The sequence below is a fragment of the Sapajus apella genome, unplaced genomic scaffold, assembly GCF_009761245.1.
Source record: "Sapajus apella isolate SASKATOON/1434 unplaced genomic scaffold, GSC_monkey_1.0 scaffold124, whole genome shotgun sequence".
NCBI classification, from domain to species: domain Eukaryota; kingdom Metazoa; phylum Chordata; class Mammalia; order Primates; family Cebidae; genus Sapajus; species Sapajus apella.
In genome coordinates, this window is record NW_022437064.1 from 3634518 (window position 1) to 3705206 (window position 70689).

The 70689-nt window shown below is 37.8% G+C and overlaps 1 protein-coding gene and 1 long non-coding RNA gene across 3 annotated transcripts; one reads left to right on the top strand and one right to left on the bottom strand.

The window, feature by feature from the left end:
- Positions 1-10785: 10785 nt before the first annotated feature.
- LOC116538950 lies at positions 10786-16078 on the bottom strand. The gene is made up of 3 exons (XR_004263858.1): positions 15656-16078; positions 14960-14963; positions 10786-10799 (listed from the first exon to the last, which is right to left on the bottom strand). It is a non-coding gene; the product is annotated as an uncharacterized LOC116538950 (long non-coding RNA).
- Positions 16079-30860: 14782 nt separating this feature from the next.
- LOC116538951 (all-trans-retinol dehydrogenase [NAD(+)] ADH7) lies at positions 30861-50409 on the top strand. 2 transcript variants are annotated; one of them, XM_032261546.1, is made up of 9 exons: positions 30861-31374; positions 37619-37720; positions 38633-38771; positions 39085-39172; positions 39271-39487; positions 41617-41877; positions 43594-43729; positions 47070-47208; positions 49521-50409. In XM_032261546.1, exons 1-9 carry the CDS (start codon positions 31357-31359, stop codon positions 49543-49545), a joined length of 1125 nt encoding a protein of 374 aa, XP_032117437.1. In that variant the 5' UTR covers positions 30861-31356; the 3' UTR covers positions 49546-50409. The 2 variants fall into 2 exon arrangements, with proteins under 2 accessions (XP_032117437.1, XP_032117439.1); XM_032261548.1 differs by having other exon boundaries at positions 49601-50409.
- The last annotated feature ends 20280 nt before the right edge of the window (positions 50410-70689 follow it).

Below are 70689 nucleotides of genomic sequence, written 5' to 3' on the forward strand. Positions count from 1 at the left end.
TCAAAGCAGCCAAAAATAACTGCACAGGGGGATTTATTCCTAGTAAGCAAGGCTTGTTTAACATATGGAAATCAATCAATATGATACATCACATTAACAGACTGAAAGAAAAAAATCATATGATCTTATCAATTGATGCAGATACAGTATTTGACAAAGTTCAAGATTTTTCTTCGTTAAAAACTCTTAAATTTAGATATAGAAAGAAAGTTTCTCAACTTAATAAAGGTCATCTATAAAAACTCCCAGCTAACATCCTAATCAATGGGGAAAACTATTTTCCTCTAACATCTGGTACAAGGCAAGGATGACCACTCTTATCATTTCTGTTCAACATAGTACTAAAAATACTATCAAGAACAATTAAACAACAAGAAGAAATAAAGGGTATCCAATTTGGAAATGAAGAAGTAAAATTATCTTTATTTTTAGATGACATGATCTTATATGTAGAAAACCCCAAAGGCCCCACCAGAAAACTGTTGAATACAATAAATGACTTTAGCGAAGGTGCAAGATATAAAATCAACATACAAAATTTGTGACATTTTAGACACAAATAATGACCTAACTGCAAAATTTTTTAAAATCCCATTTACAGTAGCATCAAACAATAAAATGAAATAAAATATTTAAAAATAAATTTAACCAAGGAGCTGAAAGACCTCTGCAAGGCAAACTACAAAACAGTTTAAGAAATTGAATAGAATACAAACAACTGTAAAATGTTCACAAATCAACAGAATTTACATTGTTCAAATGACCATACTACTCAAAGAAGTCTACAGATTCAATGCAATCCCTCCAAAATACCAATGACATTCTTCACAAAAATAGAAAAAAAATTCTAAAATTTGTATAGAACCACAAAAACCTCAATAGCCAAAGCAATCCTGAGCAAAAGGAAGAAAGCTACAGGTGTCACATGACCTGACCTCAAAATATACTGCAAAGCCATAGCAATCCAAACAGCATGATACAGGCACAAAAACAGACACACGGACCAATGGAACAGAATATATAGCCCAGAAATAAACAAATCCAAACAGGTACGGTCTATTAATTTTCAACAAGGGCACCAAGAAAACACAGTGAGGAAAGGATAGTTTCTTCAACAAATGGTGCTGAAAAACTAGATTTAGTTCCAAAAATAAGTAAATGAGACTGTATCAAACTGAAAGGCTTCCACATAGCAAAGAACCAACAAAATGAAAATACAACTTACAGATTGAAAAATAAAAATATTTGTAAACCATATATCAGGTATATTGTTAATATTCAAAGTTTATAAATAGCTCGTACAAACATATATAACCTGATTTAAAAATGGGCAAAGGTCATAACATAGCTATTTCTACAAAATGCACATAAAAAATAGCCAACAGGTACGTTAAAAGATACTCAACATCCCTAATCATTAGAAAAATACAAATCAAACCTCGGCATGGTGGCTCACCTTTATAATCTCAGTACTTTGGGAGGCCGAGGCAGGGGATCATTTGAGATCAGGGGTCTGAGACTAGCCTTGCCAACATGGTAAAACCCTGTCTCTACTAAAAACACACAAGAAATAGCTGGGCATGGTGACATCTACCTGTAATCCCAGCTACTTGGGAGGCTGAGTCAGAAGAATCACTTGAACCCAGGAGATGGAGGTTGCAGTGACCCAAGATCTCACCACTGCACTCCAGCCTGGGTGACAGAGTAAGACTCTGTCTCAAAAACAACAACAACAACAACAACAAATCAAAATTACTGTGAAATACATCTTTACACATCTTAGTGTGATATTGTGCTGGCCTAGAGCCAGAACCGGAGCAAGACTATTTTATAAAATGCAAAACTGTTTTTAGATAAGTTGAAATGGCTGCCCCATTCTCCTTACAATAACTACTGTCCTTAGCCTCTGTAAATAGAACTGCCAGTTTGTTCCTTAAAACTATGTAAAGCTGCTTACCTTTTCTTATCAGTAACTGCTAAAATCTGTGACTTCTATCACCACCCAGACGATGTGTAAACAAATGTATATCCTAACTTCTGTAAACCACTGAGGTAACAAACAGAATGACAAAAGTCCCCTAGACCTTGGAATGTCCGGAGACCCCCGCCCTTGTCTCCACCCAGGAGGTGAATCACAGAATCCCCTAGCCCTTGGAATGTCCGGAGACCCCCGCCCTTGTCTCCACCCAGGAGGTGAATCACAGAATCCCCTAGCCCTTGAAATGTCCGAAACCTTATCATCCCCATCCCCGCCCCTCACCCCCACTCCCAAGGTGGTTTTTCGGGTATAAAAAATCATGGCACCCTCCTTTTGGCACCACAGGTTGAAGAGACGTGAGTCCTCTGTGGTCGCCGGCATAATAAATGACCCTGCAATCTGGCATACTTTTGTCTTGTGGTAACTTTCTACGCTCCAGTCAAATACAACATTAGGATAGCTATTATCAAAAAGAGAAGCAACAAAATGTGTCGGTGATAGTGTGGAGAAAAGGGGACCCTTGTACACAGTTGATGGGAATGTAGATTGGCACAGCCATTATGGAAAACAATATGGAAGTTCCTAAAAAAATTAAAAATAAAGCTATCATATAACCCGACCATCTTCTCTTGGCTTGCTGGCTCACTGTATATTTCTCAAGTCCGCCTCTACTCTCACGTGGTCTTCTCTATCTCTATGTGTTACCTCCTTTCTGTGTCCGAAAAGGATACAGGGTGTTGGATTTAGGGCTTACCCAGATAATATAGAATGATCAAGAGATCCTTAACCTAATTAACATCTGTAAAAACCATTTTCCCAAATGAAGTCACATTCATAGGTCCCAGAGAATTAGGATACAAACATCTTTTGGGGGGCCACCGTTCAACCCAGTACAAGGTGACTGTAGGATCATGGGTCTTTTAAACAAAGTAATGCCGCAGGGGAATTGACACCCAAAAAGACTTGAGCAAGTTCCCCAGGGTTGCACAGAAGCCAGTGGTAGAACTGGTCCCATGCTTAGAAGAAATGGGAGAAATGCTGCATCATCAGCCTGAGAATGCTGACAGATTGTCAGAATTCACACTAATATGAATGAGCTCTTTGTTTCTCATTCTTCTGCTTCCTCACCTGAATAAAAAGGACAGACAGAGGAAATGTTTCCTGAGCTCCTTTAGGGAATCTTAGGATGAATGACATTACTTTGGATTAACAAAGTAATGCAAAGTATTATGCATTTACTTTTTCCAGTCAGTGGGTCTAATTACTATCAACTATTATCAAGCAATATCGTAGGTTTATTTCTGTTAGAACTCAAAATGGAGCACTTCTGGTTACATAGTTCTTCTGGTTCTGAGAAGAGGCATGTCATTCACTGAGACAAGTGCTGTAATTTGAGTGTTGATAAAAGAAGTTTAAAGAGCATTCTCTGCCATTCGCATATCCATAATAGATATTTCACAGATATTGAGTAGTTCAAATGATAGTTTGTTCATGATTTTTTTTAAAAAAAATCTTTTAAGGAAAAATTACTATAGGTTGTGACAAGAGAAAAAAGGCATGCCTACTTTTACAAATAGCTGATTATGTACTATCTAAACTTGTCAAAAGAGTATATCTATATCAGGGGGGCTTTCTGGAGTGGGAAGAGAAGTTCAAGACCCTTTTCAAACCGCTGTTGCTCATTAACAAGCGATAGTTTTAACCTAATTCTACCTATATATCATCTTCTAAAATCTTTATTCCAGTCACAGGTTTTAAGTGCTATATTTACCACTAGGTGGTGGTAACACACCAGGCACAGACATCACGGTGTCCAGTCAGGTAGGGAAGAGAGGAGCTGGAACACAAGATTGGAGGCAGGAAAGGCTGTGGCCATTTACCTCCCTAAACTAAAAACCCTTAGAAGGCAAAAATAAAGGCTTCTGCATAGCCCTTTCAATAAGGCATTATTGAAAAGTTAGAACATTCTGCAGTATGTTACGTCCATTGATGGAATTAATATTCTGCATCCTACCTCAATAATCTTCCGTTTTCTCTTTACTATAGTTGAGCTATAAATACTTATAATACTACATCCCAAGATAAGCAGAGTGAACAATTACAATAATTCCTACAAAAATGCCTTATAAACTCACAAGTACTAGAGAAATACGGATTATTCTTGACCCTCAATTTATTATTTTTTTAAGACAGTCTCGCTGTGTTGCCAGGCTGCAGTGTAGTGGCACAATCTCAGCTCACTGCAACCTCTGCCTCCAGCCTCCGCTTCCCGAGTAGCTGGGACTACAGGTGCGTACCACCACACCTGGCTAATTTTTGTATTTTTAGTAGAGACAGGATTTCACTAGGCTGGTCTCGAACTCCTGACCTTATGATTCACCCGCCTTGGCCTCCCAAAGTGCTGAAATGACAAGTTTGAATCACCGCGCCCGTCCAACCCTTAAATTTTTATTCCAGGGTAAGAATATTTAGAAGAGTGCTTCTCAATCTTGGGAATACCAAAGGATCACTGGGGACTTTTTGCAGAAGGTTTTCCAGATATTTAGGTGGAATTTATCCTCTTTGATACTTCAATAAATATTTACTGAGTGAATGAGTGAATAAATAAATAAATCCACAAGACAAATGTGGAGTTGGTGAAATGAAAGGCACTGACTTAGACTCTTCTGGCTGGACAGTAGGCTGTGGGAAAGGAGAGCAAGGAAAGAAGGGGAGGCACAGGAATCTCCAGTCAGTGATAGGCGCTGTCCTTCCAGAAAAGTTGCAGTTTAGGCAGTTGCAGTAACCCTGAAGAACCTGGACACTAACAGATCATGTGCAGAAGTCAGCAATTTGAGAGTTTCCCTCCGAGAATACTGAGTTTATTAATATCTGGTACCAGGCCTTCATCCCAAGTTGAAGAGGCTTCCCCTACCTCTAACCTGTGGCTAATAACCCTGCCTCAAGGATAAATATTATCCTCCTAACCCTAGGATTTTCTAAGTATTTGCTTTCTTTGAAGATATCGTGGTCCCTCTCTGGCCATGGACTAGAGGAAACCTGCAGCGAATAGCCAAGGACCACCTCTGCCCAGGACGGTATCAATGCCCCTTGTGATTAAGAGTTTTGGCTCAACCCATACATTAGAAGCACCCTAGGAGCTTTGGGAAATTGTGTAGGCTCTGAGGTCGAACCAACAGTTTGTATCTTAAAAGCGTTCCGTGGTGATTGATAAAGAGCCAGGATTGAGAAACATAACTAGAACCAGGTCTCAAAGACTTGCTCCAGGGCCAGAGGGCACTGACCACGCCACCATGCCTCATCCTGTTCCCTGTCCTGTTGGTTTTACACAATACTAGTTTTCAGTAGCTTGACCATTACCTGAAATGTTACAGTTATTAAAGGCAAATTTGACAACCCAGCTGCTCACTTACGGTCAGCTGAGGGGACATCCTTTGCTTTTTCCTAGCATAATAATATTAACAGCTAACATTGATTGAATTATCACAATGTTCTAGACTTCATTAAGCAATTTATATGCATTTATTCCATTTAACCCCCACAACCATCCTACGAGGCAGGAACTTTTATTACCCGTATTATACAGACAAGAAAATTAAGGCTTATAAAGAAGCTGTGGGTGGACCACTTAGTTTGGAAGTGGCAGGGTCATGACCAGAACCAACTTGTGTTTGAAACCAAAGCTTCTGTTCCTCCGGAGCACATATTTCTATTATGTATGAAGGCAAGCTTCATGAAAGAATCTGACTGATAATATCTATAGGTTATTGAAACAAAATCTAATGTAGTTTGGAAACAATAATAGTAGAAAGTATAACAATCATTGTGTCATTTCTGGATTTAGTAGGAGATAGATGGTATCTTCAAGCTGAGTTATTGCAAAGGGTTTAATAGATTATTTATAAACCTATGGACAGTACTTTTTAAAAGCAACCAGAAAGGGTCTAGTGCTGTGGAGCTGGTATGTGTGGGAGGAGGGGAGAAAGCACTTGCTGGAAGCTGGAGAGAGGCAGAGCTCTATGAAGAGGGCCTCAGGACAGGGATTCATTGGGTAGAGGGAGCCAGCCAAGAGGCATCTGAGGAATAAATACCCCAACCTGACTCTACGTCATTCTTTTCCTGCACTCTGTTCCCCAGAGTGCCTCTGAGTGACTCCTTACTTGGCCAAAATGCAGCCAAGGGGCAAGAGAGCCCCTGACTAGTCCACCTGAGTCAGTTAGCCCACCTGGTTACAGAGCAGGATGGATGGGGAAGCTGGGAAAGAAAGTTGGCATATCCAGAAGACTTATGTTGACTTAAAATGTATCTTTAGAGCCAGGCACGGTGGCTCACACCTATAATCCCAGCACTTTGCAAGGCCGAGGCAGATGGATCTCTATCCTGGCTAACCTAGTGAAACCCCGTCTCTACTAAAAAATACAAAAATTAGCCAGGCGTGGTGGCATGTGACTGTAATCCCAGCTACTTGGGAGACTGAGGCAGGAGAATCACTTGAACCCAGGAGATGGAGGTTGCAGTGAGTCAAGATCATGCCACCGCACTCCAGCCTAGTCAACAGAATGTGACTCTGTCTCAAAACAAAAGTATATATATACTATGTATATGCAGATATATCTATCAGAATATACATATCAATTATATGAGAATATATATTATATTGTATTATATTATATATATAATCTTGAAGCACTTTAGTTGAAAATGAAAGGTATTACCCTCTAAAATAATGATTAGCAATCACAAATAAAACTATCCTAGTAAGTACCTATTAACAGTGTGCACTTTAACTACATTATGTTATTCTACATTTATAATACCTCTTCAAGACATGCCTTATTTACTGGGTATCTGAAAAATGTAGTAGCTTTTTCAAGGTATATAGTTAGTACCTGACCAAGCTTAGATTCTAACTCCAAAGCCTGTTTTTTTTTAACTATAAAAACACTGAAAATGAGCCAAACTAAAAATGACTAAGCAAATGATTTTATCTAGGAAGACCTAAAAGAGTAAGAAGAAAAAATATAGTTAATATTTTTAGATAACTCATTTTTATAACATGATAATTCAAAGCATAAAAAATATTGATATTGCTCAGTCTTCTCTCATTTTTCTCTTTAAAAGGAACTGCTCCAATGTAATCGTGCACTCAAAAGAAGTTAATAATTTGCCTGTCTTGCTAAATCAGTTTAGACTTACCTAATTTGTTTTGTTGACTTTCACTTCTCCACTGGAGTGGGTAGAAAGAGCTACGTTTACACAGGGCTGTCTTTTAGCATAAACTGAGGTGGGGTTCCTGAAGCTGGGCTCCCCAAAGGAACAGACAGAATAGGCAGGATATAGTGCAACCATGGCATGACTGCCCCAGACTGACTTGATACCTTTCTCAAAGTTCCAATAATAGAAGCAACCTTTAGCTGGCACAATTCCTAGTATAGTATCATTTTAATCCATAAGCCCAACTTAGTTTGTTAGATGGGTTGGTGAACTCTCTCCTCACGTGGAGCAAAACAAGAACAGAAGGAAGGATATAAGTTGGGGGAGAGGATGTAGGAAAGACCTGGATTTCAAAACATTTCAAAGAGGGAACTCTACTCTTGGGACTCTGCATTGTATGAGGCAATCTAGAGGGGAAACAAGGCAAAAATGAAACAGGAGATTCATGACTAAATGTGCATAATTATATCTGACTGCTTATTGTCTTTCTAAACTTTTCATAGGACGATGCCTTATGTTTTCTACTATTCTGTAAATATGTCTTTTATGTTGCACATAGTACAATGTTGATCCACTGTTAGCATATTTGATAACTAACTTAATGAGTGGAATGAAGGATACTTAAGAATCTTTTCAGACTAGGGCAGAGATAGGGAGGTGTTAAGGGAGTCTGAGACAGGAATCAGATTTCATCTCACAGCATCCCTTAGGAATGATTCTCATTCAGACAACTCCAATTTCCTGGTTTTCTTCTTTTGGTTAAAATGTGTATACCTCTTCTCTCAGAGCCTGTTTGCTGGAAAGAGCTCATCTTCCTTGGCTGCTGTCCTTTACCCCAAGGCTGTCCTCTCCTCCTGTGCTCCTTGGCCATGCCAAGAGTCACCAGGCCTCTGCTCCTTTGTTTTTCCAGCTCTAGGGGGAAGCTACCTTTTGTGAGAAGTAATAATAGAAACAAATAAGAAAAGGTAAAATTGTTTAGTTTATTCATTATTTCTTCTTCTGATTACTTACTGGATTAGAAAAAGAAGTAGAATGCATATTTTATTTCTAAGAAAAGGTTTCTGCGCTTAAATATCCTAAGAATTTGAGTCTGTACAGGATTTGGAGTCCAGATTTGTGACTACTATAGAGGAGAAGGTTAAATACATAGTTTTCAACATTGCTTTAGCCATAAAACTCTTGCCATTCTTCCCTTATGCTGTCCCTAAGGAGAATCAATAAAAAACATTTGAAATTTGTTTCAATGTTTGGGAAAAGCAGAACTCCAGGCAGTGCCAGTTAGTGGAATGCTAAGTTAGTTGGCTATCAGGCTGAGGAGATATGGAATCATCAGCTGTTAGAATTAAATCAGTATTACGGTACACATTGGTAGAGGATAATCCATTAATGGTTAGAAACATCAGTCTGGATGAAGTCTATATTCAGATTCCACTGCTGCTCAGCTGTGTGAAATTGGATTAGTTACTTAACTTAGCAACACTTCAGTTTACTTATCTGTGATATGGGGATACTAAATCAACCACTTTAGCAGCTGACCATAACAAGTTACTAACACCATCGAGATCTCAGTTTAAACTTTTGTGAAAAGGGAATGTTTTAATACCATACAGGGATTATGTAGAAATGTGATGCGAATACCCAAAGTGCATAGGTAGTTTTGTGCACTTCGGGCCTTGCACAAAATGGCAGCTTTCCTGTGTCTTCATAAAAATAGTTCTTACTCTCTTTTATTGTTTTATACAAAATTCCTAAAGCAAACAAGGAAGAGAAATACTCTAAAATAAAAAAGTGTGTGTGTGTGTGTGTGTGTGTGTGTGTGTGTGTGTGTGTGTGTGTTTAAAAAAATCTAAAATAGCAAGAAGTCATGATTGCTGGCTTTGGCAAGCAAATTTGGGGTCTGGAGTCTAATAGACATTAGTTGGAATTCCCATCCGAAAGTCACCAACTTCAAAGACCGAAGGTACATAAATCCATGAAGATGGAAAGAAACCAGCACAAAAAGGCCAAAATCACCAAAAACCAGAATGCCTCTCCTCCTCCAAGGGATGACAACTCCTCTCCAGCAAAGGAACAAAACTGGATGAAGAGTGAGTGTGATGAATTGACAGAAGCAGACTTCAGAAGGTGGGTAATGACAAACTTCTCTGAGCTAAAGAAGCATGTTCTAACTCAGTGCAAGAAAGCTAATCACCTTGAAAAAAGGTTAGACAAAATACTAACTAGAATAAACAGCATAGAGAAGAACATAAATAACTTGATGGAACTGAAAAACACAGCACAAGAACTTCATGGAGCATACACAAGTTTCAATAGCCAAAATGGTCAACCAGAATGATCAATGATATCAGAGATTGAAGATCAACTCAATGAAATAAAATAAGAAAGCAAGATTAGAGAAAAGAGAGTGAAAACAAATGAACAAAGCCTCCAAAAAATGTGGAATTATGTAAAAATACCTAATCTACATTTGATCAGTGTACCTGAATGTGACTGGGAGAATGAAATCAAGTTGGAAAACACTCTTCAGGGTATCATCCAGGAGAAATTTCCCAACCTAGCAGAGCAGACCAACATTCAAATTGAGGAAATACAGAGAACACCACAAAGATATTCCTCAAGAAGAGCAACCCCAAAGCATATAATCATCAGATTCACCAGGGCTGAAATGAAGGAAAAAATGCTAAGGACAGCCAGAGAGAAAGGTCGGGTTACCCGCAAATGGAAGCCCACCAGTCTCACAGAAGCTCTCTTGGCAGAAACCCTGCAAGCCAGAAGAGAGTGGGGGCTGATACTCAACATCCTCAAAGAAAAGAACTTTCAACCTAGAATGTCATATCCAGCCAAACTAAGATTCATAAGCGAAGAAGAAATAAAATCCTTTATGGAAAAGCAATTGCTGAGAGATTTTGTTACCACCAGGCCTGACTTACAAGAGCTCCTAAAAGAAGCGCTAAACATGGAAAGGAACAACCAATACCAGCCACTCCAAAAATGTACCAAATGGTAAAGGGTATCGACACAATGAAGAAACTGCATCAACTAATGGGCAAAACAACCATCTAGTAACAAAATGGCAGGATCAAATTCACACATAAAAATATTAACCTTAAATTTAAATGGACTAAATGCCTCAATCAAAAGACACAGACTGACAAACTGGATAAAGAGTCAAGACCTATTGGTGTGCTGTATTTGGGAGACCCATCTCACATGCAAAGACACATATAAATCCAAAATAAAGGGATGGAGGAAGACTTACCAAGCAAATGGAGAGAAAAAAAAATAAAAAAGCAGGGGTTGCAATCCTAGTCTCTGATATAACAGACTTCAAACCAACAAACATCAAAAAAAACAAAGAAGGGCATTACATAATGGTAAAGGGATCAATGCAACAAGAAGAGCCAACTATCCTAAATATATATACGGGAGCACCTAGATACATAAAGCAAGTTCTTAATGACCTACAAAGAGACTTAGACTCTCACATAATAATAGTGGGAGACGTTAACAACCCACTGTCAATATTAGACAGATCAATGAGACAGAAAATTAACAAGGATATCCAAGACTTGAACTCAGAGCTGGACAAAGTGGACCTAATAGACATCTACAGAACTCTCCACCCTAAATCCACAGAATATACATTCTTCTCAGCATGACATTGCAGTTACTCTAAAATTGACCACATAATTGGAAGCAAATCATTCCTCAGCAAATGCAAAAAAAAAAAAAAAACAAATCATAACAATCAATCTCTCAGGCCACAGTGCAATAAAATTAGAACTCAGAATTAAGAAACTCACTCAAAACTGCACAACTACATGGAAACTGAACAACCTGCTCCTGAATGACTACTGGATAAATAATGAAATGAAGGCAGAAATAAAGATGTTCTTTGAAAGCAATGAGAACAAAGACACAATGTACCAGAATCTCTGAGACAAATTTAAAGCAGTGTCTAGAGGGAAATTTATAACACTAAATGCCCACATGATAAACAAGGAAAGATATAAAATTGACACCCTATTGTCACACTTAAAAGAACTAGAGGAGCTGGGTCAAACAAATTTGAAAGCTAGCCGAAGACAAGAAATAACTAAGATCAGAGCAGAACTGAAGGAGATAGAGACACAAAAAACCCTTCAAAAAATCAATGAGTCCAGGAGCTGGTTTTTTTAAAAGATCAACAAAATAGATAGACCACTAGCCAGACTAATAGAAAAGAGAGAAGAATCAAATAGATGCAATAAAAAATGATAAAGGCATCCCCTTTATCATTTGGTATCACCACCGAATCCACAGAAATACAAACTACCATCAAAGATTATACAAACACTTCTATGCACATCAACCAGTAAATCTAGAAGAAATGGATAAATTCTTGGACACTTACACCCTCCTAAGACTAAACCAGGAAGAAGTTGAATCCCTGAATAGACCAATAAAAAGATCTGAAGTTGAGGCAGCAATTAATAGCCTACTAACCAAAAAAAAAGTCCAGGACCAGACAGGTTCACAGCTACATTCTACTAGATGAACAAAAAGGAGCTGGTACCATTCCTTCTGAAACTATTCCAAACAATACACAAAGAGGGAATTCTCCCTAACTCATTTTATGAGACCAACATCATCCTGATACCAAAACCTGGCAGAGACACAACTAAAAAAAGAAAATTTTGAGCCAATATCCATGATGAATATTGTGAAAATTGTCAATACAATACTGGCAAAGTGAATCCAACAGCACATTAAAAAGCTTATGCATCACTATCAAGTCGGCTTCATCCCGGGGACGCAACGCTGGTTCAACATATGCAAGTCTATAAACGTAATCCACCACATAAACAGAACCAAAGACAAAAACCACATGATTATCTCAATGGATGCAAAGAAGGCCTTCACAAAATTCAACACCCCTTTATGCTAAAAACTCTCAAGACACTAGATTTCAAAATAATGAAAGCTATTTATGACAAACCCACAGCCAATATCATACTGAATGGGCAAAAACTGGTAGCATTCCCCTTGAAAACTGGCACTAGACAAGGGTGCCCTCTCTTACCACTCCTATTCAACAAAGTATTGGAAGTTCTAGCCAGATCAATCAGGCAAGAAAAAGAAATAAATGGTATTCAAATAGGAAAAGAGGAAGTCAAATTGTCTCTATTTGCAGATGACATCATTGTATATTTAGAAGATCCCATCATCTCAGCCCAAAATCTCCATAAGATGATAAGCAACTTCAGCAAAGTCTCAGGATACAAAATCAATGTGCAAAAATCGCAAGCATTCATATACACCAATAACAGACAAACAGAGAACCAAATCAGGAGGAACTCCCATTCACAATTGCTACAAAGAGAATAAAATACCTAGGAATACAACAAACAAGAAACATGAAGACATCTTCAAGGAAAACTACGAACCACTGATCAAGGAGTAAAGGGGACACAAACAGATGGAAAAACATTCCATGCTCATGGTTAGGAAGAATCAATATTGTGAAAATGGCCATACTGCCCAAAGTAATTTATTGATTCATTGCTATCCCCATCAAGCTACCAACTACCTTCTTCACACAAATAGAAAAACCACCTTGAACTTCATATGGAACCAAAAAAGAGCCCACATAGCCAAGACAATCCTAAGCAAAAAGAACAACACTGAAGGCATCACAGTACCTGACTTCCAACTATACTACAAGGCTACAGTAATCAAAACAGCATGGCACTGGTACCAAAACAGATATAGACCAATGGAACAGAACAGAGGCCTCGGAAGTAATGCCACACATCTACAACCATCTGATCTTTGACAAACCTCACAAAAACAAGCCATGGGGAAAGGATTCCCTGTTTAATAAAAGGTGTTGAGAAAACTGGCTAGACATGTGCAAAAGCAGAAACTGGACCCCTCCCTTATACCTTAGGCAAAAATTAACTCCAGATGGATTAAAGATTTAAACATAAGACCTAGCACCATAAAAACTCTAGAAGATAACCTAGGAAATACCATTCAGGATATAGGCATAGGTAAAGACTTCATGACTAAAACACTAAAGGCAATGGCAACAAAAGCCAAAATAGACAAATTAAACTTAAGAGCTTCTGCACAGCCAAAGAAACATTCATTAGAGTGAACCAGCCACCAACTGAATGGGAAAAAGATTTTGCGATCTACCCATCTGACAAAGGGCTAATATCCAGAAGCTACAAAGAAGTTAAACAAATTTACAAGAAAAACAAACCCCATGAAAAAGTGGGCAAAGGATATGAACAGACACTTCTTAAAAGAAGACATTTATGCAGCCAACAAACATATGAAAAAATGCTCATCATCACTGGTCCTTAGAGAAATGCAAATCAAAACCATATTGAGATACCATCTCATGCCAGTTAGAATGGCAGTCATTTAAAAATCTGGAGACAACAGATGCTGAAGAGGATGTGGAGAAATAGGAACACTTTTACACTGTTGGTGAGAGTGTAAATTAGTTCAACCATTGTGGAAGACAGTGTGGTGATTCCTCAAGGACCTAGAAATAGAAATTCCATTTGACCCAGCAATCTCATCACTGGGTATATACCCAAAGGATTATAAATCATTCTGTTTTAAAGACACATGCACATGTATGTTCATTGCAGCACTGTTTACAATAGCAAAGACTTGGAACCAACCCAGATGCCCATCAATGATAGAGTGGATAAAGAAAATGTGGCACATATACACCATGGAATACTATGCAGCCATAACAAAGGAAGAGCTCTTGCCCTTTGCAGGGACATGGGTGAAGCTGGAAACCATCGTTCTCAGCAAACTGACACAAAACAGAAAACCAAACACCTGATGTTCTTACTCATAAGTGGGATTTTAAGAATGAGAACACATGGACACAGGGAGGGGAACATCACACACTGGGGCCTCTTGGGGGGTGGTGGGGCTAGAGGAGGGATAGCATGGCTAGAGGGGTGGGGAGATTGGGAAGGGATAGCATTAGGAGAAATACCTAGTGTAGGTGACAGGGAGATGGATGCAGCAAACCACCATGGCATGTGTATATCTATGTAACAGTCCTGAACAATCTGTGCATGTACCCCAGAACTTAAAGTATAATAATATTTTTTAAAAAGAGGCTGATGGGTCTAAAAGAGCCAAATAACACAATATAAGAATTTCACAATGCAATCACAAGTATTAGCAGCAGAACATATCAAGCTTAGGAAAGAATCTCACATCAAAATAAAGAAAAAAGAATAAAAAGGAATGAACAAAATCTCTCAGAAATCTGGGATTATGTAGAGGCTGAATTCACTAATCACTAATATCACTGAAAGGGAGGGGAAGAAAGCAAACAACTTGGAAAACGTATTTCAGGGCATTATCCCTGAAAGCCCCCCCAACCTTGCTAGAGAAGCCAAGAGTCAAATTCAAGAAATAAAGAGAAGCACAACATTCTACACAGGAAGATTATCCCCAAGACACATAATCATCAGATTTCCCAAGGTCAAAATAAAAGAAAGAATGTTACACATGTTGAGAGAAAGGGCAGCTCACCTACAAAGGAGACACGATCAGGCTGACAGCAGACCTCTCAACTGAGACCCTACAAGCCAGAAGAGATTGGAGGCTTAGATTCAACATTCTTAAGGGAAAAAAAAAATCTTCAACTAAGAATTTTATATCCAAACAAACTAAGCTTCCTAAGTGAAGGAGGAATAAGATCCTTTGCAAATAAGCAAATGTTGAAGGATCTTGTTACTACCAGACCTGCCTTACAAGAGATCTTGAAAGGTGCACTAAATATGGAAAGGAAAAAGTCTGCTATCAGCTAATACAAAAACATACTTAAACACACAGACCAGCGTCACTATAAAGCAACCACACAAACAAGCCAACATAATAACCAGTTAATGACACAATGACATGATCTAGTCCACACATATCAATACTAACCTTGAATGTGAATGGGCTAAATGCCCTACTTACAAGGCACAGAGTGGCAAGTTGGATAAAAAAGCAAGACCTAATGATATGCTGTCTTCAAGAGACCCATCTCACACAAAATGACACCCATAGCCTCAAAATAAAGGAATGGCAAAAAACCTACCAAGCAAATGGAAAACAGAAAAAAAGCAGTACTTGCAATCCTAATTTCAGATAAAAGAAACTTCAAACCAACGAAGATCAAAAAAGACAAGGAAGGGCATTGCATAATGGTAAAGGTTTCAATTCAACAAGAAGAGTTTTACTATTCTAAATAGATATACGCCCAACACAGGAGCACTCAGATTCAGGAAGCAAGTTCTTAGAGACCTATAACAAGACACAGACTCTCACACAATAGTAGTGGGAGATTTCAACACTCCTCTGATAATATTAGACAGATCTTTGAGGCAGAAAATTAACAAAGATATTCAGGACCTGAACTAAACATTGAACCAAATGGATCCGATAAAACTCTACAGAACTCTCCACCCCAAAACAACAGAATATACATTCTTCTCTTTACTACATGGCACATACCCTAAAATCTACCACATAGTTGGACATAAAACAATCCTCAGCAAATGCAAATAAAAATCTAAATCATACCAAACACACTCTCAGACCACAGTGCGATGAAAACAGAAGTCAAGACTAAGAAAATCATTCAAAACTGTTTAATTACATGGAAATTAAACAAATGCTCCTGAATTACTTTTTGGTAAATAATAAAATTTAGGCAGAGATCAATAAGTTTTTGAAACTATTGAGAATAAAGATACCATGTTCCAGAATCTCTGGGACATAGCTAAGGCAATGTAAAAGGGAAATTCATTACACTAAATGCCCACATTTTAAAAAGTCAGAAAGATCTCAAGTTAACAACCTAACATCACAACTGAAAAAAAAATTAGAGAAACAAAAACAAATCAACCCCAAAAACTAGCAGAAGACAAGAAATAAACAAAATAAAACCTGAACTGAAGGATATTGAGGCATGAAAAACCACTCAAAAGATTAATGAATCTAAGAGTTTGTTTTTTGAAAAAAGTAATAAAATAGGCCACTAGCTTGGCTAATAAAGCAGAAAAGAGAAAAGATCCAAATAAACATAATTTGAAATGATGAATGGAATGTTACCACTGACCCCACAGGAATAAAAATAACCATCAGAATCTGCTAAGAACACCTCCATACACACAAACTAGAAAACCTAGAAGAGATGGATAAATTCCTGGACACAAACACCCTCCCAAGACTGAACCCAGAAGAAACTGATTTCCTGAACAGAATAACAAAAAGTTGTACAATTGAATCGATAATAAATATCTGAACAACCAAAATCAACCCCAGGACCTGATGGATTCACAGCCAAATTCTACCAGATACACAAAGAAGAACTGTTACCATTCCTACAAAAGCTATTCCAAAAAATTGAGGAGAAGGGACTGCTCCCCAACTCATTCTATGAGGCCAGCATTATCCTGATACCAAAAAACTGTCATAGATACACACAAACACACACAAAAAAACTTCAGGCCAATATCTTTCATTAAATCAAGATGGATTAAATATTTTAACGTAAAACTCAAAACTATAAAAACTGGAAGACAACCTAGGCAATACCATCCTGGACATAGAAATGGGCAAATATTTTATGACAAAGACACCAAAAGCAATTGCAAATCCAAACTACCGTTAGATGCTATCTCACACTAGTCAGAATGGCTGCTATTAGAAAGTAAAAAAAAAAATAACAAATGCTGGTGAGCTTGTGGAGAAAAGGAAATGCTTATACACTGCTGGTGGGTGTATTCAACCATTGTGGAAGATAGTGTGGCAATTCCTCAAAAACCTAAAGACAGAATTACCATTTTACCCAGCAATCTCATTACTAGATATATACTGAAAGGAATATAAATTGTTCTATTATAAAGACACATGCACACACATGTTCATTGCAGCATTTTTCACAATAGTAAAGGTATGCAATCAACCTAAATGCCCATCATTTAGGTAACTGGATAAAGAAAATGTGGTACGTATACACCATAGGATACTATGCAGCCATGAAAAAGGAATGAGATTATGTCTTTTGCAGGAACATGGATGGAGGTAGGGCTATTTTCCTCAGCAAACTAATACAGGAACAGAAAACCACCTATTGCATTTATCATTTATAAGTGGGAGGTAAATGATGAGTATGAACACAAGGAAAAACAGACACTAGGGTCTTCTCAACGGTGAAGATCGGGAGGAGGGAGAAAAGCAGAAAAGATTAACTATTGAGTACTGGCTTAATTTCCAGGTGATGAAATAATCTGGATAACTAACCTCTGTGAAATAATGTAACAAACCTTCACATGTACTCGTGAACCTAAAATAAAAGTTTAAAAAAATAAGCAGAATTATATAACCGTTTTGAGATAATTATCTTTGGCTACAAAGATTAATAACAAAGATGATGCCAGTCTGAGTCTGGACAGGCCATTAGTTGCTGGGCAGATATCCTCACTGAAGTATTTTTTGTGTAAGGTTGTGATGACTTTTGTGCATTGTTGTGGTTTCTGTAGAGTCTTTTGCGGGAGTTTTTGTTATCTGGCATCTAAGTGTGAGAAGCCTCTAATCATAGTCCTCCCCAGATCTACATGACTCCATTTTGATTCCAACCACTTTCACATTTGTTTTTGATTAAGATTGTTCTCTGAAGTATCACAGATTAATCATCTTGTAGTTAGGTTTTGATTGTCCTTCAGTACACAAATGGACCTGCTGAGTTGCTGGTCTGTCCCACACTGGAGAGAGTGATTGGCAACAGAGAGTCAACGTCAAACTCCGTTTAGAAACATTTTAGCAGCAAGGGAAGTTTGAATGGATAGCTCTCCAGCCACTCCTCAGGTGGCTCTTCTCTTTTAAAGATAGGGTTATTTGGGAATGAAAGACTATTGAAACAAAAGATTGTTGAGAATCTATTATATTCTAAGCATATCGGAACAGAAACTATCTCAGAATCATTTAAGTGTCTGATCTCACCACCAATATCTCAGCACCTAGGCCCACAGTAGAAACTAATAAAAAATCTCATTGAATGAATAAAAGATTTATTGACTGATAAGTAAATGAATGGTCACTCACACTTGTGACATGTATAACTTCTGGGAGATCCTGTGACCTGAGTTTCCCAGGCTCCTATTTGATTTAGTTCTTTTCATTCTCATAGCCCAGACAAACCTTCTTGATGCCATTGTGATCCTTCACACTGGAGAACTAGTCAAGCAGTTAATCATAGCCGGTGATTTCTTCCAGCTGCAGAGGGAAATTTCACTCTCACTGTGACTCAGCTCTTTTCCACTGCTTATTTGATTTGCTGTTTGTTGAATAAATCTGGTTGAGTTTGACAAAAATGTCTCCCAGGAAGTGTTAAAATAAATAGGTCTTGGTAAGGTGTCTCCTAGACATTTAAAACAAAAACAGCAACAAAAAACTTCACAAAAATAATTGTTTGGTTAACGGGCTATCCTTTGATTAAAATTGAAAGCATTTGATTTAAAACTGGCTGGTAGAACTTTAATTTACTAAGTAGTTTGCATTTAGGTATCAGTATTGTCTTTCAAGTATAAGAAGGTGGTCATCTTTTTGCACTATGTTTAAAAGGATTTGTGAGTTAGTGTTGCCTGGTGTGCTCAGACTCTGAATGTATATGATGGGTTACTCTTGCAGTACTTGGGCAGCCCCATCTCTAAATATTTTGTTCCTTTCAATATGAGTATGTTTCCCTGCCTCTTCATGTCTGGCTGCCCACTTGGGATGTTACAGAACTACCCTCAGTTGCCCAGTGAGCCACTGATGATACAGAATGTGCACCTGCCCTTAGAGTGTCTTCCAGAATCCACTTGCTGATGTCCTGTGTTTGTCTGGATACATTTGGTGTTCCTGTACACACACTTTCTTCACTCCTCATTGTAGACTCTGCCTGGAGAGGAGAAATACTATAATATTCCTTTTGACTAAAGACCCCTTTAGTGTTCATTTCATAGGGCTAACATTACAAGGTACACAACATTGTAGCTTAAAACAACAGAAATTTCTTATTTCATAGTTTCTAAAGGCCAGAAGTCCAAAATCAAAGTGTCATCAGGATTGGATACTCCTAGAGTCTCTGAGGCAGAATCTGTTCCATGCCTTTCCCCTAGCTTCCGGTAGTTACCAGCAATCTTTGGCATCCTTTGGCTTGTAGATGTATCACTCCAATCTCTGCCTCTGTGGTCACATGCTGTTCTCCTCTGTGTGTCTTTTTGCATCTTCACCTAGCCTTCCTATAAGGACACTAATCGTTCAATTTAGAGCTCACCCTAATTCAATACGACCTCATCTTAACTACTTACATTACATCTGCAAGAATCCTATTTTCAAATAAGGCCACATTCTGAGGTTCTGGTGTACATGAATTTTGGAGGAACACAATTCAATCCAATATACCCCCTTTCCTCCCAGCTGGGTCTTACAAGAGCACAAGGCATCATTCAACCTTGAGATTTTGCCCACACCCTAAACCTGTATATATATGTGCGAGCTCATTCATCTAAAGAGAAAATAACTAGAAAGCTAGGTTTTTGTCATTTAAATACACATTTAAGAGTGGCAGCTCAGAGAAAATAATGTGCATGTAAATTATTCAAAGCTTACCTGGTGGTATCCTTCCTAATAAGGGTAGTTACCTCGCAGTGGGTAGGCTTATTACAGATCTTCAGTAATGATAATAAAAGCTAACACTTGTCAATCATAAACAGTTTTTCAGGGAATATTTCAAGCATTTCATAAATGGCATCTCATTGAATCTTTGTAACAAGTTTCTGAAAGAAGCACTAAATTGGTATTATCCTTCTTTTAAAGGTGAAGAAATTAAGGCTTGCAGAAATTAGGAAATTTATCAAAAGTAACAGTATTCTTAAATGGACGTCAGAGTCCAGAGATTAAACTTTCAAACACTTCAGTGTGGTCACCTTATAAAAAATACATTATCTTCTCCATTTGGCAGATGAGAAAAAATGTGGTACAAGAAATTAAGTCATTTGTCTGAAGTGTTAGAGCCAGTATATCTGAAATGAAAATCCTGATCTGTTTTCCCTTAAATCTAAATTCTTTTTATAGCACGTGATTGTAGGTTTGTTTCTACAGGGGCCCAGGTGATGACAGCATTGGAAGAAAGTGGGTAGCTGGCTCTTTGAGAATTCAGCAGATTAAAAAAAAAAGGAGGTTGAACCCTTGATAGCAACCTCTATGGTTTCCCCGACAGTTTGTTAAACCCACACTAGCCTGACTGTGCCTGAGTTTGAATTTGGGAGCCCTTTCTTTCCTTTTGACACTGGGATTCTGTGAGCAAGACACTGCCCTGTGTGCCATGGATGGGACACAGAAACTCCCATTTAGGGAGCTTCATGCTGTTAATACTGACTATACTGATACCTAAATGTAAGCTACTTAGTAAATGAAAGCTCTACGAGCCAGAACTTTTAAATACTTAAAATTGTAAGTATTTAAAAGTAATACTTACAATTTTAATCAAGGGATAGCCCGTTTCTTAATTAAATGATGATGGCTTAACTTAGAACTTGGTGTTAGGAGTCAGACCATTTACTAGCTTCCAGCTCATTTCCTTTCCTCTGTTTTTCCTTTTTTCTTCTTCTTATTTATCCCCTTTTTTCAACTACTTTATAAATATTTCCAAAATTCACCAGTAGGCTTCATGTCACCCAGGTAGCGTATCATTTCCCCTTTGAGATTATCTTGAGGTTTATTTTAAATTGTACCTGTCTCTTTCTCTAAAATGAACAATATCATCTGCTTTGTAAGAGTTTTATAATCAAATGAGATAAGTATTTAGTGATATGATAAATATTAGCTACAATCAATTGAAGGAACATTCAGTAAAAAAAAAAGATATAGAGCATACTTTAACTAAGGTAATATCTAGCAAATTACATAACATAATTTCAGATAAAAGGAGGCTACCTACTCTCCTTCTTACAAAATGGCAAAAATTTGGCCAGATCTCTGACTTTCAGGCAACTTTTGGTATAAAATATCCTGTTCTACTTTTTCCATAAAGCAATAAAATATTTCAGAAATTCTTCCATTTTAGTGTTCAAGTTACATTTCCAACACTAGGCCTCAAATATGGAAGTGACAACAACAGCATCAATGACAAAACCCTTTACCAAACTATGCACTGATTTTTAATTAATTTAATTCACCATAGTTTAGGTGAAGTTAAACCTTTTATTTTAAAATTAGAAGTTCTTCATTTTGAAGAAATCCAGGACAAACCATAGCTTCTTGTCAGTTTTGACCTCTCTTACACAATTATAGCTCTGACCTCAATTTAGCCACCAGCTTCCTCATAGTTATGTAATACCTGGTCTTGTCCTTAGTCAGCACTGTCATAAGACTCAATCTTGTCACAAAACTTCATTCCTAGGACTATGGAAAAAAAAAACACAAAACAAACCAATAGAAAAACAAGGCCATGGCCACAGTGTTATCTGACCATGATTCTTCAGCCATGTCCAGGGCTATTTCCTCCAGAAGTGTGTTTAGCTGAGGAACTTCAGATTTAATATCAGGCACCTATTCCTTAAGACTCAGTTGAGCTCCTCCTTTTGCTTTTATCACTTAAAATAAATACACATTTTATACTCATACATCATTTCCATCTTTCCCAGGCAAATTACAGAAGAAATGAGAGAGCACACCTATGTCATCTGAGAGGAAACTGGCAAAGACAAGTCAACTCTTTGGAGATGCTATGCTTGACCTTGATAATGACACAAAAAATGATAAAGGCTGCAGTGCCAGTCTTGAAAGACCGAAAGCACAGGGCATATCTCACAAAGCATAGTCTTTGGAATGAACCAGGATTATCTAATACATAGTTTTCAGCTGTGAGCTGTGTTTCTTAAACCATCTTTGGTGAAGACCCATTCTGTTCCTCCTCCAGTTCATCACAGACTGATCTTCTTATAAAACAGAATAAAAATGGATTACTAGAAAAATAAATGAAAAACAAAATATTAGCCCATATTTTTATTATTACACTTAACAGACATAAACTTAATTTGTCAAGTTACTATAGAAATTTCTAAACATTCTTAGTTTTGAGGTCTTTCTCCTCATGGACCACTAATAATCAGATGATTGATGTTGGGCTAGGATCATGCTTTGGGTGGCACTGCTAGTGTGGAAGAATAATGGTCCCAGATAGGCTTCAAGCTGGATCACTTGGGTGATATACCCAAATTTGTGTTTATTGATAAGGGGCAGTCATGTGGATGTTGATCTGGTACTGTGCTTTTTAAAAGCTTCTTAATTCCTTCCAATGTGCAGTGAAGTTGAAAAACATTGCTCCAGAATAACAGGCCTTGTTTTTACTTAAGCTTCATTTCTGTCAATTACTGACAACCAGCCACATCTACATAAAAAGTAATAACCCTGAAGTTACAAACAGCTTAGACATTCTAGCCCAGTCTAGCTAAATTACATAAATAAAATCTAGCTTTTATTTTGTAGAGATAGTCCTGGCATTAATTAAAAAAAAAAAAACTCTTAAAGAATTTATTTAAGACACAACAACATTCTTTGCTCTGATATTGGCATTAGTTGACCTTCTGATCTAAATTTGGTAAATTCCTGTATGAATTTACCAGAAGGGAGTACATTTTACAGTATGGTACACATGGACCTGTGTGTAAAACTAGACTTCATTTTGCTACCTGTGGGACCACGGGCCAGTTATCCAAAATTTCTGAGGTCCAATTTCTTTTTTAAAAAACGTTTAAGTTCAGGGGTACATGGGCAGGTGTTACATAAGTAAACGTGTGTCATAGGGGTTTATTGTACAGATTATTTCATTACTCGGTTATTAAGCCTAGTACCCATCAATTACTTTTCCTGATACTCTCCCTCCTCCATGCCTCCATGCTCTTATAGGCCTCAGTGTGTGTTCTTTCCCTCTATGTGTCCATGTGTTCTCATCACTTAGCTCCCACTTATAAGTGAGAACATGTGGCATTTGGTTTTCCATTCTTGCACTAGTTTGCAAAGGATAATGGCCTCCAACTCTATCCATGTTGCAGCAAAGACAATCTCATTCTTTACAATGACTGCGTATTATTCCACAGTGTATATGTATTTCTTTATCCAGCCTACCATTGATGGGCATTTCGGCTGATTCCAGGTCTTTGCTATGGTGAATGTGTATGTGTCTTCATAATATAACAATTTATATTCTTTTGGGTATATAACCAGTAATGGGATTGCTGGGTTTAATGGTAGTTCTGTCTTTAGGTCTTTGGGGAATCACCACACTGTCTCCCACAATGATTGAACTTATTTACACCCCAATCAACAGTGTGTAAGTATTCCTTTTTCTCCAGAACCTTGTCAGCATCTGTTATTTTTTGACCTTTTAATAATTGCTATTATGACTAGTGTGAGATGGTATCTCATTGTGGTTTGGATTTGCATTTCTCTAATGATCAGTGATGTTGAGCTTTTTTTCATATGATTGTTGGCTGCATGTATGTCTTCTTTTGACAAATGTCTGTTTGCATTCTTTGCCCACCTTTTAATGGAGTTGTTCTTTTTCTCATAACTTTAAGTTTCTTATAGATGCTGGATATTAGGTCTTTGTCAGATGCATAGTTTGTAAAAATTTTCTCCCATTCTATAGGTTATCTGTGTACTCTGTTGACAGTTTCCTTTGCTGTGTAGAAGCTCTTGAGTTGAATTAAATCCCATTTGTCAATTTTTGCTTTTGTTGCAATTTCTTTTTGCATCTTCCTCATGAAATCTTTGCCTGTGCCTATGTCCTGAATAATATTGCCTAGATTGTCTTCCAGAGTTTTTATAGTTTTGGGTTTTACATTTAAGTATTTAGTCCATCTTGAGTTAATTTTTTTATGGTATAAGAAAGGGGTCTAGTTTTAATTTTCCGCATATGGCTAGCCTGTTATTCTAGCACCATTTATTAAATAGTGAATTATTTCCCCATTGCTTGTTTTTGTCAGGTTTATTGAAGATCAGATAATTGTAGGTATGTGGTCTTATTTATGGGTTCTCTGTTTTGTTCCGGTGGTCCACATGTCTAGTTTTGTGCCAGTACCCTGCTTTTTTGGTTACTGTGGCCCTCTAGTGTTGTTTGAAATCAATAGCATGATGCGTCCAGCTTGTTCTTTTTGCTTAGAGTTGCCTTGGCTATTTGAACTCTTTTTTGGTTCAATATGAATTTTAAAATAGTTTTCTCTAGTTCTGTGAAGAATGTCATTGGTAGTTTAATGTGAATAGTACTGAATCTATAAATTACTTTGGGCACTATGGCCATTTTAATGATACTGATTTTTCCTATCCATGAACATGGAATGTTTTTCCATTTGTTTGTGCCATCTCTGATTTCTTTGAGCAGTGGTTTTTAGTTCTCATTGTAGAGATCTTTCACCTCCCTTCCTAACAGTATTCCTAGTATTTTATTCTTTTTGTGGCAATTGTGATGGAAGCTCATTTGTGATTTCACTCTCATCTTGACTGTTGTTAGTGTGTAGGAATGCTAGTGATTTTTCTGTGCATTAATTTTGTATCTCCAGACTTTACTGAAGTTGCTTATTGGCTTAAAAAGCTTTTGGGCTAAAATTATGGGGTTTTCTAGATATAGGATCATTTCATCTACAAACAGAGAGAGTCCAGTTTCTTAAATGCCTTCCTCAAGCTACATTTTGCTATCTGTGGGACCAAGAGGAAGTTATCTAAAATCTCTGAGCTCTTGTTTCTTAAATGTCTTCCTCAAAGGATCATTGTGCATTTTCAATGAAATAACCCACAAAAATGGATTATATATTAGTGTCTGGCAGGTAGTAGGATTACTCAAGTGTTAACTCTCATCCTCATTTCCAGGGCTGACATCTATCCAATATGCCCTGAAATGGCAAGCCAGCTGGCATCTATTAAACTAGGCTGCAGATCCAATAATTGATCAGTGCCCATGTCTTTTGGATTGATAAATATTTTGAAGATTTTGAATATTACATCTATTAATCATGTTTCTTATGCAGAATCTGTTCAAAGTTATAGTGCCAGCATTATATATTAACAAATTGGTACCTCGTTTATCAATTTTTCATGTACATAATTAATGTGAATCAGATTTCAGAATCTAATCAAACTCAGATCTCTAATCAAAATCAGGCTCTCAAACTTATATAGCTGAGAATTTTTTAGACCCAAGATAACATCATCACACTATAGGAATCACAGCGAGATGAGACTCAATATTATCCCGGATCTGCCCTTAATCACCTTAAAACAATCTAAAACACAAGGAGCGCCTGGGTGGAGAGCAAAACAGAAATAGCTGATTCACTGTGAGAGCAGCATTCCCATTGTTCTTGGAAGCTCCAGACAGCAGTGGAGTTTCACCAGCTCAATAAGGTGAAAAAAAAAAAACAGTTAAGAAGTTAATGAGTGTTGTGGTTTTCATCACATTTATAAAATTGTATTAGGTTGTTGCAAAAGTAATTGCAGTTTTTACATTAAAAGTAATGGATTACTTTTGCACCAACTTATTAGTAAATTGTTATTTGTGCCTCCTCTTTCTCTCTTTCACCTTCCTCACCCATCCTTGCAAATACTCCCACATTTCAAGGTTCATGTGATATGATTATTTTTGAAGACTTAGTCTTCCAAGTACTTTCCAGTTTACCTCCTGAGATATGTTGATCCAAGTATAGATCCATTATGGCTTCTGATCTCTAGTAGACAGAAATAGCAGCTTATTGGGGTGAATGAAGGAAGTCATAATGACCTCTGCTGGCTACAGCCTAGATGTGTACTCTTCACTATCCCTTGCATTTCCAATGATCAGTTCTTATGTTTCATGTCTTAGGTCATACTGAAGTTAGTCTAACCTCTCCCACAGTGCAGGAGTTTGGTCTGTATTCTTTCTTACAGATGGTTGTGCCCTTTTCATGATAAGCAGCTCAAAACCTTCATAAGTTAATCTATTTAAGATTGGAAATCTCTTCTCCATATAGATACCAACTTAGTCTTAAGAGTTTCACTCATTTTTCTACTTCCAGGCTTTAGAAAATATAAGGGGGTACTTCCTCCTTCCTACAAAAACCCTGAGAGACCTCTTTTTCCCAAATAAAGCCTGGCCAATATGAAACAGTTTAAAGCAAAACTTCAAGAGTTGAGGTGTGGTGGGGAGTCAAGGAGCTTTCTTCCAGACCTGCCGCTGACCACACTGCTGCAGCATGAGGTCCTAAGTATGTGCAAAGCTCTGCAATGAAGAATTGGTTCAAGGCCACTTCTGGTGTTAATATTCTTCAAATTTTAGTGACATGAGTCCTGAGGGAAACAGACGCAAAGAGAGAACATTTAACTTGATGTAATGAGATACTGAACATCTCCCAGAGCCATGTCTGTCTTCTTCCCAAGGTTGTGCCTCCCGTCTTCCAGGTTTTAGGCACACTCCCTTTCTAGCTGCTGTGTTTTGAGGCCAGTTCTTCCCTACCAGAAACAGCTTTTAGGCTCAGTCTCTGTAAAGAACTGCTAGGTCTTAGCACCTTGCGGTTATTTTCAACGTATCCTTAGTCGCATACATCACAAAATTGATTCTTCTGTGCTTTTTAAGAGAGATAATGAGTAGGAAAACTAAACAACTTGGGTGTTTTTTGTTTTTTGTTTTTCACAATCCTTGACCTCCTTGAAATGAAATTCCCATCAGCCAGCATGCTGATTTCATGTGCTGAGTGAAATGGAGAGTTTATGTGAAGTGGATGTGAAGCCCTAACCTTGTCAAAAATCTGCTTTGGATTCCCTTCTTGAGTAGGCTGTGCATGCAGAAACAAATTTTCTGAAACTACCAAGCACAATCTCACTTGGCAGTTCTGAAAGCTGGCATGGTGTGCCTGGAAAGGATTAGCAAAGCGTGACAAATCAGGGCAGAGTTGCAAACGCCCGATCTCTGCCCTACTCCTGGTACAGCTTCATTCTTAGTTGACTTGGCAGAGCTGATGATAGGAAAGGATGATTTTCAGCTTGCCTCTAGCCATAGGATTTACCACCTGAGTTTACAGTGTTGGAGAAAGAAAATTTTAGAGACAATGGCAAGAATAAAACCGACCCTCAAGGTTTGGAGTTTACTAAAGCAGAATGTAAGTGAGCAGCATTCACCCTAATACTGGGTGACTAGTTGTATGCCACTCAGTAACTACAATTGTATAACTATTTATGTTATTAAGAATGAGCAATAGAAAAAAACTAACAAACCCATTCAAAAGTGGGCAAAGGATATGAACAGACACTTTACAAAAGAAGACATACATGAGACCAACAAACTTATGAAAAAATGCTCATCATCACTGGTCATCAGAGAAATGCAAATCAAAACAACATTGAGATACCATCTCACGCCAGTTAGAATGGCGATCATTAAAAAATCTGGAGACAACAGATGCTGGAGAGGATGTGGAGAAATAGGAACACTTTTACACTGTTGGTGGGAGTGTAAATTAGTTCAACCATTGTGGAAGACAGTGTGGCGATTCCTCAAGGACCTAGAATTAGAAATTCCATTTGACCCAGCAATCCCATTACTGGGTATATATCCAAAGGATTACAAATCGTTCTACTATAAGGACACATGCACACGAATGTTCATTGCAGCACTGTTTACAATAGCAAAGACCTGGAACCAACCCAGATGCCCATCGACGATAGACTGGATAGGGAAAATGTGGCACATATACACCATGGAATATTATGCAGCCATCAAAAACGATGAGTTTGTGTCCTTTGTAGGGACATGGATGAACCTGGAAGCCATCATTCTCAGCAAACTGACAGAAGAGCAGAAGATCAAACACCGCATGTTCTCACTCATAGGCGGATGTTGAACAATGAGAACACATGGACACAGGGAGGGGAGCACTACACACTGGGGTCAGTTGGGGGGAAATAGGGGAGGGACGGTGGGGGGTGGGAAGCTGGGGAGAGATAGCAAGGGGAGAAATGCCAGATGTAGGTGATGGGGAGGAAGGCAGCAAATCACACTGCCACTTGTGTACCTATGCAACAATTTTGCATGTTCTTCACATATACCCCAAAACCTAAAATGCAATAAAATAAATAAATGGGGGAAAAAAAAAGAATGAGCAATAAACGGAGATACTTTCTTCCCTTCTTAACCTTAGGGAAATACCGATTTAATATTCAGTTAGTGTTTGATAGTTTAATAAGTTTAAAAACACTTTCACACTGGTGCTTTACAGCAAGCTCTGAAGTGGATATTATTTCCTCCCTTTGTGAAGGTTGGAGCATTTAGTGTCTCACTCTAAGTGCCTTTCCAGTCCCTACGAGAGCACATAGCCAGTTCTTCTGATGGCACTGACACTTTTCACTTCTCTGCTGTCATTTTGAAACTGGAGTGAGAACACTTCTGGACAAGGTCCATAACAGAAGGTGGTTACTGAAGGGCGAAGGAGCAGGGCTGTGAGAGATTGGTGCTGATAATTCAAAGCTAACATGACCCTGTAAGCCTCCCATACTCACAGACTTCCATACTCACAGGTGATGCAGAGCATGGACAGGGTGACTGACTAGTCTCCATTTGACTGGGACTTTCCTGGATTGGGCACTGAAAATCTTGCATCCTGGGAATTCCCTCAAGTCTGTTCAAACCAATGGCTGGTCAACCCGTGTGTGGATCATATTTTCCCTCTTTGGTTCCATATAAATTTCTGGTAGCACTTCTGGGTTCAAAAGACTTAGTCCCCAAACTCGTAGGAAATTCTGGCAGCTTCCAGGACCTCACTGTCAATTGCTGCAAGACAGTTTTACTGAGCCAGGACTCCAGGACATTTGGTCTCAAGTGGTTACATATTTAAATATTCAAGCAACCAATCCATAATAATCATCATCACCCAAGCAGCCAACTGGAGTCAAGTTAATAGTAATGACATCTGCTACTGATTATAACCCAGGCAGTATACTTCAGTGCTTTCTGACCCTCACCACCAATCCTCAGGACTCCCATACAATGTGGCTATCATTAGTCTCTTTTAATGAATATGGAAGCTGAAGTCATACATATTTAAAGCAAGACTCCAGGCCCTGAACCAAGTGAATCTAATTCCAAAGCCCATATTCCTGTAGTATACTTTTAAAAGTTCCTCTGAGTTCCTCTGTATCCAGACCTGAGGAAATGACAGTTGCATGGGTACTTTGAGGTAATCATTAAAGGCTTTTGTAAACTTTGGGAGTGGGACCAGGCTCACAGTAACTAGGAGATTGAGTACCCTGAGAGTTCTGGCCCAGAATTTCATAGAAACATGGTGTTTAGAAGAAAGAGTCATCTGGTAAATTCTCTAAACCTAAAATTAAGACTCAGTGGCTATATATCCAACCTGATCAATTTTTTTTTATGACCTTCCAAGATTCAGCTTTTGGCATTATATCATCCAATCAAGTCTCATGGAGACTGGATTAGGACCATTAAAACTTACTCAGATATTAAGCCTCACTTGATACTTTTTATATAAAAATTTTTAAAATTAATATGCTACAGATTTTTGTCAAGCCCTTAAGTGGTAGTTTATCAATTCAGCGCTTTTGCATTTGTGCTGGCACCACCTATGTTGGAACTCATTTGCCTTTGTCTATAAGTAAACAATTTCCTGTTTGAAAGTATGAATACCTGTCCTTGCCCACACCTGTTTAAGTTTGTCTGATATTGCCTGCAAACATACTGGAGTTATTCAGCATTTACTGATAAAACAATGGTGCTTACTCACAAGCCAAATCAACCAGCAATGCTTTTTCCTGGTAGATTTAATTTGGCTAATGAGTTACAGTAGCAAATTCTAATTACAAATTCTGAATTTGACATAATATCCAATTTTAAATTGGATGTACATTTACTATATTATATTGAGAGAGTGGTTTGTGAAAAAATTTATACTCATTTTTGAAAAGAAACCTTTGCTTGAATCTAACATATAAACTCTTAACAAGTTTCATCTCTGGGTTGGTAAGAGTTCAGGTTCTGGATTTCATAGCCTCAACAGCTTTGTCTGAAGACTTAGAAAACCTGCTTCACTGGATCACTTCATAAGAGTAAAATCTTTTTGTGTAAAGTTTTCTTGGAGGTGATGGTGTACCAGAGAGCTGACCAACTATAGTCAAAAATAACGTATATACTTACTTGGACATTCTCCTATCAAAATGGTAGATCCAGAAGCTTTTGGTGCCATTGCAGCATATATGAAGAAATAGTGATCTGTAATGGTTAAACAGCTACTCACGAAGACCTAGGTACTTGCCCAAGTAAATCAAAGCCCTCTAGCATTTGAGAGCCAGTATGCAGGCAGGATTTCAATTTCTCTTGAGCTCCTGAACTATGTTATGTTGGTGCCATAAACAAACTGTACAACCATATAAGACAACTCTGTAGTTAATATTAATTGAGGTCAGATGATAATTTCTCTATGTGCAGACACAGGAAGTTGTATTTAACTTTCTATACCTAAAATACTGAGAAACCGCAGTCGTCCATATTCATATTTTATATCATCTCACTTCTCTTGCCTGAACTTGACCTGCTGTTGCAATTATTTTACCTTTCTTTGGCCCTATTTTTATTTATATTTAATTCCAGAAACCACATCAAGTCTTTGTGGAATGAAGTAGAGTACAAAGAAATAGAGGTGTACACACTCATCTTTAAAATAGCCATGCCTAGGTAAAGCAGCTTGCGTTTAAACACACAATAGATTTTTCATGATTGTGTTGAACAGAAGTAACCTAACCTGTTTTTATAACCTTCAAAATAAGGTGGATAGGAATGCTTTCAGCCCTTTTCAATAGCTTTAATTATCCTGTTTTTTGTTAGATCCCTCCTCTTGGTTTGATCATAGTAGTTGCTGTATTTATTTTTGTAAGTTGGTCTGCAAAGGGTGGGGCTTGCAGACCACTGGAAAGTTTGATGCCTATGAGTCATATTGCTAAAGGCGGAGCTTTTGAGCCAGATTATTTATGTGAAGGCACAAGATGCTGTTATATACAACAGAGTGAACTGAGCCTCAGTCAGAAAAAGTCTGTTTGCAGAAATACAGATACAAGACAAAGACAGGATGGGCACTGCTGGAAAAGTAAGTGGAACATTTCTGTCCTCTCCTCATCATGACCTAATGATATGAGGCTAATTCTTAGAACTTTGAATCCATTCAAGTAATTAAACACTTGAAGATATTTCTTGAGGAATGAAATTCCTCGTTACCAGGCATACACTGAGGGAAACACTGGGTACAGTGTTTTAGAGAATGCCGGGGGAAGCAGGAGTAAATAGGAAATAACATATCCAATGTCAGTAAGACATTGGAGGAAAATAGAGAAATGTGATTTATATTGGCATTATTAATAATTTGATTTCAGGATAGCTGGGCATTTGCTCCAGGAAGCAAAATGTTTCCACAAGGACACTTCAATGGTCTCAGTAGCATGCGCTGCACTCACTGCAGTAGTTAAATGGGAGACCAGGGTCTCATGCCCAGATGTTGGAAGAAAAGTTTGTGCCATTAAGAACGTAAAATGCGGCTGGATGCGGTGGCTCGCACCTGTAATCCAGAACTTTGGGAGGCCAAGGCGGGCACATCATGAGGTCAAGAGATTGAGACCACCCTGGTCAACATGGTGAAACCCCGTCTCTACTAAAAATACAAAAATTTTAGCTGGATGTGGTGACGCATGCTTGTAGTCCCAACTACTCAGGAGGCTGAGACAAGAGAATTACTGGGAGACAGAGGTTGCAGTGAGCCAAGATCGCACCATTGCACTCCAACATGGTGACTGGGTGAGACTCCATCTAAAAAAAAAAAAAAAAAAACAACAGGAAAATGCTAATTCTGGAAAGCAAAATGGACAAAAAAAGTGCCATGATTTTTAGGTTTCTTATGAATATAGTTTTTAATCAAAATATATATTTTGAAACTCGTTAAAATCAAGACTACATTGTTGGTGAAGTGCGTTTATTGTTTTAGAAACAACAGAGTCAGTAAGTTGGTATTAACTTTAGAAATAGTTTTGCTTTTTCTTTTTTAATTTGAAAGTAGGTCAGCATAGTCCTTGCTTTAAATGGGTACATAATTGCTTAAAGGATTAAGTGCTTTTTTGATTTGTTTTGTTTTAACTTGAACAATTTTGCATTTAGTCTGCTTAAGATTTTAAAAAAATAAAGATGACATGTGAAGCCTGGGTAATGTGACAAGTCAGGAGACTATATGATGTTAGAATTTGAAATAAATTTTTCTAGAATTGAATAGACCTGGAATAAAAGGATCCTAATATGGGTCAGAAACCCAGCAAAACTAAATTACTTGGGGAGTTAGTTTTGCATTACAGAAGCAACTGTATCCATGGCAATAATGAACTTTAGAACTGGAAAGAATCTTAAAAATTTGCAACTTTAACCACCCAACAGATGCTTCAGGTCTGGTTACACCATTTCTAGAAAGTCGATATTCATCCACTGTAAGAACATTTCTGATGATGGAGAAAGTAGCCTCAAGGCAGCACTTTCCAATTATAATTAATAATACAGTGTATAATATATAAAGAGTATAAAAGCTATGTGATTTTGATATATGACCATGCAATAGTGTGGTTTGCATAAGGATTATATAATTTCCCAAGTTGCTGCAGTGTTCTAGTGTAGCTCATGAAAGGAGTTTCCCTTTACATTAAGATGGATTTTGTCTCTTTATAATAAATGTTTTCTTTTTCATTAAAAAAGTAAAAGATAATTATATTCATTTCCTAGGGCTGCCATAACAAAGTGTCACAGACTGGGTGGCTTAAACAGAAGAAATTTGTTTTCTGGTACATCTGAAGGCTAGTGTTCTGAGATAAAGATGCCATTAGGGTTTCTTCTGAGGCCTGTGTCCTTGACTTGTGGATGACCCTCTTCTCCCTGTTTTCACATGATCTTCCCCTTTTGTTTGTATCCTGATCTCCCCTTCTAATAAAGTTACCAGCCATATTGGATTAAGTCCTACCCTGATGACCTCATTATAAATTAATTACCTCTTGAAAGACTCCATCTCCAAATACAGTTACCCTCTGAGGTACTGAGGGTTAGGACTTCAACATACGAATTTGGAGGGAGACACAATTCATCCCATACCAATGATTAGTCCAGAAAATTTGGAAGGTCAGAAAATACAAGGGCAAAAAAAATCGACCATAATATCAGACACCCAAACTACCATTTTTTGTGTGTGTTTCCTTCTATTTTTCCATCCTTAGTTTATGTAGCTGTACTCATACAATATACAAATATTTTATTTCATTTTTTCAATTTATTACAATTTTAAACATTTTTAAATGTCTAACATTTCTACACTTAATCACAATGTGTTTCATCATTCCTTTATTACTGTTTACATATTTGCCTTTATAAATAGCGCTGTGGTGACATCTTTTATATAGAGAGATTTTTCTAAAGTTAGCATTTCCTCGAGATAGACTTTAAAAATGGAATTACAGAGTAAATGTGTCACAACATCCTTTGGTACCTTGAAGTACCCTGAAAATTACTTTCTAAAGGGTTGACATAGGTGAGATAGGCCATTTTATCACTTCTCTGACAATACTGCGTATTCTCATTAAGTAAACATTCATTATCAGAGCATGGTGCCTTGTGCCTGTAGTCCCAGCTACTGGGAAGGCTGAGGTAGGAAGATCTCTTGAGCCCAGGAGCTAGAGTACAATCTAGGCAACAGAGTGAGATACTGTCTTGAAAAAAGCAATTAAAAAAAATTCATTATAGACTTGATAGGCAAAGAATTGTGTCTCATTTTTATGTTTTTTTATTTTTATTTTTTATTTTATTATTTTTTTTTTTTTGAGACGGAGTTTCGCTCTCGTTACCCAGGCTGGAGTGCAATGGCGCGATCTCCGCTCACCGCAACCTCCGTCTCCTGGGTTCAGGCAATTCTCCTGCCTCAGCCTCCTGAGTCGCTGGGATTACAGGCACGCGCCACCATGCCCAGCTAATTTTTTGTATTTTTAGTAGAGACGGGGTTTCACCATGTTGACCAGGATGGTCTTGATCTCTTGACCTCGTGATCCACCCGCCTCGGCCTCCCAAAGTGCTGGGATTACAGGCTTGAGCCACCGCGCCCGGCCTCATTTTTATTTTTTAAAAAGATCTTTTTATGAGTGAGAACAAACATGTCACAATCTATTCATTAATATGTTACAGTTTTTCCATAGGTCCTTTGCATGTCATGTATCTCCCAGGATGTTAGTGTGGTATGTGGAAGTGGGAAGAAGTGTTAGGAGTGAAGTTCTTAACACTTCTGTAAATTTGAGTAACCATTGTATTTATCAAATGTGGTAACTTTTATTGCTTTTGCTTTAATATTTTCCTTCAGGAATGCTTACTGTCAATGTGGAAAATTTACTGTTTCTCGACACGCAAAATTTTAATTCTTAGAAGCTGTTTCCATTATGACTTTTTTAAACTTTTAAGTTCAGGGGTACATGTGCAGGTTTGCTACATAGGTAAATTGTGTGTCATGGGGTTTGGTGCACAAATTATTTTGTCACCCAGATAATAAGCATGGTACCTAATAGGTGGCTTTTCAGTCCTTACCCTCACTCCACCCTCCACCCTCAAATGGGCCCTGGTGTCCATTGTTCCTTTCTTTGTGTCCATAGGTACTCAATATTTAGCTTCCACTTATAAGTGAGAACATGTAGTATTTATTTTTCTGTTTCTGCATTAGTTTGCTTTGGATAATGGCCTCCAGCCCCATCCATGACCCTGCAAAGGACATGATCTCATTCTTTTTTATGGCTGCATAGTATTCCATGGCATATATGTAGCACATTTTCTTTATCCAGTCTGGCATTGATGGGCACTTAGGTTGATTCCATGTCTTTGCTATTGTGAATAGTGCTTCAGTGAACTTACTCATGCATGTGTCTTTATGGTAGGAAGATTTATATTCCTTTGGGTATATACCAAATAATAGGATTGCTGGGTCAAATGTTAATTCTGTTTTAAGTTCTTTGAGAAATGGCCAGACTGCTTTCCACAATGGCTGAACTAATTAACCTTCCCACCAGCAGTGTATAAGTATTCCCTTTTCACCCTGACCTCATCAGTTTATTTTTTGACTTTTTTTTTTTTTTTTTTTTTTTTTTTTTTTAAGATTCTATAGCTTTTACTTTGGAGTAGCCATGAGATATCAATACAAACTTACTGGTTTACAACAAAATGGTTGGATGCAAACAGTGGTTTTTATCTCAACACCATTAGAAAGGTCTTCTAAACTAGAAGTTACATTTTTTTAAGTAAAAACCACATGCTCTGATTTTTTACAAACTTTACCAAAACACATCTTATTCTTTCACTATTCTTAGTATTCTTAATTCCTAGTAAAAAACCTAGGATCACTTAATTTATCTGACTGGTATGAGATAGTATCTCATTGTGGTTTTGGTTTGCATTTCGCTGACGATTAGTGATGTTGAGCATTTTTTCATATGCTTGTTGGCCATATGTATGCTTTGTTTTGAAAAATATCTGTTCGTATCCTTTGCCCACTTTTTCTATGGGGTTGTTTTTTGCTTGTTAACTTGTTTGTTACTTATAGATGCTGGATAGTAGACCTTCGTTAGATGCATAGTTTTCAAATATTTTCTCCCATTCTGTAGGTCGTCTGTGTACTTTGTTGATAGTTTCTTTTGCTGTGCAGAAACTCTTTAGTTATATTAGGTCTCATTTGTCAATTTTTGTTTTTGTTGCAATTGCTTTTGGTGTCTTTTTCATGAAGCCTTTACCTGGTCCTGTGTTCAGAATGGTATTCCCTAGCTTATCTTCCAGGGTTTTTATAGTTTTGGATTTTAGATTTAAGTCACATCTTAAGTTAATTTTTATATATGATATAAGGAAGGGGTCTAGCTTCAGCCTTCTGCATATGGCTAGCTAGTTATCCCAGCACTGTTTATTTAATAGGATATCCTTTCCCCACTGTTTGTCCTTTGTTATTTTTTCTATCACTCTTAAGCATAAAAGTGACTCCTCCATGCTTAGTATTATTGATATTTACGTCTTCACTGATTGATAAAATAGTTTGACTTTAAAAATAAATCTTAACGATGGATCCACCTTGAATTTGTTTGGGAATGTGGTGTGAGATTTCTAACTTCAACAAAGAGCCATATTACACTGTAACCCATAATACTTTCCTTAGTAAGGCAGAGAGTGAATATTAAATTGAGCTGCTGATAGCTTTCAGCCACCCATTTACCAGTGTATCATTTTTCACTGGTAAATGGGTGGCTGAAAGCCATCATTTGATAAACGGCCAAATGGTAAATGGCTTTTTTGTAAAAATTAGTCTTTTTTACAAAAGAGCTATTTAAAAATCTATACAAGCTCTCTAGGACTGTTGTATTTGTTGACGAGATGAGGGTAACTTATTTGGCATCTGAACAAATTAATTAAAATATTTTATGGTAGTCCTAGACAGATTTGGAGGTAGGAAAGTGGAAACAGTTTCTTTCTGTGTCTCTGTCTCTGTCTGTCTCTGTCTCTGTCCCTCTCTTTCTCTGTGAGAATTCAATAATCTTAGCAAAGCCATTTAATTTAATAACTATAGCAAAACCAGTTGAACAACTGGATATCAGCCACTGGTATCACCACACCAAGTTTCCACTACTATAAGATCACAAGCTTTAACTTGCCTATCTGTCAAGCCCAGGTGCAAAAAACTGGACTAGGTGCAAAAGGGATACAGGGATGCAGACACAAATTCAGTCATCCAGGAATTCACAGTCATAATCTAAATGCTTCATGATCTTCATGGTTTCCTTCATCCTTACCATGCTGATAGTCTAATTTCTTCACTATTGCTACATGATTTTATACAGCTATTAAACACTGGTTTAAATTCTTGAAGACAAGTCAGCAGCAGTTTCTGTTTTATAACTTTGTCACCTTTGAATAAGTGATAAACAGAGGACAATTTTGTTAATCTATTACATTTGAAGTTATAAGAAAATAACCTAGTTTATTGGAATATTACTTGAACAGCAAACAAACATCAATAGGTTGGGAAAAGTACCGTAGATCTATTCCAGCTCTGCAATCTCATCTGCTAGGTGACCATGGATCCATCATTTAGTCGTTCTGGGTTGCATTTCTCATACCTTAAACAAAGGCACACACAAGATGATTTCTAAGGCTTACAATTCTAGTGTTTGATGAAAATCATTCTGAAAAATTTAGAATATTGTATATGCCCTTCTGTTCATATTTATACTATTCAGGAAGTCTGTATATAAAGACATAATTCGGACCCATTATAACGCTTGCCAATTTCTTAGGTTATTAAATGCAAGGCAGCTGTGCTTTGGGATCAGAAGAAACCCTTCTCCATTGAGGAAATAGAAGTTGCCCCACCAAAGACTAAAGAAGTTCGCATTAAGGTAAGCATGAGCCCTGGAGAACTTACACCAAAAATGTTATCAAACTTACATTGAATATAGCACTGGTTGGGTTGGATTCTTAAATAAGGAGATGCTTCCCAAGTTTGAAGTATTAATTCCCTTACTGGCTCTTGTATATTGTTAAGGATCTGGTCATACTGGATGTAAAATTAATGAGCTCATTATCCTTTTAAAAAACAACAGTGCTAACATGCTTTATTAAACTTTTGATTTGTTGAATTCTTATTCAATTCTTATCTAATATAGTGTCTAATTTAAAAATGGTTAATAATCATAGCTAAAGACTTCTTTTAAAATCTTCTGGGAGTCAAGTTGTTTTGAGATTACTTTTCACAAAGAATGAGGAACTGACCTGTGCCTGGAGAAATGACAACTTCCTTGAGTATTTTTCTCCCTTTATTTGGACAGAGTTTAACCTTGGCTTTGGACACCAGTTGTTGAGTAGGCATTGCTGCCAATCTTTCTTTGACTCTTTTACTGTTACCTGAGCACTACAGGAGCAGTAAGATTTTGCTCCTCACTTACCTTCTTGAATGCTAGTTCCTCTATTCTTTGTTAAGAGAGTCTAAGAAGGGCCTAGCTATAAAAACCTACTTTGGGGCCATCACATGGTAACATCTGCATTCTGGTTCCCTCACAAGAGCACTAATTTACTATAGAAAGGCACCAAGATTCAACCTAGAGTTCGAGGGAGCAGTACCATAAGTTCTTTCAGAGAGGGATCTTGCCTTATGGTTGATTTTTGGCTCAGAATCTTCTAAGAGTGAACATTGTTATATTAGGCAATGATATTGAATAAACAATTATAATTTCTTCAAGAAGTTAAATATTCTCCCAATAGTGAAATGATCAGTTTGTTGATTGGTGCAATGTTTTTGTCTTTGAACACAGATTTTGGCCACAGGAATCTGTCGCACAGATGACCATGTGATAAAAGGAGCAATGGTGTCTAAGTTTCCAGTGATTCTGGGACATGAGGCAACTGGCATTGTAGAGAGCATTGGAGAAGGAGTGACTACAGTGAAACCAGGTATATGCAATTGTCAAGCCACAAGTTTGAAATAATTAGGCTTTGATTAGCCTATCAAAGAAAATAGCACACACTAGGAATTATTAGAGGGATCTTTAGCACAATTCAGGGAAATAAGAATACAATAATGAATTTTACAGAGTAATGTTTAATTTGGCAAAATCACAACCTTTAGAAGGCAAACCTTATACTGTTTATAAACCTCAGACTACCTTTTTAAAAGTCTTACTTGTAGTATGGGCTTAATTCGTATTTATTTCATATTTTAACATTAATGAACAGAATCTTATATCATGATGCTTTTTTCCTGTAGGTGACAAAGTCATCCCTCTCTTTCTGCCACAGTGTAGAGAATGCAATGCTTGCCGCAACCCAGATGGCAACCTTTGCATCAGGAGCGAGTAGGTTTCAGTCACTTTTACTTTGATGTTATTTAAATTGTTCCTGTGCTAATTTTTGAATTGAATTAATTAATACATGTATTTAATGTCTCAAATAGCATTACTGGTCGTGGAGTGCTGGCTGATGGCACCACCAGATTTACATGTAAAGGCAAACCAGTTTATCACTTCATGAACACCAGTACATTTACTGAGTACACAGTGGTAGATGAATCTTCAGTTGCTAAGATTGATGACACAGCTCCACCTGAGAAAGTCTGTTTAATTGGCTGTGGGTTTTCCACTGGATATGGGGCTGCTGTTAAAACTGGCAAGGTAAGAAACAGGGTAGGCTACTTTCTTTCTTTCTTCTTTCCTTTTCTTAAATAATTTCCTTGGAGTCTTGAAGAGTTTTGGGAAAAAAGAAAGTTTTAAAACTATATTGCATATGCAGACTGCCAAGCAACTCAATGCCAAATCAAGAAAGAAAAATAAAAAATTCAGATAAGAAATGTTGTTTCTTAAAAAGTGGAAATAAAACTTCTAGATTTAATTTTTGTTTCTTCCACATCTCCTTTAGGTTCAAATTTCTAAATTTATATTTGCATTTAAATTTATTTACAAATGACTCAGAGTTATGATTTTTTAAAATTTCTTCTATTTAAAAATGGAATTCATGTGCAGACATGTAGGTTTGTTACACAGGTATATGTGTGTGATAGTGGTTTGCTGCACCTATTGACCTATCCTCTAAGTTCCCTCCCATCACCCCACTACACCCCAACAGGCCCTCGTGTGTGTTGTTCCCCTCTCTGTGTCCATGTGTTCTCATTGTTCAACTCCCATTTATAAGTGAGAGCATGTGGTGTTTAGTTTTCTGTTCCTGTGTTAGTTTGCTGAGGATGATGGCTTCCAGCTTCATTAATGTCCCTGCAAAGGACATGATCTCATTCCTTTTTATAGCTGCATAGTATTCCATGATGTATATGTACTACATTTTCTTCATCTAGTATATCATTGATGGGCATTTGGTTAGGTTCCATATCTTTGCTGTTGTAAATAGTGCTGCAATAAATATACATGTGTATGTGTCTTTACAGTAGAATGATTTATGTTCCTTTGAGTATATACCCAATAATGGGATTTCTGAGTCAAATGGTATTTCTGGTTCTAGACCCTTGAGAAATTGCCATACTGACTCTATGACAGTTGAACTAATTTACATTCCCACCAATAGTGTAAAAGTGCTCCTATTTCTCCACATCCTCTCCAGCATCTGTTGTTTCCTGGCTTTTTAATAATTGCCATTCTGACTGGTGTGAGATGGTATCTCATGGTGGTTTTGATTTGCATTTCTCTAACGATCAGTGATGTTGGGCTTTTTCATATTTTTATTGGCCATGTAAATGTCTTCTTTTGAGAAGTGTCTGTTCATATCCTTTGCCCACTTTTGGATAGGGTTATTCATTTTTCTTGTAAATTTGTTTAAGTTCCTTGTAAATTCTGGGTATTAGACCTTTGTCAGATGGGTAGATTGAAAAAATTTTATCCCATTCTGTAGGTTGCCTGCTCACTCTGATGATAGTTTCTTTTGCTCTGCAGATGCTCTGTAGTTTAGTTAGATCACATTTGTCAATTCTGGCTTTTGTTGCAATTGCTTTTGGCATTTTTGTCATGAAGTCTTTGCCCATGCCTATGTCCTGAATGATATTGTCTAGGTTTTCTTCTAGGGTTTTTATGGCTTTGATTTTTACATTTAAGTGTTTAATCCATCTTGAATTAATTTTTGTATAAGGTGTAAGGAAGGGGTCCAGTTTCAGTTTTCTGCATACAGTTAGCCAGTTTTCCCAGCACCATTTATTAAATAGAGAATCCTTTCCCCATTGCTTGTTTTTGTCAGATTTGTTGAAGATCAAATGGTTGTAGATGAGTGGTGTTATTTCTGAGGTCTCTGTTCTGTTCCATTGGTCTATGTATCTGTTTTGGTACCATTAGCATGCTGTTGTGGTTATTATAGCTTTGTAGTATAGTTTGAAGTCAGGTAGCGTGATTACTCTAGATTTGTTCTTTTTGCTTAGGATTGTCTTTGCTATGCAGGCTCTTTTTTGCTTCCATTTGAAAATTTTGGTTCCATATGAAATTTAAAGTAGTTTTTTCTAGTTCTGTGAAGAAAGTCAATGGTATCTTGATGGGATAGCATTGAATCTATAAATTACTTTGGGCAGTATGGCCATTTTCATGATATTGATTCTTCTTATACATGAGCCTGGAATGTTTTTATTTCCTTGAACAGTGCTTTGTAGTTCTCCTTGAGGAGGTCTTTCACGTCCCCTGTAAATTGTATTTTTAGGTATTTTATTCTCTTTGTAGCAATTGTGAATGGGAGTTCTCTCATGATTTGTGTTTTTAACTGGAGGCCCTTTTCAGGTTTTACTTTTTGAGCCTAACACCTAACATGTTCACAGGTCAAACCTGGTTCCACTTGTGTCGTCTTTGGCCTGGGAGGAGTTGGCCTGTCAGTCATCATGGGCTGTAAGTCAGCTGGTGCATCTAGGATCATTGGGATTGACCTCAACAAAGACAAATTTGAGAAGGCCATGGCTGTGGGAGCCACTGAGTGTATCAGCCCCAAGGACTCTACCAAGCCCATCAGTGAGGTGCTATCAGAAATGACAGGCAACAATGTGGGGTACACCTTTGAAGTTATTGGGCGTCTTGACACCATGGTAAGAGCCAAAACTTAAGAAGCCACAAAATACCCAAGTTATTAAATATACACAAAGTAAATTTAATTTTCTATAGCTTTATTAATAGTCAATGATGGAAATAGCTTTGTGATTGTCGGTTTTACTCAGCCAAAACTAATAATCTCATAGCAATTTTGCCTAAAAAGTCAAACACTTAAGAGCAGGTTCACCTGACTAAAGTTAAATACCATATCATACCACTCTCAGCTGACTAGAGGGTAAGGTAGTCAACCCTTCTAGATAATTGTTTTAAGTATGATCTTTCTTGTATATATAGATTTCTTGGCAAAAGTGATACTATCTCTTGAATGTTAGCAAAGTAAGCATAAGAAGGTGACTGAGTAGAAGTGAGGAAGAGACACAAGGGAAAAAGGGGTTATTTCAAATCTTCCCCAAATCTGTAATCCATCCAGCTTCTCACTCTTTACACTTGAGCTTTGTTTTCCCTCATCTGAATTCCCTTAGAATATGATCCTTCAACTTTCTTTTTTCTTCTTCTTCTTTTTTGATATGAAGTTTCACTTTTGTTACCCAGGCTGGAGTGCAATGGTGATCTCGGCTCACTGCAACCTCTGCCTCCCGGGTTCAAGTGATTCTCGTGCCTCAGCTTCCCAAGTAGCTGGGATTGCAGGAACCCACCACTACATGGTGGCTCATGCCTGTAATCCCAGCACTTTAATGGGCCAAAGCAGGATCACCTGAGGTCAGGAGTTCAAGACCAGCCTGGCCAACATCTTGAAACCCCGTCTCTACTAAAAAAAATACAGAACCTTCAACTTTCTAACCATGCCTCCTGTATGGCAGTCTGCAGCACCAGACTTTCAGTTAGATCTGTAAAACGGATCCAGGGTTCCTGGAACTGGAAAGCTCCATCCTGGTGTAGCATAAGGAGATTTGGAAAAATGGAATAAAGCCATTTTTGCTCAAGATTGAGTAGCAAATTAAATTCACCTTAATGCTTTTGGTAATTTAGGAATAAATGTCCTTAATTTATCATTGTAGTCATACTCCTTTCCTAGTGAATCACTTAGATTTATTTCCTATCAACAAATAGCATTCTAGGTCATAAGTATGAAGCCATCCATGGTATTGGATATATTATTAGAACCTAGTGACTTCCAGGTGCTACTTGATGAAGACTGATCTCTAAAAATGATGCTATCATCTGTTGCTACAATCTAGCATGTATTAAATTATCAATTAATAACTGGATGGGCCAATGACCAGAAAATGTGAGTCAGTCTTAGAAATGCTCCCAAGAAAAAGGACTCATTTGTCCCACATTTTAGTATTTTATTTACTTTTCAGACTAAACGTAAAAAGAAAACTATGCTAAATTATTTGGTATAGTTAATTCAAGTTAGCTTAGTTCAAATGACTTTCTAAGACTTATCTGGAATGGTGTTATTCGTATGAAAATATCACAAGAATTTCCCCTGTGTTTCAGTCCATGGTACACCAAAATTGCCACAAACACTGACCACATTGATTGCTGTTTGCTGCCTTAAAGGGAAAATGTGTATGGAAATTTAATTAAGTGCTAATGTTGCACTGAAAATTTTTTAAAGCAAGTAAAAAACAGAAGGTGGCCTAATTTAATTTCATGACTTTGCCAAAGTGCATAGGTCATTTCGGAGCTAACGTTACACTGTAAGAGACATAGGAAGCAAACAATCTCCTCCATTTTAAACTCAGATTGACGCCCTGGCATCCTGCCATATGAATTATGGAACCAGCGTGGTAGTAGGAGCTCCTCCATCAGCCAAGATGCTCACCTATGACCCGATGCTGCTCTTCACTGGACGTACATGGAAAGGATGTGTCTTTGGAGGTGAGGAAAGCAAAGCCCCTGAATTGCGTGTGATGGCTTTCACTCTGTTGCTTGGCAAGTGGGAGAAGCCTATTTCCTCAGGCCTTTCTTTCAAGAATAAGTATGAAGTGATCTAAAATGGAACTGTGACCATAATAACAGAAAAGAAAATTCTCCACTACTCACCTTGATGTAGAACTAATATTCATGGACACATTTTTAATATTAGCCTCTGCAATGCAATTTCCCCAAAGGCCTGAATGAGAGACACCAGTAGTGTTTCTATAGGGATGATTTATGTGACAGGAAGTTCTGATTTAATCCATTATTATTAATATATATAAGAATGTGTATTAAATAGAATTTATTCTATAAATATTGGCACCCAAAAAATCCTGGACCCAAGCCAAAAGCAACAACAACAAAAAAGGGATTGTCACATTTTATGGGAACAGTTCAGATTCACACTGTAAAGACTTAGATTATCACTCAACAATTAATATTGTTTTAGTAAAGATGGAGCCAGGGTCACTCTGCTCAAGGCAGGTGACACAGTGAGTCCTTTTATTCCCTCCTCCACAAAGTCTCATTTTCTAGTGCTTTCATATAGTGTTGTACTGGGTGCTTTGAAAGCACTTCCAATATTAGAGTTTGCCTTATACAATATAAGAGAATAATAACTGTTCAAGTACTTGTTAAGAGTACAAAAAGGAGAAAATGATTGTTCTTGACTTAGGTATACAATGTAGCAAAAGATACAAAAACAAATATAGAAGAAACAATATACAAATAAGTGTAGGTCTAGATATTATAAAACAAATTATAAGAGGAGATTTTTTTAGCATTTACTCTATGTTAAAAAATTTACACTAATGTGTTAGTTTATTTTATTTCTCAGTAACTCTCTGAAGAAGCTACTTAATGAATAATAAAATTGAGACTTGGAACTATTAAGTTTTTGCCCCTGTAGGTCTAAATGAGAACTGAGATTTAAAACTGGTCCATGGGAGAACAAACTTTGTCCTCTTTCTACATTACTACTTGGGGCATTAAAAAGCAAGAGGCTGGTTGTTATAGATGAGGTTTCTAGAGAAGGTTTCTTGTGGAAAATAAAACTTGAATTGAGGAATAAAACAATAAGAGATATAAATGGAACCTGTTTGCTTTGACTATTTGTGTGAAGTGGGAAGATGATAGATTATTCAGGAATATTAGAAGTAAAAATCAATTATTCAGCAAATATTTGTTGAGTGTATACTGAGAACAGGTACCATTGTGTTTACGGTGTACCATTCCAGGAGCTAGGAATGGAGAAGAGACAAAACATACCGAGTCCCTAATCTCAGGAGGTGCAAGAATCCTCTCATTTTGGTCTAGAAAGATTGACAATAAATAAATGAATGCAGAGTACACCATATAGTTACAAGTGCAAAGGATACCAATAGAGGATGAGCAGTAGGCAGTCCCAGAGGACCAGGGTGGAGGTGGAAGCGAATGCTATTTTATAAAGTTCAGGGAAGGCCTCCTTGATAAGGTAACATTTGAGCAAAAACATCAATGAAAAAAGATATTCAAAATTCTTGGGAAAGAATATTCCAGGAAGGGGACATAGTAAACACAAAAGGGTGTTTGCAAGAACTGTAAGAACAGGGAGAAGGTCACTATTGATACAATGGAGTGAGGACAGAGGACAGTCACAGCTGGGGCCAGAGGGCCAGATCATAAGGGGCCTTTGGGCCACTGAAAGGTTTTAGGAGTTTATTCTGAGAGAGAAGGAAAACCACAGAGGCTTCTGAGGGAGGTGTCACCTGTTCTGAGTTCCATTTTAGCACTCTCTTTCTGGCTGCTCTATGGGGAATATTCTATACGGGGGCAAATGGCACGAGCAGGGAGATCATGGACAAAGTTATTATAATGCAGGAAGGAAGGATGCTGACTTAGAGTGATGGGGCTGGTGAGAAGCAGTCAGATCTTGAATATATTTTGAAGGTAGAGCCAACAGAATTTGCTGAAATAGTTATTGTATGACAAAAAGTGTAGAATCCAAGATTTGGGGGCCTAGGCAACAGGAATAATGTCATTGTAATCATTTATTGAGAAGGAAGACTATGGAAGGAATAGATTGGGGGCTAGGGTGGAAGCTGTAGAAACTAGGAGTGGTTTGGGGCAGATTACACTTGTACGCCTGTGAGATATCCGAATAAAGATATCTGCAAAATATAAGCAATTGGATATAAGTCTGTAGTACAGGTAGAGGTTTAGGTTGGATATAGAAACCTAAGTGTTTTAAGCAGAGTATATTGAAAGCCACGAGACTCGAGGAGATCACTCTAGAAGTAAATGCAAATAAAGAAAAGAAATGGACCAAGGACCAAGCCCCAGGAATCCTCAGAGAGGTCTGGGAGATGCTGAGAACCCAGCAAAGATGTGTGGAAGAAGTAACTAGTGAGGAAGGTAATTAACAATGATAACAATGATGATGTAGTATCTAAAAGCTAAAGGAACAGAGTGTTTGAGAAAAGGGGAGCCACCAACGGGATCAGTTCCACCTACAGTTCCTGTAAGAGCGGGAGTAAGAATTGACCCTTGTCTGGGTCAAAATGGAGCTCAAAGATGACCTTAATGAGAACTCTTATAGGACAGTGCTGGGGGCAAGAGCGTAATCAGAATGGGCTCACGGAGGATGAGAGGAAAGGAACAGGATCCAGAAACGGTGAACTGGAGACAATTATTTCTATACAGTAAACAAGTTTTTCTGTAATAGGAGCAAGGTGAGCAGAATGCGATGTGAGTATCAAGAGTTTTTTTAACCTTTGTTTTTTTTAATTTAATTTTTATTTTTATTTTACTTAAATTCTGGAATATATGTGCAGAACATGCAGGTTTGTTACATTGGTATACATATGCCATGGTGGTTTGCTGCACCTATAACCTGTCATCTAGGTTTTAAGCCCTGCATGCATTAGGTATTTGTCCTAATGCTCTCCCTACCCTTGCCCCCCTTCACCTGACAGGCCCCAGTGTGTGATGTTCCCCTCCCGTGTCCGTGTGTTCTCATTGTTCAACTCTCACTTATGAGTAAGAAACATGTGGGGTTTGGTTTTCTGTTCTTGTGTTAGTTTGCTGAGAATGATGGTTTCCAGCTCATCCATATCCTTGCAAAGAACATGAACTCATTCTTTTTTATGGCTGTAAAACCTTTGTTTCTTATGATGGGACAAATACAGTTATTTGTTTGCTGCTGGGAATGATCTAATACAGGGAAGGTGATAGTGCAGGAAAGAGAAGAAATAAATATAAGGTAATAAAAGGTAAAGATTATTTAGTAATGTCTAAGGAGAAAACGTGTGCTTATTTACAGGTTTGAAAAGCAGAGATGATGTCCCCAAATTAGTGACTGAGTTCCTGGCAAAGAAATTTGACCTAGACCAGTTGATAACTCATGTTTTACCATTTAAACAAATCAATGAAGGATTTGAGCTGCTCAATTCAGGGCAAAGGTAACTGTTTCTTATGATGATCCTGTCTCTTCTCCCAGGCTACTTTTAAAATTTAGTACTTATAAATGTGCCTATTTTCTTCATATTTTATTTCTAATTATTTAACCTAGCCAGATTGATACAGGTGATTACTTCTCTTTACCCACTGTATTAGTCCATTTTATACTGCTTTAAAAAACTGCCCAAGACTAGGTAATTTATAAGAAAGCGATTCAATTGACTCACAGTTCAGCATGGCTAGGGAGGCTTCAGAAAACTTAATCATGGCAGAAGGCAAAGGGCAAGCAAGGCACCTTCTTCACAGCCTGCAGGAAGGAGAAGTGTCAAGCAAAAGGGGGAAGAGCCCCTTACAAAACCATCAGATCTTGTGAGAACTCACTCAACTATCATGAGACTACCATGAGGGAAACTGCCTCATGATTCAATTACCTCTACCTGGTCTCTTCCTTGACACGTAGGGATTATAGGAATTACAATTCAAGATGAGATTTGAGGTGGGGGGGCACAAAGCCTAACCATATCACCAACTCAGCATGTCATTGTCCTATGTTAACCAATTTTTAAAAAGCTTTTGGATTTTGTTTACCTAGTTGACTTCATTGTGGCTATTTTTATTTCATCATAATGCTGCTAGTTATTGCAAGTAGGCCACAGAATTTCCTTATCTTACAGTTTTCAAAGTGCTTCCTCAAGTGTGCATTTTTCAGACCCCCATAGGCCAGGTATTCTTTTTACCATTTTTAGATGAAGACTAAGATTATGAGATGCAAATAAATAACTCATCAGCCCTGCTGGGGTAGTGCCAGGATACAAACTAATTGCAAAACTTGTGCTCTTTTGACCACATAACAAACTTCGCTGACAGAGCTTGGCAAGCTCTGGGTAAACACAGGTGTTGTGATTACTACTCTTGTTGCTTCTAAGGATTGGGCGAGGGTAGACATCAAGTATGGATTCATGCAAATTTTATCTACAACGTCTAACTCATGGAGGTCTCAAACAGCAATCAAAAAGCCTGTCTACAAGATGAAATGAATTTCACTCATTGGGTCTATAAATAATTATTGAGCTTCCACTATGTGCCAAGGATATGGATTTCATTAGTAAAAGGAACTATACATTGACATCCAAACTTTTATTATTTTTTTTACCTGAGAGCTTTTTCAATGTTGTGTCTTGACACCACATCTGGTCTAGCCTAAAGGGTCACTGTATTATGAACATATGTTTTTTTAAGGAAGTAAACAATGGGATTGTGTAAGAAAAACTGTCAGAACCACTCAATACTCCTTTACTTAGATAAGCAAAACTAACAGCTTAGTATGGCCTGTTTGGAAAATAATTACTATATTATATGTTTTCCAAAGAAACATAAATTCTGCTTTCAAGAATTTTGCTTCACATATCATCTTAACACAGGGATATCCAAAGTAACATTTGTAAACCTAAATGCTTCAATGTCCATTTACTTCCTGCACAGCTCCATTTGAAAGTCCCACTTACATCACCTTCACTCAAAATAATTTTTTCACCAGTAATTTTTATCTCAGCAATTGTATCATGCATTCCTCCTTTATAGATGAGAATCCATGGCATCATGTCTGACTTCTTTTTCACTCTTGCCTACCATATACAAGCTGACGCTAAGCCTTGGTGATGCAACCCTTGCTTTCTCCTTCAGCATGCCTCATCTCATCGCGCATGTTCATTGCTTTAGTTCAGTATCATCATTTCTGACCTGGACACAGTAGTGAGATAATAGGTTTTCCACCTTCGTATTAAAATGCATTCCAGTTAGTCTTTCACTAAGCTTCCAAACTCAAGTTTCCCAAAAATGTCAACATTTTAGTATGGTTTTGGAAGCCTTTACTATTGAACTAAAACCTATTTTGTTTCAACAGTTAAGGATTTGGCATCCATTCTATCAGCCGCTGCAGCAGGTTCTTGGGATAAAGTGAGGGGAGTAGGTCTCACCTACTTGTAGGATCTCTTGGGCATCCAGAAATCTAAGCACACTGGATTACCCTTCCTGTTCACATGTTCCTAGGCTTGTTCATGCTTTCTCTTTAGCCTAAAAACCCCTTTCCTCTTGTTGGCATTCTGAAATCATACTGATGCTTCCAGAATCAGTTTAGATACTCTCATCAGAGTTGCACAAGAAAGAAAACTAATTGGTAAGGACTTTGATCCCAAAGGATTTCCAATAACAGGATTTATCTGAAGTTTCTATGACAGAAAGGACAATTGTTTAAACTATCCTTTTTTGAAAGATATGAAAAGAAATCATTAAAACCTCTCATTTTACATTTCAGCATTAGAACTGTCCTGACGTTTTGAGATCCAACGTGGCAGGAGGTGTTGTGAGGGTGACCTGGAGTTTCTCTTTTGACAGTTCCCTCATCTGAGATCATGGATCTTTCTCAAAAATACAAGCAGAAGTAGAAGGCTTGGTGAAGACACAGAACCCTTATAAAGGATTATTAACATTTATAAACATTTAGAGTCTTGTGAGCCCCTGGGAATTAGTATAATAGCAATGTTAAAACTTTTAATTTACATTTTGTAAGACCATAATTGTATCTTTTAAAAATATATCCTTGGATTTTTACATTGAAATAGAGATTTTTAAGAGTTTCAACCAACTGCTGCAGATATGTGTCTCAAAGCAGATATAGCATGTAAAGACATAGTAAATGCATCTCCTAGAGTAATACTCACTTAACACATTGAAATTATTATATTTTAGATTTGAATATAAATGTATTTTTAAATATCTCTTATGAGTTAACTTGGATTAGATTTTGAAATCAGTTCATTCCATGATACATATTACTTGATTAGATTAAGAAAGACAGAAAAGATTAAGGGCAGGGCACATTTTTCAACGATTAAGAATCATCATTATATAACTTGGTGAAACTGAAAAAGTATGTCATATAAGTACATGAGGCTATTTGCCAGCATATATTAATATTTCAAAAAAATTCCTTTTTGTAATACTGAATATAAATGTAGAGCTAGAATCACATTATATTTATCATAATGTTCAGTTTGATACAGTACAGTTACAAGTCCCTATTTACTGTGCTAAGTAGTGACTCCATTTAATAAAAAGTGCTTTTATTTTTTAAAACTACGCTGATGTATCTCTATATATCTATAGCATGTTAAAAATACTTAAAATTAAAAATTGTACAAAATATTTTGGTGATATATTTTTAAACAGTCAATTTTACTTTGTTATTGAGTTTTTACTGGTTATAAAGAAAGTGTTGAAGCACCTGAAAACATAAAAATACTTTATAAGACACTTAAGAAGTTGGGTGGTCAGAGAAATGCAAATCAAAACAACATTGAGATACCATCTCACGCCAGTTAGAATGGCGATCATTAAAAAATCTGGAGACAACAGATGCTGGAGAGGATGTGGAGAAATAGGAACACTTTTACACTGTTGGTGGGAGTGTAAATTAGTTCAGTCATTGTGGAAGACAGTGTGGTGATTCCTCAGGGACCTAGACATAGGAATTCCATTTGACCCAGCAATCCCATTACTGGGTATATATCCAAAGGATTATAAATCGTTCTACTATAAGGACACGTGCACATGAATGTTCATTGCAGCACTGTTTACAGTAGCAAAGACCTGGAACCAACCCAAATGCCCATCGACGATAGACTGGATAGGGAAAATGTGGCACATATACACCATGGAATATTATGCAGCCATCAAAAACAACGAGTTTGTGTCCTTTGTAGGGACATGGATGAACCTGGAAACCATCATTCTCAGCAAACTGACAGAAGAGCAGAAGATCAAACACCGCATGTTCTCACTCATAGGCGGGTGTTGAACAATGAGAACACATGGACACAGGGAGGGGAGCACGACACACTGGGGTCAGTTGGGGGGAAATAGGGGAGGGACAGTGGGGGGTGGGAAGCTGGGGAGAGATAGCAAGGGGAGAAATGCCAGATGTAGGTGATGGGGAGGAAGGCAGCAAATCACACTGCCACGTGTGTTCCTATGCAACAATTTTGCATGTTCTTCACATGTGCCCCAAAACATAAAATGCAATAAAATAAATAAATGGGAAAAAAAATTAATAAATAAATAAGAATTTTTGAGCAATGACTTTAAAAAAAAAAAAAGAAGTTGGGTTGTCATAGCCGAAATTGAGGCTTACAATATTAGGACATAATATAGATTGGACAGTCCTACCATCGTAAATTGCAAAATGTCTAGGTATTTATGAACCACTTTTACATGATGAATATTTCCAAATGAAAAGTGGCTTGAACTCAAGGGGTAAAATTTCCTTTTTCTTTTACCAGCTTGTCAATCTAGGCTTAATATAGGTCTAAAAAACAGTTGAAATAGCTGAAAAGTATAAATAATTATTTTGAAATATCTCCATCATCAGCTAGATTTGGCTATGGCAATTCTCAAAATACTATGAATAGTTACAGCTTTTAAGAATTATATTTTACATATACATATATATCTATGTTTATGTCTGTAGATAGACATATAGATAAATGATAGACAGATGATAGAAGATAGATAGGTAATAGCTATAGATAAGTATAGAAAATCTCTACCCAAGAATCATCTGGAGACATTTCCTTCATTCATTAGCAATGTCTGTAGCTGGCACCTCAGAATCCATTAAGAAAGGAGAAACTGCCCCCCAAAAATCATTTTTAATAAGAAAAATAAGTAGAATAGATTAATTCCTTTGCATCTCTTGCCTCAAATTTTGGAAACATGTAAATAGGATACTGAAAGTAATATGCAAATATAAGTATATCAAAAGAAATAAATCCAAGAAGAAATAAACACATTTATGTTCTCAGATCTCAGTTTTTTAAAAATGAAATCCACTTTATGCCTAGAGCTTCCTACAAATTATATTTTGACAAATATGCTGCATATGTGACAATATAGTTAATATTTATTATGATATTTTGTGGAATCATTCCTCATGTCTGAGCCTATCATGGCCAAACAATGAGCAGAAAGACCTACTATCTTTCTCAGGGTAACCTGCCCATGAATAGCATTTTGAGTCATCAGAAAACACTGAAGAGATCAGAAAATCTGCTTATTTTGCATATTTCTTATTTCTGGTCAATGAAACCACAAAGCATTGTCAAACCGAGTTCTTGAATATAAATCAAAATATAAGTAAGCAGTAAGTAGCTAGAAGAATGCTAAAAGAAATATCCAACTTCTTCTTTAAAGAATAATCTAGACTTTTATCACTTTAACTGATATGTAGAGAATATTCATTCATTGGGCATTTTTTTTTCTTAATTTCAACCATGTATCAAGCACTGAGCTAGGTGTTTGGTATAATGTAATGCATAAAACAGTTAAGGTCTCTTCCCTTGCAGAGCATATGGTCTAGTAGTGAAGGCAGCTCCTCTCTGCTAGAAACTGAACACTCTTCAGGACACCCTGGCTGCAGAAAGGAGTGACCCACTGCAGGTCTCCTCAGGGCTGTTTTATCACTCAATAAAGGTCCTCTTTGCCTTGCTCACCTTCAGTTGCCTGCATACCTTATTCTTCCTGTTCACAGGACAAAAGCTTGGGATCCACCAAATAGGCGGGCTAAACGAGCTGTAACACAAACAGAGCAGAAACACACCCCTTGCTCACCATGTTGTAGGCGACAAGAAGAGAAGAGAGAGATAGAGAGAAGAGCTGTGACCCTTTGGGGAGCCCAGACCTAGGAGCTCCCCACACCAGGGCTACAACACCCTCTTTGGAACCCTATGGTTCCTGATGTCTCCAAGCTTCCAGGCACCACTGCATTCTTGGTGTCAGCTGAGGAAGTTGCTTATGGTGTGCCTGGTCCAGCTGCAGACTTGCAGGAAGCTGGTGCTCATGCCAGCACCTGGAGCTGTCCACCCCACTGCAGCCAGCATGCCAGGCTGTGCACAGTGGCCAGACCCCACAGTTCTTCACACATCCTTCATCACTTCATGGCTAGCTCACCCTTGGTGGGTGTGGGATCCAGACCAGTAGCATGAGCTGAATATAGCCTGCCAGGCCAGGTGAGCAGAACAAGCTCAGCAGACCAGAGCAAAACACAAGCAAAGGCACCACTAGCCACGGAGGCTTCTGGCTGGCAAAGCAACATCCCAAGGCTCCAGTAACAGTAGGAGACATTTAATAAGTAAATAAACATATAAGTATATTACTTGAATTTTTGATAAATGATAAATAAGGCAATGATGAAGGTGCTGTGTTAGAAAAATGAAGAAAAACAGGAAGGCATTTCCAGCTTTCTGTAAGGAACTTGAAGGCTCTCCGAGGAGGTAAATTTAAGCTTGCATGGAAGGATAAGCTAGAGCCAGCCCTATGAAGAGAGGAGTAAAATTCTCTCAGGTGAAGGAACAACATGGCCAAATGCTAGTAATTTGGGAAAAGCTGACCTAATTATTTTTGGGAACTATAAAAGGGCCTGTGTAGCTGGTATTTGCTGCAAAACATTAATGATATTGTTTAGGTTCATGAAGCTGAAATAAATGCTAAATCCTTGAGGACATTTTTATACATTTATCTTAATAATCAGCTTCCTTCTATATACCTCCAGAAAATAATGTGATTTGATTACTACCAAGATTGACATAAAATTATTTTAATTTAGAGGAAGAAAAGGACTATACAGAAATAGCATTCCCAAGTGTACTCTCTCACCCATGACTCTAACTCCAGAGTCTGCAAAGATTTCTTCCACCAGCAATTTCCTTTTCTCATTTCTCTTTACATCTAAAATTATTTATATTTTTATGTCATGAGTAACTAAGACTTCATAAACTAGTTTGTAGTGTTCATCTTCTTCATTCCTAGGTATTTGTCAATTTTTTTATTCCTTACTCCCTCACAGAGTTGGAGTCCCTTCATTAAGGAACATCTCAATTACCTAGGCCACCAGCTTTAGGTTCCAGTAGTTTTTTACACCACATATCTGACTTTGTCTGTTACTCTGTAGGGTACAGAAAAGTGATAGATGCTCTCCCTGAGAGTCCATTCCATTTTACATGTAAAGTGTCAAAAATAAGAGCTACATTCTAAGCTCTTTCTCAAAACAGCACCTAGTATTAATAGAACATTCTGTGTCCAGTGGACATATGCAAACATTCTTAGCTGACTCAACAATTGAATTGAGAGAATTGCATATTTCTGGCAGGGTCAAGTGTCAGGCTCATTAAATGCATCTTCATGTTAGCCAAAGAATTGAATGAAATACCAAAGCAAGTTTTCGCAACAGTTCTTCCAGGTAGGCAAATTTTTTATTTTAAATTTGGATTTATTTTTCTGTTTTGTAAATGAATGAGACTCAAACTTCAGATTCAAATCAATATTTTAATTAAAAATAAAGTTTGCTAGCATTAGGACAAATACGTAACGCATACGGGGCTTAAAACCTAGATGACGGGTTGATAGGTGCAGCAAACCACCATGGCACATGTATACCTTTATAACAAGTCTACACATTCTGCACATGTACCCGAGAACCTAAAGTAAAATTTAGAAAAAAATGTTTAATTTGCAATGGCACATTTGAAAAAAAATAGATATGTTGTTTTAATTTTACTAGCATTTTATAAATTTCAATGCAACTTTTGACAAAGATCCACACAGTTACAAAACTACCTGGCATGCATGGTTTTGGTACTATTCATTCAGAAAGACCTCTTATAAAACAAATGTTCCTGCCAAAATAGGAAGTACAAATATTGTACTCTGATTGTGTATTACAACTTGTCAAAAGCATGATGTGGTGCCCTAATTCAGGAGGCCTGGGTTTGATTACAACTCTACCGCCAATTAAAATTCACAGTAGCTATTTTTTGAAATCTCATATAGCATTCTCAAAGGTTCTAAGTAGAATGAGGGTTCTTTTTTATTACTAATAACTTTTCTGTACCTACCATGGTTTTCAACGGGTTTCTGAAATTGTCATAAAGTTGGCTGTTGGTTTCTCTTTACCTTCCAAAAGAAGACTGAGGAGTGTCTCCCTTAGGAATAAAAGGTGCTAAAGCACTTGCAATTTTCTGCTTCAAAATAGGGGACTTAGCTCATGAATTTGTTCTAGAAAACTAGAATCACAGAATTAGTCTTTCCTGGAAGCCACTGAAAGTTCTAGGAAGCACTTGGCTACATTTGAAAGAAACACTCAAAAGAGATAGCTTGATCCAGGTCTAAATCCCTCAGAAGAAACAGGAGTGGACTGGGTTCTAGGGCCTCAGTCCGAGCACCATCAGGAGGCCTTATTTTATCCCTACCTGCTTATAGGATGCTTGGCATGGCAGAATTCTAATCCTACTTTGGGCTGTTGTCCCTTTGAAACTTAAAAATACTGAAACAATCAATTCTCTCTTCCTCTTCCCTGCTAGCTTGTTGCCCCGGTTCACTCCTTTACCTCTTGTCCAGATTCCTGCAATAACTACTGAATGCATGTCCCTGCCTACTACAGAATGACTTTGGAATTAATTTGAATGGCTTATTCAAATCCCCCAATTCTACCCATGGGAATGCTAAATTGAGCACTCTCTTCCTCTGTGCTTTAAATACAAAAAGTTTTTTTGAGAGCAAAGGAGAAAGCAGCATCACATTCATTCTCCACTGCTGCGGTTAGGCTTTGTTTCCCCACCCAAATCTCAACTTGAATTGTAATTCCCATAATCCCCATAATCCCTACATGTTAAGGGAGAGACCAGGTGGAGGTATTTAAATAATGGGGGCATTTCCTCTTGCTGTTCTCATGAAAGTGAGTTCTCATTCGATCTGAGGGTTTTATAAAAGGCTCTTCCCTCTTTGCTCAACACTTCTCCTTCCTGCTGCCTTGTGAAGAAGGTGCCTTGCTCCCCCTTTGCCTTCCTCCATAATTTTAAGTTTCCCAAGCCATGCTGAACTGTGAGTCAATTGAACCTCTTTACTTTATAAATTACCCATCCTTGGGCAGTTTTTTATAGCAGTGTGAGAATGTACTAATACATCCACATACTCTCACTTCAAGTTTTGGAGGAGGATACCTCATAGTCCCAGCATGGACAAGATATGTAGGACAGAGAGGCGATGCCCTGTTCATTGTGACCAGCTCTGCTTGGACCCCAGCTGATTCTTGTTCATGTAGGAGTGAGGGGAATGGACTACCACCTGAAAAGGGTGGATGGAGGTAATACCAGACACAGGTGCCTCCTAGGCTTAGGTCTTATCTCTGCCCTCCTTCTTTCCATCAGAACAGGAACTCTTTCTTATTCCTCCCTTTCCTTTGAGAAGAAGGAAACTTATATGTCATTGGCTTGTTTCCCTCTTAAAATCAAGGCAGAGGATTCAGGGTCTAATTACCATGGATTTACCTGCATTATCATTCATTGGAGACAAGCTTGGTTCTAAGCTTTGTTCTACTTTGGGAATTATGACATTCTTCTAGTGAGATTTACTCAGGTTTGAAATGTTTACTCAGCACTCACCAAAAATGTGGTCTACGTGACTTAATTTTTCATTGTTCTTTAGAAAATCACCAGTACTTAAAAAGAAATTTTGGTATCCTCTTGTCTTTCTTCAAGATAATTACAAAGAGATCTTCAAGAAATTTCACATACCTTGCCTCTTGTCTTACTCCCTTCAGATATAGCTTTCCCACTGTCCCCAGAGTCTAGCATCCAAAAGGCAAATCTGATTATGCCACTCTTTTGCTTAGTAAATATTCAGCGGCTCTACTTTGCCTCCAAGATTATTAATAGGTATCAAGGGCCCCTTGAGATGGGTTCCCATTGCTCCCTGCACTACTCAACATTCACAGGCAACATTAAAATGCTGCCCCCACCATGCAGGGTTTTATTTTCTTTCTTGCTTCCTCTCTTGCTACCTCTCCTCCTTGAATATTTTCTCACACTTCCCCCTTGTCTTGGCAAATTCCTGCTCATTTTTTAGGATTTAGTTTTGTCTTCACTCCTCCAGAGCATCTCCTCTGATCTCAGTGTGTCCCTAGTCTCTCAGTAACCTAATATAATTCTGTCTTTTCACGTACCGTGTTATCATTTAATTTGCTGTTTATGTGTTTGTTCTTTTGTAGGTCTAATCATCTACCTCAAGCTGCTGGCAGAGATGCTAACAAAAATAGATATTCAATAGATTTTTCTTTCTTTCTTTCTTTCTTTCTTTCTTTCTTTCTTTCTTTCTTTCTTCTTTCTTTCTTTCTTCTTTCTTTCTTTCTTTCTTTTCTTTCTATCTTTCTGAGGTTCTCAATGCTCAATTTAAAAAAAAAAATTTTCTCTACCTTTTTAATTTCAATAGGTTTTTGGGAAATAGGTGGTGTTTGGTTACATGAATAAATTTTAGTGAGTTCTGAGATTTTGGAGTACGCGCTACCTGAGCAGTACTACACTGTACCCAATGTGTAGTCTTTTATCCCTCACCCTTCTCCCACCTTTTCCCCTGAGTCCCAAAAGTTTATTGTATCATTCTTATGTTTTTGCATCCTCATTTGCATTCCCACTTATGAGTGAGAACATACTGTGTTTGGTTTTCCATTCCTGAGTTACTTCATTTAGAATAATGGTCTCTAATTCCATCCAGTTTGGTCCTTTTAGGACTGGTTTTCTCTGCAAGACTTATGAGGGCAAGAAGGTGGCAGCATCTAGCTATGAATGAGTTCATGCTGATGCTAGGAAGTGGAACAGAAATAACCGCTCCTTTTTGAGTGTATCTTGGGACATTTTTCCAACCGCCTAGTTTGCTTTTCTTTTCCAACAGAATTGAGAAAAATGAGGACACAGTTGAGAATTTTATGCTTGATGGAGACACCAAACGCAGAGGTGCTTGTCCATCTGAACCACCTGAGCCCATCCTTGCACTTTTGTCATGCAGACCCTGGGAACTGCTTTAGGGATGAGAAAAATGAACATGAAGTGGTCTGATCCATATGTAAACCATTATCTTGCTTACAGTTTCATAGACTGATGGAGTTATTGGGAGAGATTGCTTATATCTTCAATGTGACTTCGAGTCTGTCTTTTTATACTTTATTTACAATTATTAGTATTTAATCCCACAGAATGATCTCATTCTCCTATTTTAAGTGTTCTAATTCCAGCACACAATTCCTCTACCTATAGGTCCTAAATATATAATTGTAGGTTGAAAGAATGGTTTGTTCATTCAACCCTAAGCATTCAGTGGTTGCTACATTCTTTGTGTTATATTTTCTGATTTCCTTCTGTTGGTTAACTTCTAACTGATTAGGCTGAGAACTAGAATTTCTATCACAGTAGTATTCATGCTGAGTAGTCACTGCTTATTGATTTGTCTGGTGGAAAACCTGAAGGCAGAACCTGTATCAGTCAGGGTCTTGGCAGGGAGCCACTGTTTAATCAAATTAAGGCTTAATGGGAGATCATTAATATTTTCTTTTTCCAGAGGTATAGGCAGAGTTAATCACTCCAACAAGGAATGTTGCAGTATCCAGGGTGTCGCTACAGTGGGAAGCTATTCTCATCCCTAGGCCTGAATGTCGATGAGACAAGGGAGTTATCAGAATCCGGAATGGAGCTATAGCCAAGGGGCTTCCTGAGAGAAGCAGTGGCCAAATGTGATCGAGACTCACTGGTAAAATGATTCACCAACCACAGGCAGAGGCTGATCATCATAGGCCTCCTATCAATGACTTATGTTTCATTAATAAGTCACCATCAATGCCTCTTTCATTTTGATAGCCTCCTCTCAGGCTTCAGGTTTTGAGATAACTTGTCTATCAGACAACATTTTAAAGTAGTAACTATTTTTCTCATTGCTATCAACCAAAACCACACATTAATGCTGAGCATTTTACAGACTACTGAACAGAAGTTCAGTATAAAATAACTAGGGATACCAGACTGAGTTTTTAAAGCCCAGTCAGAAGAAAAGTAATTTGACATACTTGTTACCCTTTGCAGTCTTAGCAAGAGAAAGACATGTGCTTGTTTATTATCTAAACTAGCACTTTGCCCCTAATACTTCTCAAAGCTGAAGGACTCTCTAAGAATGAGAATCGATGAAATAAGTCTTTGGATTTGATAAACTGGTGTCCCATAGGGAAATTAAGGCCAATGTGAAATTTGCAGTTGACTTTTGTGGTGACTACCTGCCCCTTTTATAATCTGAGTGAATTATGCATTTATATATGATTTTTTTTTCAGCTCTATAGAATAATCTACTGCTCAAAAGGAGATTTGCAGCTGGAAGAGGCAAATTACTATGACAAATGAATCTGTTTTCTCTACCAAGGTAACCTACTAATTTATGAAACACACTTGGGACTTTAAGCAGGATATTTGGCACCACACCTTCTAATCACACCCACTCTTTGTTGTGTAGCTGGATTCTGTTTCCTCATTTAACACATGGTTTCTTTCTCTAAAAATGAGAATAAATAATCTTGTTCTTTGAGAAACAAAGTTGGAAATTTAGGTATTTTTATAGCACTATTTTGTGTATCAGTTTTGAGATAACTGTTTTCAGATACTGGGAAGCGATCAGGCCATATCTGGTTTCAGAGTTGTATAGCTGTTATAGGCTGAACATTAGGTAACATATTGAGTTTTTAGTCTGTTTGAGCTCCAGTATTGGCTCGTTTCTCTCTTGAACTTTACATCCACAATTCAGTGTTAGGGAGAGTCAAGAATACAAGTGTTTTCATCATTAACCATTAACTTTTAAAACATTGTGAATCCTGTGTATGATTAGCTCAACTTTCAGCTTCCAGAATTCAGAAATACGGTAAAAATCACCAGGACAAACTTTTAACATTTTTCACAAGTATTCCCAAAGTGATGATCAAAGCTTACAGTAACAGATCCTTTAAAACAAAGGGCTTCCCTATGGGCTGGGTCCTTCAACCAGGGAGAGTTAAGAAAATCTTATCACTTTCCTTACAATTTTATAGAACAGAAGTCATGTTAAACCGCAGTAGTAGTGAAAGGAGCATTTAAGAAGTGGTCTCAACTGAGGTTTGTAACCTCAACTTAGGTTACAGTGGTCTCAAGTGAGGTTTCAGGTGAAGGGACAGTGGAGCCCCTTTGCCTTGGTTCCAACAGAAGAGTGACACATGCCAAGCATGTAGGTATGAGTGTCCCAGATCCTTTTGGGCTTTAGCTGCTTACCACATGGTGAGAAGGGACTGTAATAGAAATCCAAAGTGGACTTTAAAAAATATATATGGCTTTATATATAGTCAAAAGAGTGCACCTTCTTCTCTCAGCTCAGACATGAATTTGGCTTAGGAAGCAGAAATGGGGTTGGGGAGGGTGGGAGCAGGGCATACAATGCTCTTCTGAAAAAATAGGGACATGAGGAAGATATGCCAGCAACTCTCTATCAGGATGAAGGATCCTTTCTATTAGCCTTTGAGCATTGGAATCCTTACGCTTTTGGTGCTTCTCTGTAGCATTGGAGAGATAGATAGAAGGAGACTGCCTCCTCTTGCTGGGGTCAGTATTTTCTGCATCCCGTGAATGGAAGTGAGAATAGCCTTGGAAGCTGATGCGGAAGGTGGGAGAATCTGATGCTTTCAGTCTCCAGTGAACTAAAGAGTCTTCTTACTTTCAGTGCTTGGGAACTGCTGCAATACATGGGCTGCTCCAGCTTATTTCCTTAAACCTCCACTCACCAGATTTTCAGTTGCTGCACAGGTGGAATGGTGGGTCAAGTTCTAAATGTCACATGACTGTCTTGTTTGTTTATATGTTGGGTGCAGCCAGTGGAGTACTCAGGCCCTAAAGAACCCCTTTGGGATGAATAAACATACCAGAGTCCTTGCTAGTTCTACCTGTGAAGTGTTTGCTACAGTCTGAAAGTTTAGGTAACACCAGTATTCACATGTTAAAATTCTGAAACTCCCAATCTCCATGACAGCATTTGGAGGTGGAGCCTTTGGGAGGTGATTAGGTCATGGGGAAAAGGCATCATGAATGGGATTAGTGCTCTTATGAAACAGACCTGAGGCCAGGTATGATGGCATATGCCTGTAATCCCAGTGCTTTCACACGCTGAAAGGTAGGATCACTTGAGCCCAGGAGTTCAAGACCAACCTGGGCAACATAGTGAGACCCTGTCTCTAGAAATAATTTTAAAATTAGCTCAACATAGTGATGTGTGCCTATAGTCCTAGCTACTCAGCAGGCTGAGGTAGGAGGATCACATGAGCCCAAGAGATCAAGGCTGCAGTGAGTAGGAAGGTATTTGTCTACAAACCAGGAAGAGGGCCCACATCCAAACTGCCAGCACCTTGATCTTGGACTTGCCAGCCTCCAGGGCTGTGAGAAATAAATTCCTGTGGTTTGTAAGACATACAATCCATGGTGTCTTGTTACAGCAGCTCAAATGGACTGAGGGAGTATTCCTGGTCCATCTCACATCTTAGGCTACATGTCCTAGAGAATACACGCTGAGAAGAAAAAGCTTTCAGGTGTTTTAGGGCATCTCCCATTACCCCCAAACCTCTTCTTCCTAAGTCATGAAGTGAGGGGATTCGGAACTACCTGAAGCACAGAAATTTATACTAGGAGACCACATAACACCCTTTCATTGGCTGTCAGGCCCATGGGGTAACCCAGTGCCCAGAGCCCCCTCACTTGAGATCTTGGAGATTCCCTGTCAAAGCCCTAGAAAGACCAGAGTTGAAGGCTACCACTGCAGCTCAATGCAATTTCCATTTCACCTTCCAGTAAGAGATTTCAATGCCTCCCTGTTCCTCCTAAAATCCCTTCACTGGTGATGGCCCAGAGTGTAGTCTCTGCCTGAAGTGTCACCAGCTCAGAGCTGAGGTTCCATTATAAGAAATGCTCATACTTCCAAGAACCTGGAGTGGGTAGATGGGTTGGGTAGGGCAGGGCAATGGACATGTTTGGATATACCAACAAGGAAAGAGGAAAAGTCAAAGTCATCTTCTTCCTTATGGGCAATGCTCAGTTTCCTGTCTATAAAATGGGCAAAATTCCCTTTTCCACCTGCTTGCTGGAGTAATAGTGGAAGGCAGGTGAATTAGGAAGAATAATCAGACCCTCAGCGGCATCAGTGGATTCTTACACTCTCTGAACAATTAAGGTTAGAGGCAAGCAATATTTTTCCCAAGAAGCTGCAGAGAAATCATGAGGAGTTAAAGTTTCTGTTATTCTACTAACTGTTAACCTTTGGAACAGTCACTTCATATTATTCAACTTCAGTTTTTGCCTGTATGAAAGAGAACTATAATATCAAATATCTTGTAGCATTTCCATGATAAACTATGGAGATGAGGTCTGTCCAGTTACAAATGAGAGAAATTCACCCTCAAATTTTGTTGAGCAGCTCTACCTGTGCGGTGGCCATCCCCTCCCACTGCATATCTACTTTCCCTGAGCAGTGGATAAATAGAATACAGATGGCTCAAGACTCAGATCATTGCAGCACAGCAGTGCCAGAAGAAAGAAAACATCCCCCTCCTAGAATCTTTCCATAAAAATCTCAAAGAAGAGCTCGAATGAGCATGGCTGGGGCCGTGTGTTCATCCCAGGATCAATATCTTTGAATGGAACAATGTGATGCTGTGATTGAACAGAATTGGGTCTTGCAGTCATCTCCACGGCTGGGCTGTTGCAGTGGTGAGCCCATTTGAACAACATGGAGCCAGGGAAGGATAATTCCCAAATGAAGAGGATTTAACATAAAAAGAAGGAAGAATAGAATGCTCTGAATTCAGTAACAACAGACATCCATGACAAATTGAGAATGTATTAAGTCATGGAATACGAGGTGGTGTGAACAACCAAACAAAGAACAGCATTGGAAGGCACTTGGACCTCAGCAACACCGGAACAGAACTTGGCTTCAGCACAGATTTCCTCTTTACTGTAATATCTGCTTCTTTGTATAAGTTTGCTTCTTTTTACTTCGCCATACACTGGCTTTCTCCACATGTCATGAAACATAGTGGGTATTAGTACCACTCCCAGTGGTTCGTGTTCTCTACTCCCACCAGTCGTACATGCTCTTTTCATAGAAGGGTTGATATGGAAGCAAGGGGTTTAAGCAATTCTGAGATACAGAAAAGCTTCACTTTGTGAGCCACATGTTCGTCTTCTGCCCCTTTTCTGGAGTCATCCATCTCCTATGTATTAGCCAACCTTGGTAGATGGCTATTTAGCTCATCATCTGACCAATAGGATTTTTTCAAATTTTATTTTTTGTGGATACATAGTAGGTGTACATATTTATGGGTTATGTGAAGATTTTTGGTATAGGCATGCAATGTGTAATAATCACATCAGGATAAAGGGAGTATTCATCATCTCAGCCATTTATCCTTTGTGTTATGAATAATCTAATTATGCCCTTTTAGTTATTTTTAAATGAGCAATTAAATTATTGTTGACTATAGTCACCCTGTTTTGCTGTCAAACTTACTCATTCTAACAATATTTTGGTGCCTATTAACCATCCCACTTCCCCCAACCTACCCCCATTACCCTTTTTAGCATCTGGTAGCCTTCTTTCTACTCTCTATCTCCATGAATTCAATTGTTTTGATTTTTAGCTCCCACAAGTAAGTGAAAACATGTGAAATTTGTCTTTCTGTGTCTGGCTTATTTCACTTTCCATAATGATATCTAGTTACATCAGTACTGTTGCAAATAACAGGATCTCATTTTTTTGTGACTGAACAGTACTCTGTTGCGTATATTTACCACAAGTTTTTTTCTTTTCTTTTCTTTTTTCTTAAGAGATGAGGTCTTGCTTTGTCACCCAGGCTGGAGTACAGTGGTGTGACCATGGCTCACTGCCACCTTGAACTCCCAAGCTCAAGGGATTTTACTGTCTTAGCATCTTGAGTAGCTGGGTCTAGAGACATGAGCCACCATGCCTGGCTAATTTAAAAACAAAATGTAGAAATGGGGCCTTGACATCTTGCCCATATTGGTCTCAAACTCCTAAACTCAAACAATCCTTCTGTCTTTCCCTCCCAAAGTGCTAAGATAAAAGAAATGAGCCGCCACGCCTGACCTCACATTTTCTTGATCCATTTATCTGTTGAAGGATAATTTTGGCTATTGTGAAGAGTGCCACAGCAAACATGAGAATGCACATATCTCTTCGATATTCTCATTTCCTTTCTCTTGGGTATATACCTAGTAGTGAGACTGCTGGATCATACGGTAGCTCTATTTTTAGTTTGTTAAGGAACCTCCAAAACTGTTCTGCATAACTAATTTACATTCCCACTAACAGTTTACAAGGGTTCCCTTTTCTCCACATCTGTGGGGGAGAAACCCCACAAGAACCAAGGCAAGGGTCTGAAGCCTCATCATATAAACAGAAAATTAGAAAAGAATTAGAGATATAGTTACATAGTTACTCCTATATATAATCATAATCACATAGCTATTCATATGTAATCATAAATATATACATCTCTATAATAATATAATCTTTAATCTTACTAATAAATCTCAGGTCAAGAAGTATGGGACTTAATTGGCATTGGAAAAGAGGTGACCCTAAGGCAAGATGCTCTAAGTCCTCTGTCACGCCCATGTAAGGGCTGCTGGAGGACGCCTTGGCTGTGTGACAGTGTCAGCGCTGTGAAAGCACCTGCTGTTGAGCCAGCTAGGGAAGGAGACATTAAAGATGGCTGAGACATCTCCTTCCTTGGGGGAGTGAGGAGAAAACTCTGCTCTTGTGGTAAGCCTCATGGCTGTCATGGAGGCCCACAGACATCCGGGGACTTAATTGTCTCTATGTGGTGCTGTTCTTCACTGGTCACTTTCCATGTCTACTTTCAAGTTCTGCTTCTGCACCTGGTTCCTCTTTTTCTTAGAAGATAAGAATTAGTAATAGTAACATAAATCTTAGTAACCTTGTTATTTCTTGACAAGTATGAAAAAAGTGCTGATGCCTTAGGTTTTCTCCTCACCTCAGCTTCTTCAAAGTCTTGGCCCCCTGTCTCCAAGACACATGATTTACCTGACCCTATCACTGACCACCATTACCTCATCCTACCTGCCCTTCACCCTGCTTTGTACTCAATAAAAGTCAGAGCGTCCAGGCGCTTGGGGCTGCTGCTGGTCTCCACAATTTGGTAGCAGTGGAGCCCTGGGCCCAAACTCTGTTTTCTCTTTCTTTGTGTCTTGTGTCTTTTATTTCCACAGTTTCTCGTCTCCACACCAGCAGAGAGGGACTCATGGGACCCTGTGGGGCTGGACCCTATACATATCCTTGCCAGAATTTATTTCCTGCCTTTGAATAAAGCCATTTTAACTAGAGTGAGATCACATTTCATTGGGGTTTTGATTTGCATTTATCTCATGATCCATGATGTTGAGCACCTTTTCATATAGCTGATTGCCATCTGTATGTCTTCTTTTGAGAGATGTTTACTCAGACCTCTTGCCCATGTTTTAATTGGATTATTAGACTTTTTCCTATAGAATTGTTTGAGCTCCTCATGTATTCTGGTTATTAATCTCTTAGATGGGTAGTTTGCAAATATTTTATCTCATTCTGTGGATTGACTCTTCACTTTGTTGATTGTTTCTTTTGCTGCGCAGAAGCTTTTTAATTTGATGTGATCCCATTTGTCCGTTTTTGCTTTGGTTGCCTGTGCTTGTGGGGTATTACTCAAGAAATCTTTACCCACTCCAATGTCTTGGAGACGTTTCTGAAAGTTTTCTTTTAGTAGTTTCATAATTTGAGGTCTTAGATTTAAATATTTAATACATTTTTATTTGATTTTGTATATCATCAGAGATATGGGTCAAGTTTCATTCTTCTGTATATCGGTATCCAGTTTTCCCAGAACCGTTTATTGAAGAGACTGTCCTTTACCCAATGTATGATATTGGCAGCTTTGTCAAAAATGAGTTCACTCTAGCTGTATGAATTTGTTTCTGGGTTTTCTTTGCTATTTCCTTGGTCTATGTGTCGGTTTTTATGGAAGTACCATGCCGTTTTGCTTACTATAGTTCTGTGCTATCATTTAAAGTCAGGTAATGTGCTTCCTTCGGTTCTTTGGCTTAGGATATCTTTGACTATTCTGGGACTCTTGTGGTTCCATATTAATTTCAGGATTGTTTTTCTATTTCTGTGAAGAATGCCTGGTATTTTGATAGGGATTGTACAGAATCTGTGGATTGCTTTGGGTAGTAGGAACATTTTAAAAATATCTATTCTTCCAATCCATGAACATAAAATATCTTTTCATTTTTTTGTAGCCTCTTCAATTTCTTGCATCAATGTTTTATAGTTTGCATTGTAGAGATCTTTCACTACTTTGGTTAAGTTAATTCCTAGGTATTTTATTTTATTTGTTGATTTGTAAATAAGATAGCTTTCTTGATTTCTGTTTTAGATGGTTTGCCATTGGCATATAGAAATGCTACTGATTTTTATATCTTTATTTTGTATCCTGAAAGTTTACTGCATTTGTTGATCAGTTCTGATAGTTTCCTTGTTGGAGTCTTTGGGTTTTTCCAAATATAAGATTGCATTATCTGCAAACAAGGATAACTTTGAATTCTTCCTTTCAATTTGGATGCCCTTTATTTCTTTCATCTGGTTGCACTAGCTAGGTATCTAGTACTATGTTAAATAATGGTGGTAAAAATGGCCAGCTTTATCATGTTCCTGACCTTAGAGAAAAGACTTTCAGTTTTTCCCCACTCAGGAGGATACTAGCTATGGGTCTGTCATAGATAGCTTTTACTATGTTGAGGTACATTCCTTCTATGCCCAGTTTCTTGAGGATTTTCAACATCTCATGATGCAATATTGAATTTTTATGAAATGCTTTTTCAGCATTCATGGAAATGATCATATGATTTTTGTCCTTTATTCTGTTGATATGATGGATGTATCACAGTAATTGATTTGCATATGTTGAATCATCCTGGAATCCATGGGACAAATCCCACTTGGCCATGATGAATGGCCTTGTTAATGTGTTTCTGAATTGTTTGCTAGCATTTTGGTGATAATTTTTGCATCAATATTCATCAGAAATATTGGCCTGTAGTTTTCTTTTTTTAATGTATCTTTGTCTGGTTTTGGTATCAGAGTAATATTGGCCTTGTAGAATGAATTTGAAAACATTCCCTCCTCCTCTGTTTTTAGAATAGTTTGAATAGAATTGATATTAGTTCTTCAAAAGTTTGATGGAACTCACCAGTGAAACCATAAGATCCTAGGCTATTATTTGCTGGGAAATCTTTTACTATGGCTTTGATCTCATTACTTCTTATTGGTCTGTTCAGGTTTTGGATTTCTTCATGGTTCAATCTTGGTAGGTTTTATGTGTCTAGGAATTTATCCATTTCTTCTAGATTTTCCGGTTTAGGCATCCAGTTATTCAGAGTAGCCACTAATGATCCTTTGAATTCCTGAAGTATCAATTGTAATGTCTCCTTTTTCATCTTTGATTTTATTTAAATGTATCTTTTTTCTTTTTTTCTTAAGTGACCTGGATACATTTGTCAAAAAAGACCAACTTTCAGTTCTCTTACATTATCCTTTTCAATAAACGTTCTACTCCTATCACTTTCTCTACCTCCTGTCTAAGATTTGTCCCTCTGAGGCTTTTTTCTAGATCTTGTAGGCATGCTTCTTTCTTTTTAATTCTTTTTTCTTTTTGTCTCCTCTGTGTACTTTCAAATAGTCTATCTTCAGTCTCACTAATTCTTTCTTCTGCTCGATCAATGCTGCTATTAGGAGACTAAGATGCATTCTACAGCATGTCAATTACATTTTTCAACTCCAGAATTTCTGCTTGATTCTTTCAAATTATTTCAATCTCTTTGTTAAATTTATCTGTTAAAATTCTGAATTCCTTCTCTGTGTTACTGTGAATTTCTTCAAATTTCCTCAAAACAGCCATTTTGAATTATCTTCCTGAAAGGGCACATATCTCTATTTTTCCAGGATTGGTTCCTAGTGTATTAAGTAGTTCATTTGATGCCATAATGTTTTCCTGGATGGGCTTGATGCTGGTGAATGTTCATCAGTGTCTGTACATTAAAGATTAGCTATTTATAGTAGTTTTGCAGTCTGAGCTGCTTTGTACCTTGAGAACTTCTTCAGAAGGCTCTCCAGGTATGAAAGAGACTTGAGTGTTGTGATCTAAGCCATATCTGCATTAGGAGATCTCCAAGTTCAGTAATGCTGTGCTTCTTGAAGACTCATAGAGGTGCTCTTGGTTCTTGCAGACTCAACTTGGTGGTTTTGGAGAAAATTGAGAAAAATTCTCTGGATTACCAGGCAGAGACTCTTGTTCTTTTCCCTTATTTTCTTCCTAATAAGTGGAATTTTTTTTCTTTGTGCTGAGTCATATGAATCTGAGGGTAGGATGACACAAGCACCTCTGTGGCCACCACCACTGTAACTACTGCCTAGCTCTAAATCAGTAAGAACACTTTAGCCTGTGGTATCAAGGCTTGCTGAAACTTAAAGTTTAGTCAACTGGGATGGACACTTCCTTTCTGCTAGGGCTGGTCTAAATGCTTCCTCGGTTGGGGGAATTAGCTGAGTTCAGTCCAAATTTGTTTTTGCTATGACAGGGCAGCACTGAGTTTACTTCAAAGTCCCACTATCACTGCACTCTCCCTCCCCCAAGTGCACAGCTTCTCTGCACCACAAAGCTGCTGCCTGGAGATGATAGAGGGTAACCCAACACTATCTTTTCTCCCCTTTTCAGTGTCTCGTTCAGCTACATGAAATTAAAGCCTGGTACTGTGATTGCTCTTCTGATTTTTGGTTCTTATGAAGGTACTTTTTTGTGTAACTAGTTGTCAAATTTGGTGCTCCCGGTGGGGGCAGAGTTGGTGATCAGTGGAGGCTTCTATTTGACCATCTTGCTCTGCTCCTCCAACAAGTACAATTTTAAGGATGAGAATCTAATACTCTGCTGATCCGTCCAAAAGCAGAGCTCAGGCAGTAATGCAATTGTTGGGGAGTGGCTGTAAAAACAGATGACATTTTGTTAACTCTCCCATCACTCACCTCCTCCTGTGTGGCCTGGTTCCTTAATAGTCCATGGACTGGTTCTTGTTGGTGGGACCCTTGAAGTATATGACTGATTATGAATGAATAACTTATGCATAAGTTACCTGAGGATCTTATTAGAACGTAGATTCTTCTTCAGTAGGCAGAGTGGGCCATGAAATTCAATATCTCTAATAAACTCCCCAATGATGCCTATGTTGCTGGTCCGTGGACCTGTTTGAGTAGCAAGGGCTTAAGCCATTGTTAGTTAGTATTTTGTAACTTGGAACCCAGGTATCATTATAGATAGTGCCTAATCTATATGCATTCCTCTGCCTTAAATTGGCACTTCCAAGTTCCCATGAAGTGATTACTTCTCTCATTTTCTCTGTGATTCTAACTTTAAAATATTGTATTATCTAATGCTAGGATATTTCTTGACTATACAGTTTTACTTCTATCCATGAAAAATTATCCTTTCTGTCAGGTCTCAAGCTTCTTTGATGTTTATTAAGCCATCCTGATTTTTTTTTTTTTGCTTAAATTTGCCCAATAAATATGCTTAAAACCTATTAAGTACTCAAAAAATATTAATTGAATGAAAAGAAATACTACCATCTATTTTTTATATTTTTGATCTTTATTATTTTGGTTCAAGATATATCTTTCTGGTTTTTTTTATCCTATTCTAGGGTCTCTTGATAAGTATCTAGAGGTTGTCCAGATTGCTAATTTGAAGTCAAGAGTATCAATTCTGGTCTTTATTATTTCCATTTTGAGTTTTTATTTGTTGGCTTGTTTGCTTTTACTATTATATCTTTAGTTTACTGTTTGTTGTTCATTCACTTGGATTCCACTTGGAGCCCAGCCTTTACCTTAGCTTAACAGATCAAAGCATTCATTTAATGGAGGCTATTCTATTCATACACTTGGAGAAGATCAATGAACCAATTGCTTTCTAAAATTATGATTTGTTTCTTATAAAAAGTTATTTTCTTTTATGTTTTGAGGTGTTGTCTTCATCCCCCTCACCTTGTTGCAGTATTGTTTCATAGGCCCCATATTAGTTTCTTCTTGTTTCCTTTTTCTTATATAAAATTGTTTCTGATACTGCATTTCTCAAAAGATAAGATGAGTGGAACAGTCTTAAGCTTCCATTCTATCCACCTGGGAGCTTGTTTGGTAGCTAAAGCTAAATTCTATTTCCATGCACAGCACGTAGCCATGCAATATGCAGTTCTCTAGCAACATAATACATGGGACTAGACCTCCTCATGAACTGTTCCCACAAACTAACTCTATCCACACTTGTAGTACTTTTCCTTAGGTCACACTAAGCATACCAGTATGCCCTGTGCTTTCTCCAGACCCCTTTTATACAATATGTTGCATTCCTGAAAAAGCCTGCATAGAGAAAGAGCAGCAGTAATGTTGCAGGATGTGGCTAGGGGAGGTGGGACAATTCCTATGGGCAA

What these genes read in the sequence shown, in the direction of transcription:
- LOC116538951 (XM_032261546.1), top strand. An exon ending in CTGCTGTTAAAACTGGCAAG is followed by an intron (nt 39,488 to 41,616) that starts GTAAGAAACAGG and finishes ACATGTTCACAG; the next exon opens with GTCAAACCTGGTTCCACTTG. An exon ending in CTGCTCAATTCAGGGCAAAG is followed by an intron (nt 47,209 to 49,520) that starts GTAACTGTTTCT and finishes TTTACATTTCAG; the next exon opens with CATTAGAACTGTCCTGACGT.